At 47.4% G+C, this 71,142-nt stretch overlaps 4 protein-coding genes across 5 annotated transcripts; 2 read left to right on the plus strand and 2 right to left on the minus strand.

Moving 5' to 3' along the window:
* Positions 1-11,184: 11,184 nt before the first annotated feature.
* Positions 11,185-35,905, minus strand: LOC114874461 (POU domain protein CF1A). Of its 2 annotated transcripts, XM_029183748.2 has the most exons (3): positions 32,152-35,905; positions 13,366-13,564; positions 11,185-11,367 (listed from the first exon to the last, which is right to left on the minus strand). In XM_029183748.2, exon 1 carries the CDS (start codon positions 34,775-34,777, stop codon positions 33,413-33,415), a length of 1,365 nt encoding a protein of 454 aa, XP_029039581.1. In that variant the 5' UTR covers positions 34,778-35,905; the 3' UTR covers positions 11,185-11,367; positions 13,366-13,564; positions 32,152-33,412. The 2 variants fall into 2 exon arrangements, with proteins under 2 accessions (XP_029039581.1, XP_029039582.1); XM_029183749.2 differs by lacking the exon at positions 13,366-13,564.
* On the minus strand, positions 11,384-15,170 carry LOC123987885. Its single transcript, XM_046286192.1, has 4 exons — positions 15,126-15,170; positions 14,828-15,030; positions 13,366-13,564; positions 11,384-13,017 (listed from the first exon to the last, which is right to left on the minus strand). The coding sequence occupies exons 1-4, from the start codon at positions 15,168-15,170 to the stop codon at positions 12,856-12,858; spliced, it is 609 nt and encodes a 202-aa protein (XP_046142148.1). The 3' UTR covers positions 11,384-12,855.
* A 19,834-nt stretch (positions 35,906-55,739) lies between the features above and the next one.
* On the plus strand, positions 55,740-59,313 carry LOC114874488 (radial spoke head protein 3 homolog B). The gene is made up of 9 exons (XM_029183800.2): positions 55,740-56,547; positions 56,845-56,926; positions 56,982-57,155; positions 57,218-57,346; positions 57,403-57,606; positions 57,667-57,829; positions 58,000-58,086; positions 58,546-58,725; positions 59,234-59,313. Exons 1-8 carry the CDS (start codon positions 55,778-55,780, stop codon positions 58,713-58,715), a joined length of 1,779 nt encoding a protein of 592 aa, XP_029039633.2. The 5' UTR covers positions 55,740-55,777; the 3' UTR covers positions 58,716-58,725; positions 59,234-59,313.
* Positions 59,314-65,290: 5,977 nt separating this feature from the next.
* Positions 65,291-66,953, plus strand: LOC114874460 (PR domain zinc finger protein 13). Its single transcript, XM_029183747.2, has 4 exons — positions 65,291-65,509; positions 65,602-65,851; positions 65,938-66,598; positions 66,719-66,953. Exons 1-4 carry the CDS (start codon positions 65,291-65,293, stop codon positions 66,951-66,953), a joined length of 1,365 nt encoding a protein of 454 aa, XP_029039580.2.
* Positions 66,954-71,142: the final 4,189 nt, after the last annotated feature.

The raw sequence follows: 71,142 nt of genomic DNA on the forward strand, positions 1-71,142 counted from the left end.
ATGTATGCGCGCGTATGTAGTTGCGATCGCTTAATAAATTTTATACCGCCACCGATGCGATTTATATGTCTTCGAACGAAAATTAATTCGCGCTGCAAACGCGATACCTCATTCCGCGCGATTCGATTCGCAGCGAAGAATTCTACTTCCCGCCAATTAATCTCGGCCTCCTTCTTTTCGCATTTTCCATTCAATTTACGCTACGCGGAATATTCTCATTGTCGTCGTGTTTAAGTTAAGCTCGTGGAAGTATGAGAAATTCTTCTCGCGGGCCGTTATGTACGCGAAAAGCAGAAAAGTTGAGGACACGAAGAGCGGTGTCGCGTAGGCGCGTCGAACGCACGTGCGCTTCGTGGAAGATGAAGCGAGTTGAACGTGTGGGTGCGAGGCTGAGCAGAAAGTTGGGTCAGCTAGGTGGAATCGTCGGTGTCGGTGTGGGTCAGAAGGCGATCGGTGTCTGTAGCCCCGAGGCCCGAAACTCTTGAAAGCCGCTCGTTCCAGGGCCAGGCGGGCTAAGCTAGCCCTGCCACGCCGCTCCTTTCGAAATAACGGCTCCTCCGATTGCCGTGGTCTTTCAAATTTCTGTCCTCCCTATCTCCAACGTCCTCTTCGTATACCAAGGAACATTTTCATCGAAACTGGTTACACTGTTACGTAATAATAACAAGTATCGAATGTTTGTTCCCTCCTTGAACTCATCTTGCTCTACTTACCTCGGTTCCTTATAAATTTTAACGACTCCGCGTTATTGTTTCCCAATGTCGGGGCGAAAGTCGTGCGGGCCGGTTTGTTATTAAAAGGAAGACAATCACTTTGTACGCGGGAAATTGAATTCATTTCCTGCGAGGACAAATGAAAAAGAGAGAAGGGAAGAGAATCAAGTTCGCGGACCGCAGACCTTTACCGAGTTTAATAAAGTTATTGAAACTCCAACTGGTTTCCGTTCTCTCGCTGTTTACGCCGTTCCCGCGGACATAATCGTTCGCACCGATTGCCGCTTAACCGTTGAAATTAATTGAAACGTCGCGATTTTAATGGACGGATCTCGTACCAGCGACGAAACATCCACGGCTAACGGGCTTGCCGTTTTCGACGGCTAAATTCGAACGTGTAGAAAAAGAAGAGATGAGAAAAAACGATACGAAAGAATAATCGATGTTATTGACGAAATTTCTGTCAATCGAGAAATTGTTTACGAGCTCGCGCTGCGACATCGTCGAGGTTTTCGACGACCTCGAGGCGATGTCGCGCGGACTTGGCTCTTTGAATCTTGAAGGTGGACTCGATTTTCACGCGGCTGACGGACCAAGGCGTGACGTCGTTCTCGTGTTCGACGGGGCATGAAACGCTTTCGGATAACGAGACTGGAAAGGACAGGCTCCGGTAGGCTTTTTCGGATCGCCCGCCAGGGATTTACGATACGAGGTTACCTCTTTCAGCATCGACGATGAATCGATCTTCGATCGAACCGAAGCAACATTGCGTCGCTGGATGTGCGTTGGGACGTTTGAATCGAAACTTGGATGTAACTTTACCTGTATATTTGAAATAATCAATTTTACACAGAGACGATTTACAATACAAGTGATTTTGGATTTCGTAAAACGATACTTGGTAAATCTTAAGATCTTTGTTTCTAAATTATTGCAAATGAAAATAGCGTATTACTCGTTGGTACACTCGACTGTTCGAAGTGTCGCTGAGGAGTCCGGTACTTTGCTATTGCGCGAGGTTTGCCGTAAAAATTATATAAAATTAACACTCGACAAACTAAACAAAATTTCACCGGCGCGCGTAAGCATTTTGCCGTGGCGAACGGCCGAGTAAATATTACGTGGATAAACATTGCCGCTTCTGAAAGGATCCGCTGTGTCTCGTCTGGTCGTCTTACAGCTTCGCTCTTCATCCTCGACCTCACCTTATCCTTCTTCCTTCTTCACGTCCCGCGAATTCATGCTGACCGTCACCTATCCGACGCTCGAGCGTGTCCGGATCGTTCCAAAGTCCCCGGACAGACGGTTTTACAGAACCGTGCGAGTCCTGCGAACAGAAGATTACCGGTTTTACAAGCGTTATCCAGGCTTCGGGGACGCGAGCAGGGACTTTCCGTAACTCGCGAGAAAGATTTAAATGCCTGATCGAGTTTACGAGCCCGGGGACCGCTTCGAAACGCGCGCGTTGCGCAATCTCGCCGAGTGTAACACGGGTGTAACGTGTGCCGATAACGCGAGGAAGAACGGGCGAAGCAGCTGGGAAAAGGAGAATCGCGAGAGGACGATGACGATCCTGCGATTGCAGGAAGCGGTCGCGCAACAGAACCGGTGTCTGGGTTAAGTGTTACGAGTCACTTACGAGGTTGCACGCGCGGAACGTCGCATAGACGAGCATCGGATCTTCGTGGATACCTGTCGACGCGAACGTGAGTCGGTCTCTAAAAATAGCAAGTCCGTGGTACTGCGAAAAATCACTGTTTTTATGATAATTACCGTCACTTAGGAGCCCTCCTCCTTTCGTCGCGTCTCGCGAGCTCCGTGCACGCGTGCAACCGCGTCAAACCTTAACCCTACCGCGCTCTTCTCTTTCCTTTTATAAAAAAAGAGAACCATGTAACGAGTGATTTTTTACTCGAAGAACTTGAACAGGTAGCTGAACCGAGGACCACAGTAGAGTTAACTCGAACAAAGAGGATTTGCATGATGAACAGTTAGCATCTACTAAGAAGTTGTATCTCGACCCGAGCAGGACTAGGTGTGACGACGCTTATTATGGAACCGAGCGTTCGTTCACGATTCGATTTATCTTTCAATTATCTCCCGGTCCGGTAGTTTTCTTCGTCGACAATAGAGAATCCGAAGCCCGAAGGTCTAAAAACGTTGGAACGTTGGTCGCGACCCACTTCTTCCCCAGCATCCGTCCTCTGAACTGGCGCCCGAAACGATTCCGTTCCGCGAAACGTCTGCCACGATTCTTCTAATCAGATAAACGCGATAATGAATAATTTTGGAAATCCCAAACCTCGAAGGTCTTAACGATCGTTAAACGTGGAACGTCTTTTTGTCCGAGGAGGGAAAGACACGGTTTTAAACGATCGAAGGATAGTTTCGCGGTCGGGGTGTACGCGAACCGACGTGTGTGGGCACGCGTGCTCGGATCGCAAAGGTCGGGCAATATAGCAGGATTCGGCCACCGCTTCTGCAGCTATCCGAGGCTGTTGGACCCGGTGGACGCGAGGGCCCTTGCGGCCGGTTAGGCCAGCACCCAACTCGATCCTTTTCCGTCTCTTTCATCGTGTCTCCATCCTCGTCTCCCTTTATCCCGCCTCTATCCCCTGTCTCCGTTTCTTTCTCCTTCCGTCCTGCTGGTGGTTGAAATAAGTCAAGCCGCTTTTATTCTCGGTCTCTCGGATATTCTTTATAGCATCGCTGGCGTCCGTAGGCCCTGCCGAGGTCCCGTACGTGTGCCGTACGTTATGAAACGCTGCACCAGCGGACGCGAAGTACAAGAAGCAAACGGCTACGAGCCGTGCCCCGTGTTCGCCCCCTTACTTATTGGACAGTTTACACGCGGCGCGGTTTCCTGGACCCCGTCTCGCTCCGAATTACACCTGTGGGAATCTTATCGATGGACGATACTCGTCGCGACAAGCGATTTACTTTGGACCAAGTGTTTGTCGATTGATTTTACTTAACGTCGGGAAGGAAATCGCGACTCGGTAAAGGGTTCGATCGAGCCCCTATGAACGTATCCGATCCGTAGGCTGAACGGGTCTCAGGTAAGAGGGGGGAAGACTCTGGCGCATAAGTCTTGTGGAATAGCGGCTAATAATATGCGCGCGAAGTTTATGTCGCCGGTAGATTCATACGTCACGGCTTTATTGTGAGGCCTCGGCGAGGTTCCGGGGGATCCTCGTGAGACGGCGTTTGCATAAAAATAAGCCGGGTGATTGAGTACTTTAGAAAATTTAAGGGCTATAGATTACGGAGACGCGAGAAGAAGCGAGGGAAACAATGCTTTGTCACGAACGCGTCCAGGCGGCTGGTTCCATCGAGATCCAGCTAGGACCGTTGCGAGATATTTTCCACACGATTTCCGGGTCAACCAGACGCGATTTCACAGTCCATTTCCGGTCGGGGATGTAATTTATCGGGATCGAGCGCGAAAACCAGTCTGATATTCTCGTTCGACCTATCGGGATGCCTTAATCTCGATACTTCCAATTATGTCCGGCTAAGAGATGTCCTCGATACCCTCGGGAGGAAAGCGAGGATAGGCTCCGAGAAACGAAGCTCGGGCAATCGTAACGAAGGAAAGGTAGAAAGAAAGAAAGAGGAGAGGCGGTTCCATCCCGCGGTGAGAGATCCGGTCGGGCAGATGATTATCGGGCATATAGGAAATTGAAAGGGTGTCTAAGGAGGTGTCTAGCGAGCAGTTCGCGGGGGCGGTTTTCTCGGCAGGGTGGCACTCGACTTATGGGGTCTTAAGGGTATTCGGACACCCACACGGAAAGATGCTGCTGTCCGATAGCCGTTGCCCACCTCGGATAATAGGTTCTACGGGTTTTCGAGGCCCGCAGAAGCCATCTTCTTACCTTTTTCTGCCTCGTCTCTCTTTCGACTGTGTCTTAAGGTACGTTTTCATGTGACGGTAAATCGTCGGTTTTATCGCCACGACATTGAGTTTCAAAAGAATAGAAACAAAATACAGCTACGACAATATGGTAGTATTTATCACAAAATGATTTCATCTGTTGAAATTAATGTCGCGACACGAAATTTTTTGACGACGACAAAAGTCGTGACATTTCATACGGTGACATCGCAAGTGGAGCGATTCAGCGTCGCGTGAAAACGTACCTTTAGGCCTTTCGCTCCATCCCTTCTCTATTCCGGTTCGAACGAACCGATCCGACCATCCTTCTCTCAGTCGGTCTCGCGCGCGCACCGTCAGGTGCACACCTCTTCGCGTTCTCCGATCGCTATCTGCCAAATCACTATCAATCACTCCGCTGATCCAGACGCCGGACGCTCAATGAACCAACCTTTCGAACCGATCCCCGCTAAGCCTCCTTTCCTCTCGCGATAAATAAATCGGACTAGCGACTTTAACGAGCCGTACCTGCCTCTGCGTCCGTCCTCCTTTCGCTCTCCTTCTCGCGCTCCGCCTCGAGGACGAGTGCCGATTCGAGAATCGGAATGCCGCGTGCTCAGCCGAAGAATTCCAGCTTCTTCGGTATCGAACGAATTCGGCGTTGCTCCGTTCACGACAAAAACGATAACGACTTCTTTCCGATAATCGTCGTTCCGTGATAGAGAAAGAAAAGACCACCCGCAATTAACGCTAAACCTCGGAGACACGCGGTACGATAAATGAAAATAATAGAAACACATAATAGATATACATCGTTCGAAACGATTGTTTGCTCGATGGTTGTTCCGCGAATTCTCGTGAGGATACACCGTGAAATTTACCGAGCCCCGTGGTGCCTGCCGGATCATTGATCATGCCCGTTGATGGGCCCTGAAACAACGGATCACTGGCACGGAAGCCTGCGGCTACGGAGCTCGTCAAATCGCAATTAGACGGACGATTTAAAAGATATTTTTCATCTTTCGCCGTGTGAACGCCCGCGTTTGTCTCTCGTTCTCCTTTTTTTTTTCCCTCGACGTTTAGAGCGTGCACAGGAAGTGCGATAGGTAGCGAGAGAAATGCGGGTCGATCAAATGGTAACGTATGATTTAGAGAAGACTGACGTTTGCGTGAACGGTAATGATGATATTAATGAGAACGATGATTGAAATGATATGAATAACAGTGATGTTATTGCATGAGGGCAGACGATAGAGTAATGTTACTCAATTGCGAACTTTAGAAACGATCGTTTAGCGGCTGAACGGCGCGCAACGGGCCGAGACTGCACCTTTATTATTGTCACGCCGATACCATCGAACCGCGATTTATAAACGATCTAAATATAATGGCGCGCGACAGAAGCACAAGCTTTGCCCGATACAACGTGGTTATCGTTAACAGTCGAACGAACAGCTGCAGCGCCGATACCCTGGACAAATGCGGGCACGCTGCTTGCTTTCTCGATTAAATCGTTCGCTCGTTTGACATCTAGCTGAAAAAGTATGCTCTATTCTTGGGCATTGCATCGAGCCGCGTGTAACGCGGGCATCGAGCTAAACGCACCCGTGCACTTTCCTTGGGCGTGTTGCGGTAGAAAAGTTACCATTCGACGACAGACTATGGTTACTTCATCTTAATTAAACGAAACTCCATAACTCGTCTATTCTATTTGTTTCAAGTAATTTTTATAATACCCTCTCTCCTACACCGTTGGCCCATAGGTTCGAAGGTTACAACGTGTCCGTGCGAAAAATTTTTTTAAGAATGAAAAGAGAAAAGAGAGAGGAAACTCGTTATTCCCTAAAACCGATGTCCCTGATCGAAGACGAGCTTCGATGATACCTGTACGCATCTCGATCGACCTTCCTCTTTTCCTCCTGCGTCTTCTCTGCTGACACGGACGGCCGTATCGGCCTTATGTTCAGTTACCAAACTGAACATAAATTAATCCCGTCAAATGTCCTCGTTCGTTAACCGGCCCAGCCCGGCTCCCAACAGTCGTCCCGTCCTTCTCTCCACACCGCTAAGCAAGGTTAATCTTAACTTATAGGTATGGGCCTTGCGTAAGTATGTCCTGTCTCTTCGATCTTTCTCGCTTCTTCTTTCGCTTTTAGCCCTCGAGATCGATCGCCGTTCGAAAATTCGAACAAGTGTAGCTTCGATCGTTCCGGCTCGAAAACGATGAACGTGGGAAAGATAGCCGATATTTCGTGTAAACAAGTCTGCTCGAGGAAGCAAGAACGTCGCGTGAAAGATTTCTAAAGCCAACTCGGAGGAAAGCGAACTTTCGGGTCGAAATAATCGAACTTTCTCGTCAAACCGATCGACGTATCGACGCTAAGCCAAGGTTCCAGTAGGCTCAACGCGAAATCCGATGCGAAAGTGACGCAACCGGGCCGCAGCTGGTCGTTTACGTCGTTTTACCGAAAGTACGTCTAAGGATACCGCGCGTTACCGGTTCCACAGGACGAGCCTTATCCGGCGCTCAATCGCGATCGATCGGGCCGATCGATCGGTCGTCAATCGCCTCGCTCTACCACTGTCCTCGCTAATGGCCGCGTGGATCGTTTCGGGGGGAAAAAAAAAAACGTACCTCCCGGTGCGGAGGATTTATGACGGAGAAACGGGAGACGCTGGAACGCGACTCGACCAAAAACGTCGGTCCACCGCTGAACGTTTCTTTTTTCCTTTCGTTCATTTTGGATCCGGCCCATGATCCGACGCTCGAACCGAACGCGAAAAGGTCGATCTTTCGAGAGAGAAGCTTAAGAAACTTAACCGTCGGACGTATTTATATCGATAGAAAATTGATCAAGGGTGCCTGGAAAATGAGCTGCGGTGCATAGATCAAGACGCGATGGGACAAACCGCGTAACCGGGAACATTAACTACACCCCGAGCTATCGTTTCGTTTCATTTCGGTCGCGCAACGCGATTCATCCCCTCGTCGAGGACATAGGGGGTGCCTCGCATCCCCGGTGCGGCAGTCCTCCGAAACTTACCGCGCCGGCTATAAAACGATACTGCTCGGCAACCGCGAGAGAAAGCATATTGCGGTTATTGTTGAATTAATCCGAGTCGCGAAACGAGGGTGACTCGGAGGATACGTGTCCGGCGGTGGTACCCGGGAGCAGAGTTGAAATTCCACGATCATCGTTCCTGGAAGAGATTCCAGAATACTCGGTCCCGAGTCGTTCGCAGGCCAGCGGTACAAGAAGGGAGAGAAAATATCGAGACTGCTCTCTCGAAACGGCATCGACGTTTTCGTCCCTCCGTGTGATCGCAAACGCAGCGAGCGTTCGTAGCTATTCGAGAATCTCCCCGAGGTTCCGCTACGACGGGGTGTCTCGCGATTTATGCAAAATGGTACGTAGCTCCCTCGGGAGCTTCGCGGCTCGGTTCGACCCTCTATCTAACACGTGCGAGGTTCGTGGTGCGCCAAACCCCTCGGCGAGCACACCCTCCCACCCTCCCGCCCCTTTAGCTCTCTTCTTTCCTCGGCGTCGACACTCGAGGAAGGCTCTATCGGCCCCAAAAGGGGCCTCCTACCTTTACTCGCGAACACGTATCCTCGAACAATCTCGATCCAGCTGCTCCGGTACCCTTCTTCTTCCTCCTCGCTTCTCAAGAAAGTGATTTCCTTCTTCGCCCGCACGGACTGCCGGATTTCTCCTTTTCTTTCGTCGCCAGCGAGACGTCCAGCGATTAGATTCGACTGTTTTTTTTCTTTTGTCGATCGAGAGGCAGGGAGAGGATTCGGAATTCGCATCGCGTACACGGCGAACGGAGGATTCGGCGGGCGCGTTCGAAGGGTGTCGGAATAAATAGGCACTTACGAGCCGGATGATCGAGGGACCGTGGATCATTTAATTTAATTACTTTCGCGGGGGTTAATAGTAGAGATAAAGGTGGCGGGGCTCGTGCTGGATATTATAGAGCGTGGCCGAGAGCGACGCTCTACAGGCGCCCCCCCCTTAAAAGAATAAATCGTCCGTTTGCCGCGGCAACTCCCGACAAATACGACAAGGACCACCCTACGGCAGTCGGCCGCTTGAAAAACTGCCCTTCTACTTAATTTCCAGCGACTCTTCGAGGGCTGTTATGACAACGTCGAATCGCTTCGTCTCTCTAAAGTAATTCTATCGAGATCCAGCAATTATTGTACTCGCGGTGTGAGTTTTGTTCCGGTAAGAAAGCGATCCACGCGTGTCCCGAACCGTCCGGGGGTGGATTTAATTTCATAAACCGCAACTGTTGCCAGTATTTGGTTGGAAAGGGAGGAACGGGCAACGGTTACGAGCTCGACCTCCTGCTCTTAATCGACCACTTCTTCTTTCCCCTTGTTTCGTGATTGAACTTTCCCGATTGCCCGATGTGACCGAGTCTCCGTTCCACGGCACAGCCGTTCGCGGTTTTTGCATCGACGAGGAACGAGTAAAAGGAATCGGTGCTCGTCGATCGGTTTCCCGTTCCAGACGTGGCTGCGACAGACAGACGGACAGAGCTGAGCAAAAACTTTGCTCGAAAGAATTCGAGAGGCGAAGTAGAAGGTTCGACGCGTGCTGCGCGCGTTCCCTCGTCCCTCCACGGCTGGTAATTTCGATGGGCTGGCCGTATTAACGATATTCCGATGATACGTCGTCGTCGACTGGCAAGGATGTCGGAGGCGAGGCAGAGGTAAAGGGGGATAGAGAGAGCGAGGGCAGCAGAGGGATGCGCGGTTCGAGCCGCGGATGTCTCCTGCATTGTATGCAGATGAAGAAGGCAGGGCGACAATGACTCGGAGACGTCGGGGCCGAGGACCCATTCGTTCGTTTTCAACCGAAAGAAACCCATCCGACAGGAAAGGGGGCCCTCCTTTGGCTCGTGCTTGCCACCACCGTGCCCTTCTCGCCTTCCTTTACCATTCCTACCCCTCCTCTTGCCCTCCTTTCATCCAAACACGCTCTTACGTAGGTACTACGCGTCCATACATTAACATGTCATCATCGGCGCGCGGAAAACGAACCGATCCTCCTCCTCTTCTTCTTCTCCGAGCCTTCTTCGTCCGGGCAAACGCCCCCTGCGAGGAATCGTTCCTCGAAATTCTGATCCGTCCTTCCCGCGTGGGTGTCACCTTTCCGATACGCTTGAAAATCCCCGCGAACGAGTCGCGAGGGTGCTCAAAGATATATATATTCGTCGGTTTGAAACGAGCCTTCGGAAAATCGTTGACGAGAGAATTTCGTGATCGCGAGGGGAGCCTGAAGCACGGCAAAGCCGGTCGATACGAGTTTGGGGGTTGTTTGGCGGATACGCGTACAGAGGCGGAGGATAGCGGGCGAAAGGTAGAGACGCGAGAGAGAGAGAGAGAGAGAGAGAGAGGCAGGCAGGACAGAGGGGCGTCGGTGTTGGTGTAGGAAGAGCTGGATTGGTAAACCGGTCACGTAGTGCTCGGCGATGAATGGACCCGGCGAGTCGAGGCCAGAGCCGGGAATTGGCTACCGGGCATACCTCGACCACCTACCCCACTGCGTCAGCTTTAGCCACCCCACGGCAACGTAAAATTACAAAGAGGTGCTCAAACTCGGCCTTTCTAGCGGGGCGAACCGATCGTCGTCGCGAAATTGCCTTCGTTCGAACGGTTCGAACGAGACCCATCGACTGACCGTTCTAGATGCTCCTTTAACCGCCCTCCCCGAACCCACTGAGCTTGCACTTTCCACCTTACCTTCTCTTCCTTCTCCCAACAATGTTTACCCTCCTCGAGGATTCCTCTTTCTTTCTTTTAATTATATCGTGTCTGGTGATCTCGTACCAGATACTGTTGAAAATTCAACGACAAACACCACGTTACGCGCAATCAGGATTCCATTTGCGGAATCCTCGAGGGTCCGGCTGCTCGTTGTCGCAGGATGGAAACGATCCTTGGACGCGTCGCGAACGCGTCGCAGGGACCCCCTTATGCAATCTAAAGCGAGCCTCTGATCCGCCATAAAGTCATTTCGTAACCCATCCCGAGGGTTAAGTACCCCTGGTGTCCCGGATCCCTGGTTAAGCGCGAAACCCGTACAGCTTGAAACTTCTCTTGGACGTTTGTCGCTGAATTCTCTCTCTCTCTCTCTCTGTTTCGCCGGACAGCTAATTTTCAAGCGGCCGCGTTTCGAACGAGCGATAAATTCGCCGGAGGCGAGAAGCTTGCGAGAACGCGGCAAAGGATCGCGGCTTTTAGGGTGGCGATCGCGAGTGGGATTAAAAAAATAAAAGCTTGCTGTAAATCAAACGACTTGTCAACGAGCTAGGCGGCGGCTGCTGCCGGAGCTGTCGCGAGCGAAATGGGGTGGCCGGACCAGGCGAAAACCCTTTCGTTAATTGCGCATCGCAGATGCCGACCGTTGCAGCCGCTCTTTACGAGCCACTCTTTCCCTCCGTGCGCGTCAAACGACCCGAAGAATGAAAAAGAAAAGAAAAGAAAAGAGTCGAGCTTCTTTATCCCCGGCCGAAGTTTGCTCCGTAAGCCTCGCGATGGACACCGAAACGACGATTCCGAGGTAGAATACCAGAACAGAAAGACACTTTACATAAAATAATGTATTTATTGTAATACCCCACTTCGCTACAGCGATTAACATTGATATTTAACACAACTTATACCGTAATTCTATGTAATCATGCATTTCCACACTGACACGACGCCTGGCTGCGACAGGACTCTGGAACGATCGCTTGCAGCAGGACGATACGAGACAAATCTGTAAGCTGTAACATTACAAAGAAAATATCCCTCTTAATTGTCAGACACCGGTTAATCTATATAATCTGCTCGTTCGAACCGCGGTATTCGAAACTCTTTCTTATTCGAAAGCGATACAGGCGGGATTCGAGTTACTTCGAATCTCATTCGAATCCTAAAAGTCGAGAAACTCTTGAAACTCTTCGATAGATTATCGATGCCTTCGCGTTTATAGTTTATCAGAGCAAGCAAAAAATATGTAAATTATGTGATACGTGTAGAAAAAAGGAGCGAAATAAATTATTCAAAAGTGCAAAATATGCAAACTGTGTGTGGATTAAGACGCATCGAATCATTCGAAGAGTGAAAACATTTTATAAAAACTTAAGTATATTTGCATAAACACCCACAGTTTACCGTCGTTAATTGCGCATAGAGTAATTTTTTAATTCATACCTATCATTTGCATACTGTTACATGTTCTTGACTTTCAAGAATCAGCGATGTTTCAAGTGTTTCAAGAGTTTCAAGACATTCAAGGCTTTCGACACTCTAAAGAATCGAATTAAACCCGAAACGATTCGAAACTTTCTCCGTGTTGAATTTATATTCGAAGCCGATCGCTAGCTACGGGTCTGATATCGCCTACCTTCCGTAGCTACCAAACAGTCCGGAGATATCTTTAAGGAGAGATCTCTTGTTGGCGACAAAAGCGAAGAGACAGGAAAAAAGAGTCGGAGGCGAGCAAGGAAACGTTATTAATTGGCTACACGATAAAACGGCGTTAGTCCTCGTTCCCTGTCCTTCGCCGGACCCCCCCCTGGCTTCGTCCTAAGATATGGAGCCACGCGACTTGGAAGCGCGCCTGTACCTCTCCATGTTGGAGGTCTCGCGACAAAACCAGCGCGAAAAAGGAAACCCTCGAGCGAAGCTCGTTTCCTAAACAACGCGAATCAAGGTTCGCCTTGGTCTTCGAACGAAATCGCGTCTGATGACTAAAAAAATTCCGAGAATTCGAGGAAACGAACTTTAGCAATCGTTTCGCGAGTAGTCGCGGTCAAGCATTGTTTCGTGGAAGGCGCGTGTATAGCGCACCCTCTTCTGGCCACGGTGATATTCTAATTTATAGGGCGCTAATTAAGTGGTAGAGGCGGCTGGCGCGAGGTAATTAAATTTCGCGTGGCACAGAGAACGAAAGAAACGGGAAAATACAAAAGGGATCCCCTCGGTTCGCTTGCACCCCCTCGATGTTTCCCTCTTCCTCTCTTTGCTTCTGTCTCTCTGTCGTTTGGTCGCTGGCGCGCACGCGTTCGCTTTTTGCTCGTTTCTCGGTTACAACGCAAATGCCTCTTCGAAGTTGCTCCCTCTGCTTCTCCCGCGTTCACTCCTTCTCGATTTCTACCTCTACCTGGGGATCGGCGGCGTCGGGTCCTCTTGCTCGCTCGTTACACAGACTTCGGTGTCGATGGGGTATACGTATATATACATCGCCGTGTGTTTCGCGTTTCGTACCCCTATCGTATCCTCCTCTCTCTTTCAGCCTCTGCTTCTCTCGGTCTCTTCCTTTTTTTGCAATCGCTGTGCGTGCATGTCGGCCGTTGTTGTTGTTGTTGCCGTTGCTGTTGTCCCTCCCATGGACATGGGAGCGATCGTATGAGCGCTATAGGCCATAAGGGCTAACAAGGCGATTACTCATGCCTCCCATAAGAAGAAGTTACAAGCGGGTTCGAAGGTTTATTGCGGCAAATGGCGAAATTTGTACCTTGCTAACGATCCGCTGTCTTTTTTCCTCTTTCGATTCGCGTCCGACCTGTCCTCTCCGCGCTTTCCCCCCCGGTGCCGATCGCGGACACCGATACACGGCCTCTAGCCGATTCCACCGGTAATAATTAACAAATCGTAACCCGGTTGATCGACGAGCTCGCAGCTGCAGTCGTCTCCCCGTTCGATTAATGCAAAGATTCAACGTTCAACCCTTTCGCGAGACGCAAGGATTTAAGTTCCTTCTAGCGAATGATTCTTACCTCGAATCCAAGGACGATTAGGGCCGCCCGAGTGTCCAGAAGGCGCGCAGTCGGGCGCATCGCCGGTCCCGGACGTCGAAAGTGACCCGAAGGGCGTCGCGAGTCGGATCCCAATGACGCGGAGGACGTCGATGCGGGTCCAAGTGCACAGCCGGTTGAGTCCGTGGTGGGATCCGCGGGACGATCCGAGGGCAGGAAACTGCAATTTCGTAAAGTATTGGCTTAGCTTTCGTATCCCTGGGTCGTTGGTCCCGAGGTCGAACGCATCGACCATCCCCTTTCTCGATCGAGCTCTTTCTCGACTGGGCCCACGGCAGCCCCGAACCCCGGCCAGCTCTAATTAGATTTTAAGTGAGAAATTGAGCCTGCCGGCAATTTTAAGGAAGCCGAACGCGCCGCCCTGATTAATATCATTATGCGTGTTCGCTCGTTACATCGTCCAGACGAGGGGATGGAATTCGCGATTATACAGCCGGTTACAAAAGTTCACAGAAATTTTATATAATAGTTAATTTCTTAAATTTAAAACAGATATTCCAAGCTAGTTGTTTGCGGTTTCGACGTTCCCTGGTCGGCAAGCATTGCAGTCGACCGGAAACGAGCCGATTCGCGCGATTAATAACAGATTAACGCGTGTTCCACTGTTTTTTCGTCCAATCTATTCGTATCCGAAGAGAATCAGGGCCGAGCGCGATTGTATTTTTCTCAAGATACGCGTCTCGATAGCCGTTTAATACCTCGCTAATGACGGTTTTTGTCGAGACTAATGATTCGAATCGTGCCGCGTTAACGACAAGCGGCGTTTACGTGGAATGGTAACTGGTAGGAGCGCGCGAGAACCACGCGCCTGTCCTCTCGAGCAGATTTATGGAAAAAAAAAAAACGAAGCAATTCCGCTCTGAATCGTTTTGATTACTGGTTCTCCTCAGCTCGACCTATTCGCGGAGACGCCCCCTTTCCATCGCTGTAATTAACGTAATCTGATCGATTACACGGTACGTTTCGCGTCGCTAGATAATACCTAGAATATTGGAATCATTATGATATTAACTACTCTAATGTAAGTAATATCTGTTTGGTAACGCGGCTGCTTGCCTCCGTTAATTCTTTCTCGCTGTAATAGCAACGCCTTTCCATCTTTTTTTCCTCCTTTCTTTTATTCAGCGTTAAATTAAACGAATTTAACGCGTTAACTGGCCAAATGAAAACGAGCCTCCGTAGCACGGTACGTTATAGCCTCAATTATTTCGAATACGATTCGTTTTATTTTTCATTCAAATTTTCTACTCTCTACCTCGTATCGTCAATTTAATATTAACCCGTCGGCTACTGCGAACGACCAGCGGCAGAAATTGAATTAAATAATCGTCCATCCGTAAATCTTGACACGGTCGGGAATAACGCGATTCTTAGGCGAAACATTGGCATCGGTTCGAGCAAGCATCGCCCGTTTTTCCATTACCTCGCTCGGCTGCTATTAATCTCCGCGAGCCGAGGGAAACGCGATGTTATTAATTCAAATAGCCGCGACGAAGAGCCCGTCGTAAATAAAGCAGCCACCCAACGAAGATAAAAAATTCCCGCCGAGTTTCCTGCCCCACGAGACGCTCGCAGAGGACGACGCTTGGATCGGTAGCCGGCTCGATCGTCGAGCAAAATCGTCGCCTAGCTGTTTACGCAACGACCCCCTCGAATACTTTGCAGCAACCCTTGCTCCCGAGCGACACCTTTCTTCGTGCAAGCTGTCGCGAAGACAAAACCGTGGGACGGTTAGGATAGGCTTCCTCCTCTCCGGCAACGGTCATCCTGGACCGTTTCAGGAGGATGAACTCGATTCGAAAAACTGGATTCCGATGCGGACTGAAAGAGGCCGAGGGTTAAAACCGGAGGATCCGCGCTCCGTCGCTCAGGGACGCATAATAGCTAGGCTCGGTGGCTAGAAGGTATAGAAGATTTTTCAATGGCCGAGACGATCGTGCGACCAGGACGAAACGAGCCCGGTGGAGGATACGACGCGATAAAGCGGGGCTGGAGAACTCGAGTCAGGGAGCAGAGAGAAGCGAGTCGGAAATCTCGAATCGATAATAAGACAAATTGCGTGGGCAGTGCTATAATTAAAGTTCCGGTAGGCAGCGAACTGGCAATATCTCGGATCGCGGAGAAACCGAGAGCCGTGTGTACTCGCTACCGTGCTGGCAAGAAAAGCAACAGGAGAAGGCCTCTCTTTCTCGGTTTCCTCGGCAACGAATCAGATAGCGGCCGGTCGTATCGGTGTCGCGAGGCTAGTATCAAGTCATCAGACAGCCAGCCCAGCCAGCCGGAGGGTTGAGAAACAGAGAGGAAAGATCGCGAGGAGGAGAGCCTTCCGATGATAAACGATACGTTGAAACTTGGTTGGTACCTGGAGGAACGGGTCCGCGGATACGTCGCGGAACTTCCTCAGTTTCTAGATTTATTTTATACAGACTGTAGCCGAGAGAAAGAGGACTGAGCAAAGAAGAGCGATCGAAAGTTGTGTGCGTCGTAGCAGCGACCGGTGAGAATCCTCCCGAGTCCCGAAGGCTAGAACTCCTAGGGAATTCAGGCAAAACCGGTCCAGTCGGATCCGGAGCACCCGCTGGTCAGTCCAGGCTGCCAACTATCCGCTACCTGGTCTCTTTCCCTCTTCGTTCGTCCTTCTCCGTCTTCGACCCTTTCCCGGTTTTCTTCTACTAGTAGTTCGCTCTAGAGTCTAGACTTTAGCCACTCGAAATCGGTCGCGCGCAACGCGACGATTTTGCGGAAGAAAAATCGAAGACGGACACCGTCGGGCAGCACCTGCGCCGATGGAAGGCCTCCACGCGCGAGTATCGAGCGGTATGCGGTAACAACGTCGCGAGATAGTATCAGGAGGAGAGAAAAAGTCGGGCGTCGTGGACGTCGATGACGCGATTAGGAAGGAACGTCGCCGTCGTCGTGGTTGTTGGGTCACGCCTATGACGAATCACCGGGAGAACCACCTAAGGACACCTGCCTTTTTTCTCACTCGTTGCCCACTCTCTTTCTCTCTCGGTCTTCGTCAAAGCCGCAAGAGAACCGGTGGCTGTCGAAGCGACGCCGATGACAAATGCCGACCGACCACCGGCTTTCACGCTGACCCATGACCCCGAAAGATCGATTTCCCCGATCCTCGATCCGTCACCATTAAATTCCAGATTGAAAACGGTAAACGTAAATCCCAAGCGGTGTCTGATCGTCGCACCGGTCAGGTGACGATCGCGGGACGAGAAATTGGAAACCTTACACCGAGGCTGATTGTTTCCCGAGCGTAAACGAGGCGGAAATCGGGTCGTATAGGCTCGGTTTTACGATAACCGCGAGCGTGTGACAACGTTGTAAAAACTTTTGCCGATCACCTGGACTGTTACGCTTGGAACTTTACAACGGCGATCTCTCGGTACGTGCCGATCTTGAAACGATCCTTCCGCGACTTTCCCTCGGACCGCTCTGACGTTTATCGGAACGTCTTAATAAGTTCGCGGAGTTTACGGCGGCGATCTCGAGCGAATCGATAGCCTGTAACGATACCGTGGGGCTTTCGTAACGTCCAGGTAATTTGCGAACGCCCGATACGGACGATGGAGATACCGATTTCGTTGAAACAACGTAACAAGGAATGATCGTTGGAAGGCAGACTGGGTGACACCGGGATTTCTTCGACAGGGGGAGGACGATCCGGGAAGGATCGTGACGAACAAACGCGTTCGAAGGATTACCGGACGTAGGTTTCGTCGCGGAAGAACGCGCGTGCCTCGTGAAAGTACACGCTGCGAAAGCGACACGTCGAGGTTTTCGACGCGAAACCGATTCCTCCTCGCCTCGAGCCTTTCTTGGGAAACTCGCGGGCAAGGTAAACGGCGAAACGCGTGGGAGGATGGTAGAAGGGCACCAGAACGAGACGGTAAAAGGAAATGGAGAAGGAAAATGAAGGACACCGCGTGCGTGAATGTACAGGCTGATCTATAACACGTGGACGTAACTTAAAGAAATTCATACAAATGTGTTTATCCCTCGATACTTTAACCCTTTTATGAACATTCTTATTGTTTTTCTGTACTGTATGAACTACCGACGTTAGGCTCGCGTATTTTGCCGCGGCCTGTAGATCGGATTGTTCGATAGGCAGTCGTCGAACGCCGGTTTTCCAGTTTCGTTCGCGAGCCGGATTACATTCCCGAGCTCTTAACGAGACGTAATTACACGGCGAAAGGTACGAAGCGACGGATGCCTTTGGAATATAGCTACTAACACGATAATTGCCGCTATTACGCTCTGAAACGTCGTATTTAACGGTTAAACGCCGTTCGCCTACTAATCGTACGGGGAAGCCCCATTGATCGATCGGAATTGATACCCCGCGTTACGCGTATTCATCGCAGTTTCCTCCTTTCTTCTTCCCATGCTTTCCTCTATCACCCTTTGCTCATTCTCCGGGTCGAACAAACTTTCGACACGGACGTCTGTCAATCAATTTTCAGCGGAAGAAGTTAAACCACGGTTGGAAATTGCAAATTTCTATATCTGCTGCGAAAATATCGTTTCTCGATCGTCCGAAATAACGATGGCTCCTGTTCCCGTTAAAAAGGTGCTGCCTGAACCGGAACAGGAGGTAAATGCGTTTACCTGGTCGTCGCGTAATCCTGTAAGCGCCCCCTTATTACGCTCCGTGTCCTCTATTGTCGTTCGATCTTAACTTCTACGGATTAGAAACTGTTTTTCGTTCGGCATTAACGTGTTTCTTTTTTATATTTTCTGCTTCAACATCCAGCTTCTGTCGGCTTCTCTCGCGCTAGCAGGACCTCCCGCTGCGTAGCCTCGCTCTCGTTTCGCAGATCGCATCGAAACCCCGCTGTTGCTGAAAACCAGGCTTGTTTGCGCGCCAACGTCCTCTTAGACGAACGATTTTCAGGCTTGGATTAAAAATCGGATACGCGTTAGACTAGCGATTGAAACTGTTAAAAATTTTTAAGGCAGTTTTCTATAATCTAAGTAGTTTTCAAAGGGATGAGATTGAAACATCAGCGTTGGATTGAAATTGATTTCATCCCCGAATAGGATCCGTCGGTTAAAACCGGCGACAGTGTTTTCTATCGACGTCCCTGTACCTTACGGTGGCAATTTATCCAGAAGGGATTTCAGGAATAATAAATGATGGCGGTTAAGGCTTATCGCGGCGGACACCGCGAGAAAAAGTACCGCGAACGGCCACGTCCTTCGCTTTCGAGTTTAAACCGTGGATGCGGCCGATGCGTGGATAAAGGCGGATCCATAATTTCTCCTTCCCTTTCTCTTTTCCCTGTTGCTCGTAGCGTACGTAATTAATGAACAGCTCGCAGAATGGGGAGAATTATTGCGCGCTTACCGGCTCGCGCGACTTCTTTTATGAAAGGGCTCGAGATTGAAATCGTGCCCACGGATGCGTTCCCATGGAATTTATGCTCATTTCGTGAAACGGAGAATGAAACGCGTGATTGGAACTCTCGGTATCGCGGGGCTGCTTCTCTCGTTCGATTCACCGATGTCTGGGACAATTAAAAATTCATCCTAAGCTCTGTGTATTCTTTTATTCTCGCGTCTTTTCCCGATGAAAACATCGAATCCCGATCGACAGCTGCAACGCGCGTCGGACCCCCGGTAAACGATCCCTGTCGCAAGCGGAACGCGACGCGGCGACGATACACGCTCGAACAAAAACGGAGCACAATGCGCGGACGTATCGCGACGGACGTTGACAAAAGGCGAGACAGAGCACGGAGATCCATCATCGTACACTCGACAGCCGATTTTCCCGGCAACGAGGGTCTTTGCAATCGCCGATTTATCGAAGACACATAGGCTTACACGCGCGATCATCTCGCACGAGAGTCGTGTAACGATGATAAAGTTCAAGGCAGACCAGCGTTAACTGGAACAATCGTGTGCCGAGGAAGAAAAACCGCGTGACGCGGAAAATTGAGCGGAAAAAAGGGTGGAAAAACGCGACGAACGTTAGACGCGCAACGCCAGATCGAATCGGAAGTATCCAAAGATCGAATCTCTCGCTGTTACACAGTTAAACGAATACTCGGTATTTTGTCTGGGAATTTGATCGAATTATTACAGAAATAAAATGCGCAAGATTTATTTGTAACGCTCATGCGACTAAGTGAAACTATTTTCTCTTACTAATGCGGTTAAGTGCAATAATTAGGGTGAGTCACGCAAACAGGCCAGTTTAGATAAAAATAAAGAACCTCACGTGAATGTATGTTTCTGTTTTTAAGTAGATCGATTATTCAGAAGGTTCCGTGAAAATGAAGTAACAGCAAGGGTGTAAGGTTGTTTAGGGAAATAGCTGAAGGGTTAACAGCGAGGAGGGAAGAAGAGACGAGCCACGTCAACGAAAGGAAAACGGACAAGAAGGAACGCGAAAAAGTCGAAGATCGCGAGCATCCCGTCCCCAGTTACGAGCCGCGAACAAAAGCGGAAACTCGAGGGGTGGCTGCTCCCGTTTCTCACCCTCTTCGCGCCTTCCACCAAACACCATCCTCGTCTCTTTTCACGCCTACCGTTGCCGCCGCTAATACGACCGGACAACAATGCCGACCCGTCCGCATTGCACGCGTCCGACCGCTAATTCCTCACGTTTTTCTTTTTTCTTTTCTTTTTTTCATCTTCCGCTCGGCCGTGTTGCCCTTACCAGCCTCTAACTACCCTCCGCCTCTTTCGATTCGAGACGTGTCGCTTTTCCTCCCTTCTTCGCAACCCTCGGACCAGATCTCACTCCAGCATGGAATTGGATTTCAGCGAGAAGTTTTTTCCAAGATCCTGGCCATCTGCCTCTGGTTTCCCGCTCGACGCTCATGCAAATCCTTCGAAACGCACCGATCGAGGTAAACAGTGCTTCTAGCCTCGCGGCTGTGCGCGAAAACAAACAAATTACGGATAGTTGAAGGCGATGGCAAAAAGTGCGATACCGGTTTCGAGAATCGAGGGCGACCGCTCGCATCGCGCTTTTTCGACGAGGATCGTACGAAATAACGATCTAATTGTCCGCGTTCGCGTTCCGAGTCTCGAGTTTTCGAATTTCGACAATAGCGATCGCGGAGGGAAAAACGCGGTCCTGCGGAATCGGTCGCAACGAGCTTGGAGTATCGCGGAACGAGGCGAGGTTACCGCGAGGAAACTGTTCCTTAATCGGGCAATTAAAGAGACAAGGACACGGATAGGATCGGTAGAGGGAGGTAGAAGCTCGACACGTCCTCCGCATACGTAACGCTAGCAAGCGTATCGTCGCGTCGGGCGCGTCGGTGCACTAAATGCAGGCTATCGGGCTCGAGTTTCCCCGCAGGTAAATATTTCGTCGGCCACGCGGACGGTCGTTAAATTTGTCAGCGGGCCCGTGGCCGGAATTCGTGCTCCGCAATCCCGCAAGGACCGGCATCGAGCCAGGTTCCGTTCCCGTTCGCTTTATCTCGCCACCCGTTACATTCGGTAGCCCGATACCGTCCCTCTATATCCCTCGCTCCCTCTCTGCAAATTTGCATCGCATTTACATCCGATTGCGACTCGATCGTACTCGCCCGGAAGGGCACCTGCCCTTCGACCATCAGCTTTCGCCACGCCGGAGGTCAACCACGAAACGTTACTCCATTGATCGAGAATCGTCGCGTGCGTCAAGCTAGAGATTCGAATGAAAAATTTCGATCAATTCGATTCCCATCGCCAAGGGTGATTACACAATAGTTTTGTCTTTTCTGTGAAAGTGTAACCACCGGGGATATCGACGCGCCCGTTGGGCGTCGACCGAAAGCACGCGGACTTTTTTCCGGGACGAAAGCGTGCCAGCTTCGTTCCGTACGTGGGCTTCATTGTGTCGAAACCTACGAAGAGGAGAAAGCAAGCGAATTCGAGAGGGTCGAGGAGCTGAAGAGTGCGACGCACCCGCCCACTCGCGCGATCGTTCCTCGGCATTTCCGAACGAGCGCTCAAGGTAAACCGAGAGGAGTCAGGGTCATAGGTGCAGTTACGTCGGAATTGAACGTTATTTTCAGCGAGTGCCGGCCACTTAAGTCGCTCGACCGCGTGTGCGCGTGTACGTGTGCGTACGTGCGTGTCATAGGTCCTATTATCGCGGCCACTCGCTGGCGGACCGACCGAGACCGTACGATTCTGCCCGTCAAACTTCGCGCCTATCGAGCTATTCCGCGCGTACTTTCCTTCTCGAAAGCGATCGCGATTCCCGTTCGATTAAGGTTTCCGATTTCCTGTTAGCAAGCTTGTTAAATTCTCTACTGTCCTTCGATCTTTGATCTCGACGCGCGCCATTCGATTCCCTTCCGCGTTTCCTCTTCGTTTCGGAGCCGTTCTCACTGGCTCCGAGGTAATTCGCTCGAGAGCAACGGCACGGCGATAAAACGTTCTCGAGGAACGTCGTAAACGCGAAGGAACAAGTCGGTTAACTCGCGACCGATCTTTCGATTTCACGAAGATCCTACAGTTGTTAGCTATTGCGAGGATCATCAATCATCGGCGCCATTAATTTCATATTTAAATTATAAAAATGACCGTTAATTGCTTGAAATTTCTATGCTCGATCGCAGAGTCGAAAAGTTGCAGAGTGTAAGAGCATAGGGCGGGCGCGTGTCTCGTGTTCTGTTGGCATCGCGTTCCGCATGGCCGCGGGAGGCCGATAAAACGTATGCAGATTAAAACATTTTATTTGAATGATAATATAACACTTGTTGATGCAAGCTCGTTGGCCTAGGTTAGCATAATAAACATTATGTAGATCTGTACGGCCACGGCGAGCTATCCGTTCCGGCTACGTCCCGGCGTAACACAAACGCTATTAACTGTCGTATAGGTGTGCGCACCGCGTACCAACAACCGTGCCCCCCCTTATTCACCGGCCCGTTCTTCTCGTCTGCACCCCTCCCAACTTTCACAGCCTGCCTCCTTACCGCATCCACCAGACGTTCATTCATTAAAACCAGGGAGACCGCGTGCATTCTCAATTTTATCGATGCTCTCCGATCGAATACGCGGCCAACTCGACCGTGAGTTCTCCGCTTATCCGCGATTCCTATCGCGCGGATCAACCGACCACCCTCCTGCGCTCTATTTCTCTCCGAGTAAATTAGTCGTGACTAAACGACGCGGCGCAAAGAGGCGCAGTCGAATTGCTAAGATATTGTAGAATCTTTTAAGATGAATCAGACGATATCCCGGTTTCTGTAAAAATGATTCCTCTGTCGCGGTGAGTCGAATCGCATCGATGCCGGCGATGGAATTCCGCTTAGCGAGCTAGGCCGTAGGTGTCGAGGGAAAATGTCAAGGAGAAGGTGTCGGCTCAGCGATCGGAGGCGAGTCGCGCCGCGTCGACAGACGATTTTCGCGTGCAGACGAAATTCCAGAGATTATTCGAAGAGAATACGCATCGGTATCGTCTTACGACGGTCTTACCACCTACCGAATGGCCCATAAAATCAACCCTTTTAATATACCTTTCCCGACCGGCGCAGGGAGGAACGCGATTCACCGCGAGTTTCTAATCTCGAACGAGCGACGATTCAATTAGTCGCGCGGATCCGTTCTCTCTCCGACTCCTTATTTCGAGATTCGGGTGCATCGTAAAAACACCGCGCCACTTTCCGTCGCGCGAATAAGCCAGCTCTCGGTATCATTAACTCGTTATGGGAGGAGGATTTGTAGGTGGACGCGAATTCGCAAAGCCGGAAGGGAGTCGGTGGCTGTCGGCGCGGGGCTAAAAGGTCGATAAAATTACTCCGGCAACGAACACGCTGCGGATTGGATAGCCTACAAATGCAACGGGCGTGCGGCAACGTTGTCGATAAATATACTCGCCAATCCAATTACGATCGGCCGCCGTTCGTCCATCCTTTTAACCGAAAAATACGCCGCCACGTCGCGTATCGATGAATCTTTGAACGCGTTGCACTGAAAGCGATCGCGATGGAAATATTATTATCTCTGGAGGGAAGGAAATGTCCGTTGGCAGTTTCTCTTTTATCTCGAAAGTGTCTCGAAGCACCCCTTATCGTCACCCCGTGCGTCGAGCGCGAACTCGGCAAAGAAAACGCTTTAATGGGTCGCGCGATAAAGAGCCAAGGGCAGGAAATTATGTTCTATCAAAAATCTGAATAGTTTTCAAAACATCCAAGATTTGCAGAGTGCGAATAAAATTTGAATTGGTTGAAAAGTCGCTGGAAGGAGTTCGGAATATCTATCGATGGCTGGAAGTCGACCGGCTGTCGTTCCCTCTCGCTCCGCTCTCTCTTTCTCGCGTTGCTTTCTCTGTCTGTGGGTCACTCGCACGGGGATCCTGGGTGGGATCTTTCCGTGCCACCTGTGTGTCTTCATTATTCAGCAATGCAAATAGATTACCGTCGCATTACCATAATTAGATTCAATATTTGTAACTTGTCACGCCATTAGTATAATTCATCCGGCACCGCTCGTACAGCCTGTTCGACGATCTGCCGACTAGCTGGACAGAATTGCCAAGGGGATTCGTCTCTATTGTATAGCTTTCCTTCGCCACCCTGCCGTGATAAACAACGCATCGAACAGCTTTCTTCGCGTGGAAAAAAACCTGACGCGTCCTTCGAGGAATAATTGATCGATCTCGACGCGTCAGAGATCGTCGCGAACCGGGCTTTTCTTCTCCAACGAATCTCGAAGGAGAAAAAAGAAAAACGACGCTGGATCTTCGAAGAGACGAGATGAAATTGCAAAGAGAAATATGGAAACGATTCCACCCTACGGCATCGAAGGACGATCGAGCGTAATAACACGTGGCGAACGTTTTCCCCCGCGAAGGTCGACCAGAAGACGAAGCGGAGGCGCGCCGGTTTCCCGAGATCGTTAAAATTTCGAGCGTAAAGCACTCGCGTGAAAACTAGGCAGCTCGGTTGCAAATGTTTTCGGGTTAGTCAGTAGATCGGTGGTGGACGTTTGCCCTCAATTAACTTCATAAGCGAGTAAGGAGGCGTGCGGTCGACGAGGCCGTCCGTCAGTTCGTTCCTATCTTGCGCGTACACGCGGCAAACCGTTGCCGATCGCGACTTTTTAACCCTTAAGGTATCGAACGAAAGAGATAGTGTCCCGGTATATCGCGACAGAGCGGAGATTTTCCTCGATCGAGAGCAATCGTGGCCGTAAATGTCGAGCCGAACCGCGGCGAGGCTTTCCGGTCTGATTGCGCGAGCCGCGAACGCTAGCAGACCGAAGGACGAGGAATCTAATAAGCGAGAGATATCGTCGAGGAGTATCGAGGAGTCGTAAACCGAAGCGGACGGGTTCTCGGCTACCTAAACCGAGGTACCGAAGCTCGATCTTTCTTCTGGTTACGTTCTCGATGCTATCTGCCGGTTACACGCGCACACTGTCGCAAGCCCTGAACGTTCTTTGGACGCGTAGAAAAACCGCGTCGTCCGTAAGATCAGCGAGACACTCTAGCGAGTCACGCCTACGCGCGAGTTTGCCGCTTTGCCGTTCGAGCGCGACAAAGATCGAGCCGATTCGAAGGAGGCGAGTTAGAAAAAGAGATGGCTACGATAGACGACGAAGGTGCGCGGAACGAGAAACGAAGCTGTACGCGTGCGACTCGTACAGGTGTACGTTTCACGAATGCGCGCGTAGGCTCGTTTACTTAGCCAATGCCATAGCTGAGTTATTTATCTGTCTTTTGCCCGGCAGCGCGAACCGAGAATGCCTCTATATACGAGCCAACAACGCTCCTAGAGAGTCGTACGTACGCGTGGGTCCGGAGCTGTTCAAGGCCTACCTGCTTTGCGTTCGTTCCTTCTCTTCCACTCCTCGCCCTACCTGTACCTCTCTCTTTCTTTTTCTACCTCGCGATTGCTACGCAATATCAAGCACTCCTCGCGAGAACGACAGAAAAAAAAAGAAAAAAAAAAGGAAAAGGGTAGAACCGGGTGTCAGCTGGTCCGATGATGATTAATTTTCCCGAAGAAAAGCGGGAAAGAAATTCGAGTAGCATCGCACCCTTCGGCCGGGACCTGGCGTTTTCTCACGATGGAATGCCGATCGAAGGTGCGCTCGATCGAATCGGGTCGTCCTCGAATCGAGGAGACGCTGGGCGTCCGACGGAGGTCGCGAGAGGAAATCGCTGAACGGTCGGTGGTGTTGGGTCGGCGGAGGTGTGGGTATACCTAAACGATGGACGAGGCTCGGTACGTGGCTCGACGAGCTCTCCGTAGCCGGATTGTCAAGTGACGTCAGCGCACCGGAAATGGAATGTAGGTAGCTGTGCTTATTAAGCTTCGCTGCTGAGCCGTAGAGGAAGAGACAGGCCCCGTGGTCGGCGACGAAAGGGACGGCCAGAGAGGAAGAGAAAGAGAAAGAGAAGGAGAGGAAGAGCCTGGACAGGCGACGAAGAGACAAAGAGACAATGAAGAGGAGAAGAAGAGACCAACGGTGAAAGAAGAGCGAGAGAGATGGACGGTGTTCAATTGTTTCCTCCGCACACGCGTGCCGCGAGTGCCGCGTATCGTCCACGTCGTTGCGAGCGCGGACGGACGTAGGTATACGTACTTACGTCCGTTCGCGAACAAACTCGGACGAGAGAAACGTCGGCGACGGCGACGACGACGACGACCATCCTCGAGCGTGGGCATCGGTTATTAAATCAATGCGCCGCTGTCAGGATCTGTTCACGCCTCGCTAATGCGTCTGTGGAATGTCAACGAGCCGAGGAAACTGATCGCTTTCTCCCTCTCTAACAACCCTTTATTTCAAAGAAATCAAACAACTATCAAGACTTTCGGAGTTCGAATGAAATTTTAAATAATTCACCGGCCGCTATCAACAGTATCTAATGGTAAATCGTCGAGACATGAACTTGAAGTCCCCTGAATCACGTCTGCGAGCGCTCGAAAGTCTAAGTAGATGATGGACGCACGCGTCTGACCGATCAGTCAGCCTAATCCACTGCGACGGAAAGCTGCTCGTACATCGGGAAAGCCATCGATCTTGAAAATAGAATCAGTGATTCGGTAAAACAGCAGCGAGAAAGGACAATTCCGATCGAATAACCCACGAGACGATACTGCTGTTATCGACAAACTCTTATCGAGGGATTGGGGGGATAAGCCGCGACACGAATTGCGAGCGTGCACGAACTCGATCGCGAAACCGGTGTACGCAGACGTCACGGTACGCCTATAACGATAATTTTGGTAGGTGTGAACGAAACGTCGGCGTCGGTGGCGAGGGTAGCCGAGTAGAAGGTCGCGGAGGGTGACGGAGAGGAAACGGGGTGGTTATCCGAGAGCGCATGTCTTCGGGATTCGAAGAGGGGTTGCTGGCGCCTGCGCTTCGATCCGTTTCCCTTCAATTTCCTGCCCCTATCTTTCACAGAGACTCCTCTCCCTCCTCTTCCTCAGTTTTTCCTACCCCTTCTACCAATCTCTTACACTTTCGCTCGGAATCCCTGAGATATCTACTACAATTTTATAAAAGCTTTTAAAATTTTATAATTTCCACATTTTACTAACTAGTATTTTATATAATTTACGTATTAATCAAAAGGGGTAAGTTCTCTGTGACATTTCGACGTCGATGTACCTGTCGCCATTATATATCTCGAGTTCCTCCGCATTTTTCTCTGTTTTTCTTTTCTACTTCTAGCGTTCCCCTCCTCGTCCCTTACCCTCGCGAACCTGCCCCCTCCACCTGACACTTTCTCATCCCCTTTCGAAGCGGCGCTCATTGTTCGCGCGTGTCACGCACCGGCTAGGTGAAACCGGCAAAGATTTTCTCGTTGACACCTGGTTCTTTCGCGCCTTTTTCTATCCCTGTCGCGACTTCCTTCGATATTCTCAGAATTCGTTCGTTTTCTCGTCACGCGTATTAATTTTGCTCGACAATCACCGCGGAGGCATTTCGATCGGTAGCAGGATAATTTTAACGCGATCCTTACGTCATCCGGTTAGGTGTGGTAAAAATGAAAATTTCGCTTCGCACCAAGGTTCTCAGGATTTCGTAGAATCGATAGGGAAACAAGCACGTCTGACTAAAACCTGTTCCTCAAATTGATTTAACGGTCACCCGTTGGCGAGGTTGGCTCGCGTTGATTTTCCTCGAAACGCGAAGCGGACAAAGAATTCTCTGACGAGAAAAGCAAGAATAATCAACACCTTGTCCCAGTGCAATTAAAGCCATTGAAACTTCCGGGTGACTGAGCGTTTTTCGCGTTTAAAACGTCGCGTTTCCATAATATCGCGACGACTTTGAACCCGCCTCGAGAATTCTCTGGTCAAGTTTCCACCAAGGATATCGGGATTCATCGAGGAGTCGATAAATCCTTTCTATCATAGTTACGAAGCGTTGAATCCGGTGTAACTCGCGAGCAAAAGCGGCGGTAAATCAGCGAAACGATGGACTGGTCTGTCCACAGAGCGCGAACGTTGGATTACCAGTTGTCAGGGAGTATCGGCGATCAAGCAACCGGCCCGCCTGATTATTAATATTATCGTTCCCTCAAGTAGCTGAAAGATCGTAACGCGACACCTTTCAGCAACACCTTCTTCGAGGGATCGAGCGCGACGATCCGATGAAATTTATTCGATCGTCCTACAACCCTTCCTCGAGGATTTTAACGCGACGTCGATTAACAGATCGTTTGGAATCGATGCCTGACGAAGCTCGTTTCGATTTACGCTTTATTACCTGTTTCTCCATTAAAACACTATTAAATTTACGAGCGAGAAACGTCTAAGAAAATCCTATCCTGTCTAACAGTGTACGAAAGAGCAACCTTGTTTCTAAATCAAACGATTACTATTTTAGAAGCTGAGAATAACATCCCCTAAAAAGGAAATATTTTAAAAGCAAAAGAATTTTAGGAAGATAAAATAAAAGTTTCGGTATGGTTGATCGTAAAAGAAGTTGAAAAGCAACGAAAGAAAATTGTAAATGAACAGAATTGAAAACAGATTAAAGATAATTTCATTTAACCCTGAAAACACGACTAGTTCTGCGTTTTAATCAAGTGTATCGCTTCTTATCGATATCCTCTGACGCGTTCGACGTAATTTCCAGTGGATCCAGACACCGAAAATCCCAGCTGTGCAAAGTAGTTCAACGTCTCGGATCTCGATTGCGCAACGATAGGAGAATTTTCTGCTTCTTCCAGTAGAGAGCTCATCGTCAGAGTAAAAATCACACGATTCCAACCGAACACGAATCGCTTCCGCGAGGAAAAATTGGACCAACCAGAATTCTACCTCCAATTATTTCGCGGCCGATTGGAACCGTGGATATCTACGAGGGGATTGGAAACGATTCGAGCAGATCGTTGAAAACTCGCCGAGACTCGCAATTATGAAATCTCGTTTGGTTGCCACAAGCAATCGAAATCTTTGCGATACAGAGAACGAAGCAGAGGGGAAACGAAAACGTTCACCGAACCGATGGAACGCGCTTCTACGTGAACAGAACCATCGCATCGCATCGAATCGTATCGCGATGGAAATAATTATCGAGCTGAATTCTACACGATGAAACGTCGGTTTTGCCACTCGCTGTTGTTTACGCGTTGTTGGATAAAGTAACGAGGGAACTGTTTAAGAAAACGTTGCGATCGCGTGTTGGAAATTCATTTCTTCGTCTGGTTTGGTCTTCTAGAGAATGTTTCGAAAGAATCGAGTAACACGAATCGTTTGAAAAGGGCTCGAAAAAGTACCGGATAGTTTTCAAACTACGCTTGAAAATATAATCCGAAAAACATTAATGGATCCTATAAATAAGAATCCACATACCGAAGTTATGAATACGCGACACCGTCCATCAAAGTGTTAATTAAAGCGACGTTTCTCGAAAACGAAAACGAAAACGAAAACGAAAACGAAAACGAAAGCGATGAATCAGAGGATCAGCCTGTTTTCGTGTTCTCTTCTTTCCTGTTCCCTAATCTCGTCAGGTGCGATAGCTTGGCAAATGAATCAGAAGAAAAAAGAAAAGAAACGGCAAATACGTTGTATTACTTTCATGTCGTTTATTAATTAAAATTCAGTAGTAATTTAGTTTCTGCCATTCTAACAAAACGTGTCACCACCATTCGCCAGATCTTTATTTTACGTTAATAATAATTAATGTTTAATTATAATAATATACAGGGAGAAGGAGGAGATGTTTACAGTTATTTTTTTTTTTTTCGCGTTTCTTTTCGTTTCGGTCCTGTTCTGCTCGCGTGTAACGCCTGATTTGCGTACGGCTAAAGTAATCTTTACAACACACCTTTTTATCTTTCTTCTCTTTCTTTCAACTACACCGGCACACACGCACTCGCACAGATTCACAATCGCTCTTGTTCTCACTGCTTGATCCGCCAATGAAAAATTTCGTGGCTGCGTCGAATAGAAATCGAAGAGTTCGATCAAGAGGCGACGAGCGGAATTTCGAACGCTACCTTTCTCGTTAAATCGGCATACCGAATCGACCGAACTCTTCCATTTCCGTCCCGTTTCATCCGATCATTTCACGCATCGTTTCTCCGTATATTTACAAAACGCCTGCGCGTATCCTGTCGCGATTTCTCGAAAAAAAAAAAAATCATCACGGTGAAAGAGTCGTCTCTCGTCGCGAGAAGCCGCGAGAGGATACGCGTCCCCGAACGGACGATGATCAACAAAACAACGTGGTATACGCAAAAATGATTTCGTTTGCTCGACGAATCGCGCTCGCTCGTTCTCCACTCTCCTCGTTCTCATCTTTCGTTAAAACAGAAAACGAAAAAAAGAAACAAAAAAAAAAGAAAAAAAGAAACTGAGCCGATAAGCTGGGGATCGATTAATTGATAAGCCGCGTGTCGAACGCGTCCTCGTTATCGTTCGCCGGGCATCGAACGGCTACCTTCGCAGAAACGGCGCGAAAATTAATTACCCTGCTACGTCGACCTTCTTCCTCGCTGTCAAACTCTCAATCGCGCCTCTTTCCTTTCTCTTCTCGCCTCTCCCTTTCGTTCGCGCGGCGCCAAACGCGAATAATAGACACCTTTTGCTAGCAAAGATTCACGCGTTCTCTTCTATTCTTTCCTTCTTCATTTCTACGTTCCGATCGAGACCACCGGCTCGAATAGAGCACCGACGGTCCGACCAGTTGAGCAAATAATCGCGGAAACCGTGTCACCGATAACGCGCGTAATCCCTGCAGGAAACGTCGACACCGCGAGCTAAAGAAAGCGTAACGATCGATCAGCCTTGAGAAATTAAAGAAACGAAACAAGACTATAGGATGTCTGCAATTTTTTCGGAAGAAATCTAGAGCCTAACGAGGGTGCTGTCGTTAAACGCGAACGTATCATTAAAGAGGGAAAAACTAGCGGTCTTTGGAACATTGTTGAGGAACGTTTTACCCTTACGACGATTTCCAAAATTTTCCTCCACCGTCGGCCCAACGTCTCGTCTCTTAATTTTCTCTTGGAAATAGAGTCGTCGAAAGGACAACGTCGCACTCGGAACTATCCAACCATCCTAATAGCGAGGGAGGTTTATGCTTTTTTAAACGTGGCTCGTTTACAACGGACGACAACGCGATGGGAGATGGAACATCGAGATGGAACAACGACTCACCGGTTGTCCAGAGGATGAATTCCAGACCCCAGGAAATATCGAGAGGGTGGCCGCGACCCTTTGTCGCGACAAGTTGGACATTCCTGACACGAATTCTACCCTGTAACCGTGCTCGTTCAATCCGCGATCGAGTCTCGTCCTTTAACACGACCATAAAATACACGGGACAAATTTAAAACGCGAGTATACAGATAAGTATAATTCATTATGTTGAAATTTTGAAGGGAAACGCAAAGATCGAACGAGGTTCCTCGCGTTCGCAAACCGTACCCCTTTCGACGAATTCTTTTCCGAACAATTCCGATTCGCAAGCGTCGCGACGACGTCTTAACCCTTAGCGTATGTACAGTGGATCGAAGAAACGGAGGGAAACAGTGACGAGTCAGCCATCGCGACGCCGAGAGCTGACCAACTCGCGGAAAAACAACGCAAATATTTTCATCGCGGATGAAATTTAATGCCGATACGAATCCCGTTGCCAATCGCGGAGCGAGAACGTCCATTTCTACGCGGATGTTTCCCGGAAAAATACCGTTACGCTGGAAAATGAAAATAAAATTTCGTGTCGCGGAACCGATCGAAAGAAGCTGAGAGAAGAGAAACGGATCGAGAAAACGTTTAACCCGGCTAATAATTGAATAAACGAAAATAATAATAAAAGTGGAGAAAGAGAAAAAGAGAAAGAGGAGCGCGTTCGATGCCCGGTGGCGACGGAAAACGCAAGATTCTCGCTCCACGATTAGCCTCCGGGCAACAGAATGGTAATAACATTAATAATAGCAATGTTAATAATAATCGCAATAATAAAGAATAATAATAATAAATGACAATAAAGGATGACGAATAATATAATTAGCAATAATAATAAAAATCATCGTAGCAATGACAAATTATAAATGACGGATCTATTGTCGTTTACAACAGTTTACTCGCGAAACGGTGCCTCGACGATGATAAACAATCGCAGTATGTAATTATAATATTAGCTACAACCTTTTTCGACGTCGCTATAAATTTCTCTCTCATATACATAGACTTTTTTTTATTTATATTCATATATATATAATATTTATATTCATTTGTATGTATATATAATATATATCTTTGTTTATATATATATATATATATATTTATATGTTTACATACTTACTCTTTTTACAGAAGGGGTTTTTCATTGCGAGGGGTTTCTGCTGTCGCTAGGATTCGGCACACATTTTCCGACACGCGCGAGTTCCCCGTTTAAACGCGTGTCTTGTCCCTCATTGCGAATTTCTTTGTCTTTTTTAGTCGTTTACTTCGTCGCGCCACACCGTTCTCTCCAGTTTTTCATTCCGATCCCGTTGCCTCCAAGATGTCCAATCCGTTCCGTCCGGTCCAGCAAAGAGGGTGAAGACGACGACGACGACGACAGCGGCGGCGACGATGACTGCGATGGCGACGGCTAAGGCGACGACGAAGAAAACGACCACGATGCGCGACTCTCTCACTTAACTTACTAGCTTTATCTAGTACATTATTTACAGTCCATATTTACTTATGTTACATCATCCGGCGGGTTTGCTTCGGACAAATCCCGCTCGAACACACCGCTCTTCGCCTTTGGCTGCGTTCCATTCGCTTTGCTCCGCACGGCCACCCCGTCCGTCCGTCGGGCTCTGTCCGCGACGCGTCGCGACGCACCAAAACGTCCTCTCGCACTCGTTTTCTCTTTATCTCATCTCATTTTCTTCTTCACTCGCACCGCGATCATAGCGATGCACAACGAACGAATGGATGGACGGACGGATTCGGTTGGCCGTACACGAAATTACGCACTCTCGGGCACCGGAATATCGGGCGGTTTAGATCGCCGGAAGCGGGCGAAACACCGCGTCACTGGCGACTCGCGAACTTAGATATCGCTGTGACACGAGGTAACAGAGTTCGATCGCGATGTGTCTCTTCTGGGTAGACGATCTTCCGGATGCGTTTAAGGATGTTCGGCGAAGTGGATGGTGTCTCGGCGGGCGCGATTAGGATCGCGCGAAGCAAGCCTCCCCGTTGGACCGGATTTATTTTTCGGCTACGTAGAACCCCGTTGAACCTCGTCGTAGAGACAGACGGAAGCCTGTCGTGGGGGTGGCGCCGGCTGGCATAGGACGTGTTGAAGCGTGCCACCGATCGACGACAGGCTCGTCGGTCGAGCGTGCAGCCTGCAGCTCGGACTAGGAGCGCGAACAGGCGAAGCGGCATTGCACGGCTGGTTCGTAGACACTAGAAAGTGGCTACGAAGTGGTGGAGTAGCTGCCGGTGCGCGCTTGCAGGTAATGATGATAGAACGGAGGGAGCGTCTCCGGCGGCGAGGAAGTAGGGTTGTTCACCGAGTTTTGAGAAGTTATCGACAGGCCCAACGGGGGAGGCCCGGGCGAACGCTAGTGAGCCGCCAACGAGTGAGCCGTAAGGCCCTGAGGGCTGAGCATGGGTGGACTGTGGCTGTGGCCCATCGGCGAGCCGTGCAGGTGATCCTGCGGATGGTAACCCTGATGGAGACCCCCTTGTCCCTGATGTCCGGGCGGCATGCCCTCCATGATACCCTCGCCTAGCGTGTTCGGCGGCGTCATCCTCTTCTCCTTTTGCCGCCGGTTGCAGAACCACACCCTGACCACCTCTTTCTCCAACTGCAAACTGTCCGCCAGAGTGGTGATCTCCTGGGCGGAGGGTTTCGGCTGTTTGTGAAAGTGTTGCTCGAGGGCGCCCTTGACCGACACCTCGATCGACGTTCGCTTCTTTCGTTTCCTTCCCTGTGCCGCGATCTTGTCGATGCTGGTCGGCGAGCCGGTCGTCGAGTCCGCCTCCTCGAGCCACTTCTGCAGCAGCGGCTTCAGCTTGCACATGTTCTTGAAGCTCAGCTGGAGAGCCTCGAACCTGCATATCGTCGTCTGCGAGAAGACGTTGCCGTAGAGAGTACCGAGCGCGAGACCGACGTCCGCCTGGGTGAAACCCAACTTGATGCGCCGTTGCTTGAATTGTTTCGCGAACGCCTCGAGATCGTCGGATGTCGGCGTGTCCTCTTCGCCGGCGCTGTGATCCCTGTCGTGCGCGTGGCCTGGGTGCAGCGAATGACCGACCGGCGAGCCGGGATCCCTCAAGTTCGGGTGAAGCCCGGTCTGATGATTCTGCAGCTGCGGATGATGTTGATGGGGATGCGAGTGGAGCATACCGTTCATCGCGGCATGGTACTGTTGAAGGGTGGTGGGCGAGGCCGCGCCACCGCTCGGATTATAATGGGCCGACGGGACAACCGGCGCGTGCCAAGAATGCGGCGAGGCCATTCCGGGCGATTGATGAGGACCGCCACGGTGAGGATGCATCGACTGGTCGTTGGCCGCGGCGGCTGCCGCTGCGGCCGCAGCCGCCAGCGGTTTCACGTCTAACCCGGGATTCGTTTGGTGCGGATGATGGTGCGGATGATGGCCCGTATGGTGCATGCCCATCGATGCCGCCCAATGGTCGCTGCTAGGTTGCAAGCTCACCCATGGGTTCGCCGACGATAGGTTCGCCGACGGGTGCGACAAGCCGTTCGGCGACGGCGACGACGTCACCTGGTGATGGTGATGATGGTGGTGATGATGCTGAGGCGTCGTTATGTACTTCATCTCCCCGGCGTCGGCGGCGCTGCGAGGCGAGCCCGAGGAGTAGCCACCCACGGCGATGTTCATCCCGATCGCGGTACCCGAACCACCATCCAGGTCGGACGACACTGCGCTACTAATCGGCATGTACGTGGTAGCGGCCATCTACTTCCCCTCGTACAGAGGTTCCGCCGAACCCTGTTATCTTTTTCTTTTCCTTCCTCTCTTTCTTATTCCTGTTCCTTTTCTTTCTCCCTTTCTTTTCGGTTTTACCCTGTTATCTCTCCTTATTCCCTAGTTTATCGGTTGCGCCAATTTCCTCAATGTTTGCCGGCCCAACGGGCCTTCGGGCTGCCCCCAACAGGGCACCCTACTCCTTTTCGCACCCTTTCTTACTTCGCCTCCCTGTCTTCGAATCTTTCGTTTATTCTTCTTGCTGTCTGGCTCGTTGTATCCGTGATAGACGTTGAAATTCCGTAAGTTCTTATCGTTTCCGATCGACGATCACCGATCACACGTTATGCACTACAACAGTCCATCTCTCGCGGCGACACACGAAATTCCTATCAAGAGACATCGTCGCTCTTGCAAACGACCCGTCCATAGTTTTATTTCCTGCGATCCTGTGTGTCCTCTCCTTTCTGTCCGTTTCTCTCGGTGCAAAACACTCGAAGCGCGAATTTCCTTCGCGACAGCCTCCGTTCTCCTCCTCCGTGGAGGATCTCCTACGTTGAACTGGCACACGAGAACGGCACACCTTAGCTGCTCGACGACTAGTAGTACTCCAAAAGAGCGGAATCACTCGCGTGTCGGACGATCACTCATCGCTGTGGCGCGATCGCGAACGACTCGACGAAGACTCGTGCCGAGAAGGGTTGCGCGTTGCGACTCGCGCTACACTCGCGGTCCGTCAGCCGAGAGGGTGTCTCGGCAGGACGCGAAGGGACTCGGACACTGGACGCTGATGGTCTCGCGGAGGAACGGTAACCGATTCGCGACAACTTGGATACGAGTGCGGAACGGCACCAGCACGGGACGTTGTCTACTTTTGCGCGCGCGTGTATGTTTTCCTCGCGGTGTCTCCCGTGCGAGTGTGCGTACGCGGGAGCGAGAGGAGAGACGTCGACGACGACGATGACGACGACGACAACGACGACGACGACGACGGCGACGACGACGACGACAACAACGAACGGGTGGAAAAGATCTCGCTCGGCTCTCTCATGCGTTATGCATGTCGTAGCTGAGAGCGACTGACTGCCTCGCCTCGCAGCTCGCTCGAGGTTCCCGAGGCTCCCGGAGCGCTCAGTGGAACCGAGTCATGCGCGCCACCGTCCTGCACATCCCCACCGAACCCTGCCGTACGCTTTCCCATTGGCCCTACTCGCAAGGTGGCCGTCGACGTACGTCACCGTCGGGCGGAACCTGGACCGACCGCGCCTCCGAGGCAGCCTACGCACCCCAGGCGCCACTACTCTCACCCCTGCTCGCTCCTCGCCCGCCTCGCGGCTCCTAGACTCACCTGAACCGCACCGTTCGACTAGCGAGTGTTCGCTGTTCGCTCGCTTCACGCTCGCTTCCACTCGCTGACATTCGCGCCACCGCGTGCCCCGAACACCTACGAGTCGAAAATCGAGCCGCCAGAACCGTATCGTCCTCCGTTCGATCCCGATCCACACCTCTCTTAGCCTTGCCTTCTTTTCCTTCTTCCGTCTTCTCTCCAGCCGGAAGTCCGATCGCACCACGCAACAGGTTCTAATTTTCGCAAGCTGTTTACGTAGCGAGACGAACGATTTTGGCGACCTGCTATTCGCATAACTCGCGGTGCAACAGGTGCAACGGCCTATTCAGAAGAGGGTGCTTTCTTCCGGGACTTCTCGAACGGAAGTTGCGAAATCATCACCGAAGATAGAAAAACGTAATTGAAAATTGGTAGTATCGCGTGTAGCGTACGCAACAGGTACTCGCACCTCTCCCGAGAGGCGATTAATTAGCGAGTAAAGCGGACCGTCGGGACCCCCGAGGGGGTGGTGTATCAATAGGAACGGGCAAATAAAAAAGGCTGTTTCGTGGAGCGCGAAGCAACGGGTGCGCGGCAAGCAAGCGTACACGAGGGAGGAACGGAGAGGGGCCGAGCGAGCGAGCAAGCGAGGTTTAGTACATTTAAATGAGAGCCACAGGTAGCAGCATTATGCAGTACGTGCCAGCCACCCCTCGGGAGGGGCGAGTTAGATCATCGTGTGCCGGGGATCCCCCTGTGTCGTACCGTTTCAACTACCCAGCTGGCTTTACGCCTTCGCACCTGTGGGCACCGTCGACTTTTCTCGATGGGACCTACCGATTCCTCCTCTCCTCGACGTTTCGCGGGGGTGGTTGATAAACGCGAGCCCACTGTCTCGTATCTGACCATCTCTCGCGGGGAAAAATCGTAGACACAGAAAACTATGTTTGCCAACTTCAAAAATCGTTTAGTTGACTATGTTAAAACAGCATGCGTGGTGGGCAGAAAAGGAGCGGGAAAGCAGGAGGATACCGTTCGCAAAGTATAGCCGAGGATCAAGCGAGGCTAGGAATTTCGAACGCACCATCAAATGCCAATTATGCCCGATCGGCTCTGTCATTTACACGGCCCGTCATTATATGCCCGCCGCGGACCGTTTCGCTGGAATTACGAGCGTTTTAACGCAACCCCGCTATTATCGCTTCTTTGCCAACTTTATTGCACACGGCCGATCGTCGATCGCTCGCGACCAACCCTCTCGGAGGCTCCTCGCAAAGGAGTCTTCGACGCAATCTTGATTCGATTTCGCGTTACGTCGAATTGGATCGAACGCGAGCACGTACCGAAATATTTGCTTAGGACCCGACAGGTAGCGAGGCAGTTGCTCGAAGGGTTGAAGCGACCCGAAGGCCGCGGGAAACGAGCAGACCGACGCCGGATGAACAGAGAGGAGAGGAGAGGAGAGGAATCGAACGAAAGCAAGCAACGGCCTGGTACGTGCTACGTGAAAACGCTTTACTACCTGAACGTTTGCTTGCATAATTTAGTCGCCTCTTTTCTGACCGTGCACCCCTAGGGGGCGCGCCCTGGCTGCACCTTGTCCCCGTGCTCGAGCAGCTACGCGGGGTGCGAAAACATTTGTGAACAACACCGGGACACGAAACCGTCCGTGCCGTCGCCGTCGCGAAGAAATTGCACGGAAACCCGTCGCTCCGTTCGCCACTTCCGCTCCTCGTACATTTTCGAAAAATGAAGCGAGCCGCAAGTTTTCCCGATCGAAATTATTTGGAACGTGGCGTAGGTCGCGGCCAGCGTAAATATAACAGGACAGTCGCGAACGGTACGACACGTGAATGGAGGACGGTAACCGACGTAATTTGGTCGACTTTATGCTTCGAATGAATATTTTAATATTTTAATACGAAATACGCAGAACGATTTTTACGACGGGCCAGAGCTTTTTCTCGCCGCGTGCACACGCGTCGTCGAGCTTTTCCTCGAGGAAGGACGTACGGAAGGAAGAAGGAATAAAGAATGGAGGGAGTGAAATAGGGGATTGGGTGCGCGACGGAAAAGGGAGAAAAACGCGAGCAAAACTGCGAGAGGAGAAGGAGCCAGCTACGTTTCGTCCGAGTGGGGATGAAAGGCGAACGGAGAGAGGGACGGTGAGATCGAAAGGGAGGGATGGAAGAGAAGGCTACGTTTAGACGGAGAAAGGTATAGCGTTTGGTTAGAAAATTACTCGCGAGGTGGCAGCAGTGCGCGGCGCGTTCACCCTTACTGGAGAGGAAAAAATCCTCCGCAACCCCTATGCGAACATTTCCCCCAACGATTCGAGCGACTTTGCCGGTGAACGTGCTGCCATCCCCTGGGAATAAATCGAACTCTCGATGAGGGAAGAAATTCTTCCTAGAGAAATGATCGACCGTCGAGCAGGGGGATGTCCTGATTTCAAAAAATGAATCCCCTTTTCCTCCATGCATTTCGAACGAGTTTGTGCAAAAATTTCAGGAAAATTTTCGAAACGATGATCTCTGTTCGAGTCACAGAGAGAGGAAATCGATAACTCGCGCGTGGAGCGATTCGAGGAGCGCGAAAAAATATGTCAACGATGGTGGGGAGAGGAAGACAATGGTTTTATTTACTGCCAAATGTTCGTGACTCGAATTTCAAGTCGCATCCCGTTTTGGAGGATCGCGATTTTCGGTGTAGCTGTTTCTCTTTCCTCGAGAATTAACGACGAGCGAGATGGAGGCGACTTAATGGAAGCAACTAGGTTCGCCGGAAACGGACAGACGGAAACAAGGTGTTAGTTGACCCTCTCGAGTTCTCGATCGTTCGCTGAGACGTCATAAGCGTCGCCGGCAGGAATGGATTAAGCTTGTCCGGGATGGGATTCGATTATAGCCGGCGGCGGAGGATCGAATGGTCCCGCGTTAACTTCCTCGACCACGATCCTTGGCGGGTACCAACGAAACTCGCACGGGACTCGCGGCCGACGCGAATTTGCGTTTGAAATCGAGCAGCCGGCTTTCCCCGCTCGACGGACACCTTCGAGCCAGCTGCAAACTATTCGAACCCGTGCTTCCAAGAACTTTCCACCGTGACAAACTTCGTCCGCGTTGCTACGCGATGCAATTACCAGGCTACCCGCTACTCTTCCTCTTCCCCGAACGATACGTCCCCTCCCTCTGTTCCCGAGCACGCGAATTTTCGAGGGAAGAAAATGATAAAAACGAAATGTCAGCTGACAAAATTGTAGCATTAAGGGAGGACCGTCCCTTGATGCCACCCTGGCATCCGTCGCAAGAACGGAACCGCAGGAAGGGCCGAAAGTTTCGCGAGATAACGATCGAAGAGCCGAAATATGCACCACGCCAATTTGCCGATCAAAATTATTATTAAGAGGTACCCCTGGCGAAAGGGCCGGCGAAAGGTCCGCCCTACCACCGTCGCCGTCGTACCGAACCGAACGAAACCGCCGCACCGGCTTCTTCTCGTTTTGCACCGTCAGACCGTAATATTCGATGTGCGAAAATCGGAAAGATCGGACAGCCGAGCAGAGAGAGAGAGAGAAGAAACGATTCCAGGGAGCAGCTTGGACAGGGAAAAAGAAGGATGCCCGGTCTCTCGTGGGTAGACCATCTATATCGTTTGTAAAATATATCGTAAAGCTTCGGAGAAAGTCGGCCGAAGAGTTACCGCGAAGAAAGAAGAAGAGGTAAGACGAAAGAGAAGCGTGCGCGCGCGCGCGACCGACCGATGCAAGGTGAAAGAGAGACCGAGAGACTGGAGGCTAAGCCTGTAATCACGAGATTGCCAGGAGCTACTGCAGCTGATTGTTATCTTGTATCTACACCCACCACTTTATCGCCGGCCATCTTATTATCCTGGACATATTGACGTCACGCACGTACACGAAGGAGGATAGCCACGTACGTTGTTCTCGCGAGGCTCGTTCGTCGTCGCTCCTCTGTCGAGGGTGAAACACCTAGCGGAAACACCCCTTTCGCGAACCTTTGTCCTTATTCCATGATTAATACATCGGCGATGCTTTATATCCTTTTCTCTAAAATTGAAAAATGAAGTATTCCTAAATTTGTGCTTTTTATTGTTGCATATCTACTCGGTTTAAAGTCCTTAGCAGTACGAAAGAAGAACGGCGAACGATCACGATAACTAATCGTGAATACACCGACGATAAATTAGACGATCGTTAGTCGTTATTACGATAACAGCCGCTTGCTCCATGTTTATTACCTTCGAACGTCTCGATAGGAAGCTCGGAACGGTGGAAACTCGGTGGAGGACGAGTCTCGAGGGGGCAGGGAGATACTCGTCGAACATTCCGCCTTTCTCATCGAAGAAATTTCGATCCGAACGTTGCGCTGGTAGGATCTCGATCTCGGTACACCGATTCGTCCGACAGGAATTAATCCTCCTGTTTTGTCGCAACATTGTACGAGCGAGCACGGTGGAAGAGGAAAAGGAAGAGGGACATGGGAGTTGCGCCCTCGACGTCGTCCGGCTATTTACGACGTCCCGATCCTGGCTACAACTCGGCGACAAGCGTCCAAGTATCGGCAAAGACCGCGTCGATAACGCGTAAACTTCCGCGATTCAAGCGATCCGATCGTTTCGCGAATCGGGTTGCGCGAGTTCGAACCAACCTCGCGACTCGAACGGATCGTAGAAATCGATTAGATTCTAATCTACGGTTATCCGTCCAGCCCTGCTCGCCTCGCGATCGATGCACCGACGATTGTACTTGCTTCTTCCAACCGGACGACGATGATTTAGATCCTATCTACTCGGATACAAGACATTGCAGCATTCGATACCCGTGCGCGCTAGTTTCATCACGGTCTTGTAGCTACGAAAACGTTGATTGAGCCGATACTCTAGGACAGAATTTTTCTATTTCAATTTGAAAAATCGCCAGTACGACGGGTATTCGAGATGGCGACGCGAGGAGAAGTAGACGGTAGCGAAAGAACGGCTAGAAAGGAAGAGTTGTCCGGAGAGGAAACGATTACGGCACGGGCGAGGAAGGAAAGAAAGAATTCACGAACTGCAAAATGCAATTATCGGCATTTGACCGCGGGGTATCACGATCCGTCGGGGCTGCTCCTGCCTTCGAGTGGGTGGTGAAGCTTCTGTACCGGGTGTGTAATCTATCGTCGATGAAACCTGCGATTTCCTGCCCCGACTGGCTGCCTTCCATCCACGCGAACCTTCTTCGACGCGTCTTAGATCGAAAAATCATCGCGTCAATATACGAGATACTCGACGTGGCGTTCCTTGCCACTGTACAAATAAACGACGAGTTTCTCTGAAATTCTTCCATCAGCGACGACCAAATTGAACCTGATTTTTGTTCGCGAAAAACGAAAGAAGAATCGCCGGTAATAGGCAATGTTTCGCTCGATTAGCTCACGAGAACGAGCCACATCGTTGCAAAACGTTTCTAATAACCGTTTCGGTTGTTCACGATCCGCGATCGTGCCACGGGAACCTCCAACGACGACAAGTCGATTTTAAATTGCGAGTGCGCCGGCCACGTAGCCCGACCGGGAATTAACCCGACTACCACCTAACAGGAACTAATTCGAGACGAATCACCTGGGCGAGAATTATGGCGGCGAAAGAATTTAGGATTAATAATTTAACGCGTCGCGGGCTGCATGCCGAGCGGCCCGCTTCTTTTCTATACACGGCGATCGAAATTCACGCGTTCAACCCCTTCGTCTTCCGTCTTTTTCAGAGGAAAAGACACTGAAGGAAACGCAGCTAGCGATACGTTATATGATTTAAAATTTTGAGAATTTTTGTAACGTATATCAGAGAATTAATCAAAGTGTTAATTATTCTACCCTGAATGCTTTTAAACGAAATCACAAAGTGATCGAAAATAAGATTAATCGATGGAGCGTCGAATAAAATGATTTGCGATATTGGTAAACGTTATTTTAACAAGAATTTTTCGTCAAGAGACACCCCGTATAGGAAGAGCAACTTAGGTACGAAGCCCGGTAGCCCAGGGCCATAAGGTCGGCCCCCTTCTACACCCTCACCTACACGTATCCGAGGAGAGGAGAAAGAAGAAGAAGACGAAGAAGCACAAGCTGAAAAAGGGAAAAACAAAGAGTAGAGGAGGAATCGATGGTGTAAGGAGAAAGACGAATGTATAGAGGATCACGGTTGAAAGAGCGAAATGAAATGCTGAAAGATCGAGCACATGCGACTCTGAGCTTACACGGTCTATACTTTGGGTCTACGTGGTATCTGTATCTCAATTCTGACGCCACACGAAGGAGAGAAAAAGGGACGGATGAAAAGGGGAAAAAGGAGGAGAAGAAATCAGTCGTTCGGTAGAAAGAGATAGACGAAAACCGAACGGGTCCCTGCACGTTGTGTCGGAGCTGACTCCGTAATTTTCTAATTATATACTCGAAAATAATTGGTTATTATCCCCCTCGCTTGTATGTGTGCCGGTGCTCGCACGCGTGTGATGCTGAGCTGGATCGCGGATTCACCGTATAGCTCGAGCCTAAAGGGAATCACGAGCGCGTCATGGACCTTCTTCTTCTTTTTCATCTTCTTCCTCTTCGGGGTTGCTGTTTTCTTTCTCTTCCGTTCCTCGTTACTCTTTACTACTTCTTCTTTGCCTCTCGACGCGTCTTTTTTGTTTATCTATTCCGTTTCCATCGAATCTCGCGAACTTTGAACGTTATCTTCCACGGAGGCTAAGAACCGCGGACAGAAGCGAGCTGATTTCGTACGCGAGAATCGGTTCCCCGGAGGCAGAACGCGATTAATCTCGATGAGAACTGGAGGAGAATTCGAAGCCGGTCTAGGAGGTGGTTCGAGGCGTCATCCCGGATGCAAGGGACGAAGGGTAGCGCGGTCGTCGACGATAAATTAGCGTCGAATTCATGAGTTTTCGTCGGTAGCAACGGTAGTCCTTTCGAGGACAAAACGATAGTCATCTCCTTTCACGAAGGGTCGAAAAGATTCACGGAGTAAGCGGCGTCTTCACCCTAATTTGCCGAGGCCACGGTGTCTCTCGGTGGAAACCCCTTGGCCGAGGGTATTAATAAAAACGCTGAGAAATAGCTCGCGCAATATCTGGAATCGGCTTTTTTCTCCCCGTCATCGATATTTCCCAGTCGCGATACGTCGCGCCGAGACATTCCGCCCCGGGATCTTGCGATCGCTCGCTCGAGACTCGCTTGAATATGCGTCGACGAGACCGTGTCGAATCCCGATAGATCTGACGTTTTACAAGCCGATCAAACGCGTTGTTTATCGCGCAACCACGGCCGTGTTCCTTCGAGCTTGTACAAATTTGAATTTGTCCCGACTCTGATTCGCCCTCGGTCAACATTTGAGGGGAATAAAAAACAACGTTCGATCTACGAGCTTGTTCGTTCGACGCGAAAATCAAACGTTCCGTTCGAACTGGATGCGTTTAACCCTTTGATGATCGCAGCTTTTAATATTTCAAAGTATCTCCAAGGCAAAAACTTACGCTGCCTGGAGGAAAATGTAAAAATTTGTACACGTGCAATTCTATCGATATTCGAAGGTGATTAATTGGTGAAAAGGTTTTCCCCGACGGTGAACGATCGTCGAAAGGAGGGAAACATCGAGTTTCGAGCGTGTCGAACGATATCGTGGTTATCTGAGGCAGTAAGAAGTTCAGACGGACAGATCGGGCCGGTACGATCTTCATGAAGAATGCAAAAGGTAGCCGGGACCTTTCGATGGAAACCTTCGACCCCTCCCCTACACTGACCTGTCCAGAAGGTTTTTACCTTTGACGAGACACGGGGACCGGTAAAAACGACAGCCACCGAACGACGGGTCGTTAGTTTCGAACCGATGGCATTAGCGTTCTCGCATTAGACCGCGTTTGTTTACGCGTATCCGTCCGATCGCACGATAGATCGAACGTTCGAACGCCAGCAGATTCGACGGGTCAGTCGGATAAATGGAAAAATTATGCCCGTCCATGGCCGGCACGTTGAAATTCATGAACATCTGGAGAGATTCCGATCGTTCGAACCGATCTTGGCACGTACGCCTTCTTTTTAACTCGACGAATTCGCGTATACGACCCAATTTCTTTCCCCGTACTCTTCGTTCTCAAAGGACCAACCGAAAAATGAATTCCAGCTGAATTCATCGACTCAAAGTTACCGATTTCGAATCGACGATCGAAACGATGGAGTTCTGAACGGTAAAAATTCAACGTCGAATTCCGCGATGAGCGTAATTTCGGTGGAAAAAAGTAGACGTAGGAAAGTACGGGAAGCGTGGCCGATGATGGCTGGTCGAAAATCAAAAGGACCGTCTGCAGGCGTCGACGTGGTCGATGCATATGGAAAGAGGAAGGCTCTCGTCAAAAGGTCGCCGAGTGTCGTTGGTCGTTCGAGTGTCGAAAGGTTATCTCCGTGGCGGACGCGGACGCGGGTGTGTCGGACATCCAGGTCGTCCCCTTTCCTAGACGCAACCAAATGAAATTCAATCTTTGACTACACCGGATTTGCATACTTTCCCCGGTTCGGAAGCGCCGGCGACTGTCAACGCATAAACACGGCATTACCATAAAGGGGATCCATATCCTGGCTCTGAGAGCGGCGATTTTTCGGAACGAACCGGCATGCCACGGTCAAGCGAGCGGGGAATCTATTTCTCGGATAGACGGATCGATAAACTTCCGCTTCTTCCTGCATTCGATCGAGCACCGACTACTCGAAACTGATTCCCTATGCTTTCGACCCTCGAAAGTTTCCTCGAAACGAGGAGAATTTTATCGAAGCCTAAACGGAATGCGTTCGATCCGATGCGACGATGCATAGTCTGAAAAAGAGGAAGGAATATTCGAGAGAAACAAAAGGAGGAACGTAGAGGGTGGACGATGGAGACGAGGGAAGCCCGCGGATAGAAGGAGGACGAAGAGGAAGAGGAGAATAGAATGGAAGGAAACAACGATAAAAGAAAGAGGGAGGATAAAGAAGAAGAAAAGTATCGTGGGGTCGTCGTTCCTGCGGATGATGAAGTGGCCCTCTTGTTATCCCTAAATACCACGCGCGGCTCATGAGCAAACACCGACCGCGGTGAGACTGCCCGCCGGTTAACACCGCCGGTCCCTATGGGGCCCCATAAGACCCGCGCCTTAGGGGGGCCGGAGCCCCCACTGGCTTCTAGCACCCTTGTTCAACCCATTATAAACAAGGCCTGTCTGGACCCCAATGCATTATCCCGATATTCCTGCTTCAGCGCCGGATTCGGGACTCGCGCCTCGCCGCTCCTATCTTCCTCCTCCTCCTCCACCTCTCGCCTAACCATTACTCCATTTCATCTTTTCCCCGCGGACGCTGATATTTCTTCTTGCGTAATCATCGGAAATTGTCTTGGTTCGACCGTCAGCCTCGGACGATTCATCGACCAGAGTCGTGTTTCATGTTAACGTTATGGTTGCTGCGTTGAGAAAGGGACTGAGAAAAAGGAGAAAGGAAAGAGTAGAGTCTACCAGTGGTCTCATCCTCCTAAGATACTTCGTAAAATTAAAAAATGAATCCATTTATCGCTGATCAATCAGAGTAGTTTCAATTCTTACAAGGTCTATCTAAAGAAATCAAGTTGCGAGAGATTCGAAGAGAATCGTTGACCTCCGGACAGGAACGTTGATTAAATATCGTACTAATTAAATAATTTATTACGGACGGCTGCGCACCCACGCCCAGCTGATAAACGACTGCCCATTCCTCGTGACGGGCCCGGAATGCTGACGAATCCGTAGAAGAGTATCTTCTTGGGCGTCGCGATCGGACGGTCCCATTACCGTTCGAGCAAGAAAAAAATCATCGACCGTGAAATTAATCCTCAGACAACGGTCCACGTCAAAAGTTCCCGTGGTGCGGTCCTCCGTCTTCCAGAGGAGATCCTGCCAAACGGATTCCGATACGATTCGACTAAAACCAACGACCTACCACGCGATATCGCGTGTACAATTGTGAAACCTCGAGGATCGCGGTCTTTCTGACAGTCTTATCGAGCAGATGCTTCGAGGATGTCACCGCGATTCTATTGTTCCGACGGCGAATTCAATTCGATTGAAATGCTCGAAGCGATACGTCGAAAAAATGGCCTGCATAAAAGAGTATCACGGACAGATGTCTCCCGTTAAACGTCTTTCTAAAATAGAGAACGATCTCCTTTTTTTCGATGGACGAGCGGTTTATTGAGCTGTGAATGGAATCCGAACAAAAGTTCTTTACCGAGCAGTTAGACCTTGTCGAACAACGAGCGATAACTATAAATAGTGTCACTCCCGGAACTCTATCGTAATACCGTGTATACTCGGCGATTGCAATAAGCCGCGTCACTTGCCGAACGATAAATTAACAGCCGGGGTGGAAGAACGAAAAGAGACGTCTCCGAATTGAATCGTTTCCGGTCGCCGCGTGTTTCACCCCCCGTCATATTACCGAGCCATTACTCGTCCGTCGCCGATCCGGTACCATCCAGTCATCCCCTTGCCAAACATCCACCCCAATCGTTGAAAGAAACACCCTGTAAGATCATAACGGGGGGTTGACACTGGTGTTTTCGTGTTTCTCCCTGTTCATCGTACAATTTTAAGGGATGGTATTCGGGCAAAAATCAGTGTACGCAATACCTGATATAACTCGATGCTAATCAGAATCATTAAAACTTTTGTTTCTATTTTAATTACCATAACGAACGCGTTAATCATCGAAACGGAACGAGTACTCGTAAATTACGCTTGCGCATCGTCGCGGTTCCTCTTTCGTTCCGGAGTCATCTTTGGATTTGGTCGCGTCGCGTGTCCTCGCGTTACGTCGCTGGAAGGAAGAGCAAAAAAAAAAGAAAGGACGAATAAGGGTCGGGGATGCTGTTCCACGCTAAACTTCCTGGGGATCCACGTGGCCGTTCCATTGTGTCGAAACGTTCCTAATGATTCGTTTTGATCCGGCCTAGCCCCCTTTCAAGGGGTTGCTTTCATGACAGAATTCCGCGACGCATCGTGGGCGATCGTCGACCCTAATAGAGGGTCGAAAAAAACCCCGGACGCATTCGTACGTAAGTCAATCGAAAAGGATAGCGAGTTTGTAAAATTATTCTTCGTTATTTTCGTGAGTGTTAAGGAGTAGATAATAAAAGAGGTAGGAAAATGGAGCGTCTCTGTTGGGCGCGGAGAAAATTTCGAGGGGAACAAGGAAGTTTGAAAAATATTTTGGTATTCTCTTTTGAAGAGGTTTCGCAGCCGAGCATCTTCACTGGCCGAGGTTCGTTGCATGTCGGACAAAAACGCGGCACGACGAGGTTTCCACGACAATGGTCGACGGAAAGCGATCCTCGGCGTTTCATTGTGGCCCGAGGAACCCCCAGCTCGAGGGACAAATTTCACCCCTAAACGCGCAAATAAAGGATAAAGGGCAGCAAATTAGCCGAGTGAAAGCGGCATAAATCAAAATATTAGAAAACAGCCGCGTGGATGGTAGAGTGGAGTCGGATTGAAGGATTTATGGGGTTGGTCCAGTATATGCTGCGGTTCCCGTAAAACTCGGCCCCGTTCCCACCCTGTCTTTCTCGCTCTTTCTTTCTCTGGCTACGTCGCGTGTCCTCTTCGAACGCGCGAGGATCAACGACGCTTTTGTTTAAAACATGATCTATCGCTTAAATAGCTAAAATGGACAATTTATGGGCTTGTCCCGTGTCCGTGAAACGCGGCTAACGCGAGAAGAATCTTTTTCTTCCTGGCGTGGATACCTCATCGTCTCGCAGGTGAAACTCCCACGGCTTTGAAATTCAACCCTCTGCCACCCCCTATTTTCATCCGTGAACAGTCTACCAGCGAAACCCGACGCGTTCCTTTTCACCTACTTTTCGACACACTTTCTAAGATTCCTGGGTCACACTCGTTGGCTATCCTTGCGACAGAAGAACGGATACACTTTGACTTTCCTTCAAACGAAGGCACTTTAGATGGACGTTTCGATAGATCTTCGGACGGACCTCATTTTGAGTACGGTTTTCATGGCTGAGAAACAAAACCTCGAAGAGATCATGCAAAAGATTCGACAGTGATTCTTTCTCACCCTTTCTTCAAGCATCGCGCGACGTTTCCCCAGTGTCATAGGTTAAAAAGTATTCGAATTGAAATAAAAGTTCCGCGACGCGATCGTTTAACGTCCTTCGGGTGCATACGTAAACTCGTATCCTTACGTAAAAGTGGCAACGGTGATACGGTGTCCGTGATAAGGCGGACACGCACGTCGATAGGTACGTAATATGCGAACGAATTACTGAATAATGGATGTATTTCGGCGTTATCTACCACGGTGTACCCATCGGCGTAGGATATGTAACGCGATAAGGAACGGACAGAATCGGACAGTGACTCGATATCCCTGGGACATCAGGCCAGGATAGCGGGGAAAAAAATGTCTTTCGGTGAGACGTAGAAGAAAACTGGTGGCTAATGTTTAAAGTTAATGTATTTATGTATCTGTCGCGATCAAGACGGTGTCTCCTCTGTTTCGTCTTGGTCGACTTTGCCTCTGTTCGTCATCGACGTCGTCGTCGTCGCCTCGTGATCTATTCATGGACGAACCGAGAGCCGTTCGAAATCACTCGAATATTCGAGGAATTTGCATTGCGTATCACCGTCGTGGTCACGATTCCTTAATTCCGAGAGATCGATCGATAGGTTCGGTCGCTTGTCTTCGTCGTAGCTGCACGTAACCTCGCGATCGTCCCGAGTGACCGCAGCGAACGTCTGAAAATCTCTGGTTGAAACAAAAACGAAATAACGGAAGAAATATAAGGAACACGTTTATTTTCCTTTGGTTCTCTTTGAAACCCCTCCACGAGGACGCTCGTTCCTACACGTTCGAAAACACCCTGGACAAATTGTCCGCCACGACTCGGCCAGATAAGGATTATCGATCGACGCAAACCAAAGACGTTCCTCTTCTTGTAACTGTTTCGCGTTCGTGACCGCAGACGCACGGAGGAAAAAGCAAGAGGGTGACTCGGTTTTACCTGATGTTGAGCGAATCGTAGAAACGGACAGGTTGACCGGTGACTAGCTCGTTGCTGCTTTCCGGTACCAGGAACTGGTGCGGAACGACCAGTCAGGATGTTTTTCCCTGCCGTTCCTTCGCCACCGGTAAGACTGTTGCCCTTCCACGAGATTATCTGATCTTTGCTCTCATCGCCGAAAGAACAAAACGCGACGTTGCCTATCTGGTCACGATCGCGAACCTGCTACATGATCTACGCGCTACTCCCCTTATCTCGCGACCATCGAGGATACTTACTCGACGTTGGCCCCGAAAAACTCGGTCCTGTCCCCGAACATCCTTCCAACTAAGCAGCCTTCCTGTGTCTCTCACCCCCCCTCGGGAACGCAAGGTAACGCCACGAATAAATGTTTACCACGCGATCCGTTGTTCAACAAGTTAACGAGCTTTCTTAATCGATCGAACCATCCCCACGATGCTTGCGGTTTTTCTCTCGTCCCGTTACGTCTTTTGTCTTTACGGATCCTTCAGGATTAGGGATCAAGGGAATCGTGCACCTTCCCTCGGACAGATAACCGTGACTATAAATTCTCGATCGTCGTTTGAAATATGGTACCAGTGTCGCGTCTTTGATTCTCGAAAGTTGTCCTCGAGTCACGAGGGGCAACAGCTCGTTGAAAGGTACCAGAGGAAGGTTGAATAAATTTTCGAGTGCTGGAAACGAAGGGCGTCGTGGGTTGATGCATCGAGATGAGTTACCGGAAAGAACAGCAACGTCATCGCGCCACCCTTCAGACAGGAAAATCGTTTGACTTGCACCCCGGCGAGAGAAAAACGATCGCACAGGTGTAAACACTCGCGCTGAATGTTGCACCTTCCTCGACGCGTGGGCTTTTTTCGATGTCAAAGGTTGTTTCGTCGCGGTAAACACTCGGATCGAAGGAATAATTGGAGGAACGGAAAGCTTGGCCGAGGGAAATTGAAGAGAGACGCGAATGGAAGACGGAAGGGAGATCGTCGAAGGAAATTGAGTCGAACGAGAGCGAACGATCGTGGAATTCCTTGGAGCCGCCTGTCCGAGGAGAATCCATCGCTCCTCGAAGTATTTCTATTCTCTTTGCCAAGTATTTTCATTCCGGCTCGCTTTTCCGCCGAGTCGACCGATCGAAGAGAAAATTAGTTTTTCCCAACGTTGTTCGGGTGCTACATTCGAGAGATAAAAAACATGGAAATATCGAGCGAGGTGACGGTAAGAGTTCCAAGAAGAGGACAATTGTTGGAGGATCGGAAAAAGATGGTTGGAAAGCGTTTCGGTCGCGTTCGAATATTTTACATTTTACGCAGCGATCCTTCGTTTCGGGGTGAAAACGAAGGATCCCTTGTTTGTTTTACGCGTAGGTCGATTGTTCGGTCGACCAAACAGAGGCTAAACAAGGAAGTGTATCTGGTGGCTGGTAAAAGGACTCGTTCGCCAACATGGAGAGGCTCGTTTACACCAGTCGCCAGCAGCTTCTCGCCTTTTGTCTCCCCCTTTCGGAGATCCTTCCTCTCTCTCCTTTCCATTTCTCCCTTTTTTACGTTTCTTCTCGTTTCGCCGAAACGGGGCGTGTTGTATACATACGGTTTTGTACAGGGTCGAAACGTTGCATTCTTCGGAGATAGCAGGTCGGTGTCGTATACCGCGACCGCAGCTCGAATTTGGAACAAGGCCGATCTAATGCCGCGGACAATGTTAACTGATGAGCGAACCTGGACCCGTTGCAAGAACAATGCAGTACGAGGAAAACAGAGGAGAAAAAACAATGGGCTCCCATTAGCATCTACCTGAGTCTCTCGGGTCTCTTCTGGCTCTGGCCCCCTTTTTCTCTTTTCTCTCCTCTCCTGCCTCTCGAATACTGCAGCCCTTGTTTCTTTCTTCAGACTGCAACTCTATTCACGGAGAATCGCTCCTCCCGATCGTTTCACGGACTTTTAAACCGTTTAAATAAATTCCGATTTTTCAACTATCCTCAAGTGCGTTGCTCAAAATTTTTCAATCACCAGAAAAATATTTCTAAACTTAAAGAATTTGAATAATTTCAATGATTGTTTATTTTATTAATTTGTTACCCTATAAAGAAAATAATCGAATTCCGATGCGAATGCAGGACGTTTACGAAAGTAGAGTTACAGAGTCGAAGCTCGAGGAGAGCTCGAAGGTGCAGGACGGTCCCGATTTGCGGTCAAGATTGATGCGTTATGGCCAGTAGGTTCAGATGAAACTGCCAAAGAAGACGAAGTGGTCTTGGTGGTTGGAGGGGGGGAGGCCCGTAGCCGAGCGCGAAGGGTGTCTTTTTAACGGAGCAACGCGAACGTACCCCTGGCAAATGGACAGGAGGAGGTGCCGATATCTCGAGTGTAATTTATCACCGTGCTAGGAGCGAGCAGAAACGGGTAGGATAGTCGCCGAGGACGGGGGCACCGGGCCCCAGCGCCAACGTTTACAGGCAACTAAACAGCGAAATAAAGAGAGGAAAGACGCGAGCCGAGAGAAGAATCGAGCAAGTTGCTCGGGCCTGGCCCTCATTACCACGCCCACGGACTTCCTAGTCATTATCTGGTGGTTCCAATAGCGAGATCGAATTTCATCGTGGATTCCAGAACGGGCATTCCACGGCCTGATAATCGGTCTTCCTTACGACGGATCTTCTAGCTATCGGTCTACTTCTGTCATTAAGGGGGGCACGTCTGCCTAGCAGGATCAAACAAATACGCATCTTAATGAATTTCTAGTCATTTTTTTTACTAGGCATACCGTGAGATATATGGAAGACATTATTTCTACTCATTGTCAGAGGCGTTTTGTGGTGATCCTGGATTATTGAAGATGAGAAATTTCAAAAGGAGTTATAAAGGAGAGAGCCTAGTTTGGAGATTTTCTTCAAGAAAAAGAAAGGTGAAAAAAAAATCGAATGGTACCGAGACGAACGACAAGGGATCATCGAGGCGAAAGGTATCGGGAGGGGCTAAGCAAACTAGAGGGTTCCACTCGGGGGCTGGATGTAAATAATTAAAGAGGTCCGGCGAAAACAAATATATTGTTTCGCGCAGTGTGATAGATGATGTTGCTTATTCAGCGTCCTGGATGAAGAGAAACGAGTGGTAGACGAGAGGAGCAAGAAGAAAGATGGCGAAGAGCAAGAGGAATAGGAGAAGAACGGAGAAGTTTGGATCTCGGTAGGCTTTTAGGACGTTAGGTGGACCGAGGAGAGGGTTCAAGGGCGTGCTGGACGTTTCGAGGGAAGGATGGCGAGGCAATTAGGAGACTCAGCAGGGTGCCAAAATCTTTGCCCTCTTCCTCGTCCCTCCTTCCTCGTTGAACCACCTCCTACGCCCTCTGCTTTTACTTCTATCTCCCTCTTCTCCTCCCACTCGCCTCCTCCTTCCCCCTGCTGTTTTCTATTTTTTTAATTCAATTCGAACTCGAAACGTTCTTCTTCCTCCTTTCGTTCGAATCAGGAAGAATGAGCATTCCTGACCCACCCTTCGATCGACCCAACCCAAAACGCCCTTTTGCGCCCACGCTCCATATTAATTAATGCAAACCGGTGACTACAGATACAGAAAGACCGGACATGTCTTTGTTCTCGAAGGGTTCCAAACACCCCCAGATGAGATAATTGCGATTTCTCATTTGGCAACTTTGTTACGCAGTTCGGAAACCCGGGTTTTCGATTTGCAACATTGTTAAGCACGATTTCATTTCATTTTTTTTCGAAATCAGTTAAAACAAATCAGTTCAACAAATTATTAAGATAATTATTTGAGGACATATATTCACAAAGTTGTAGCTTAAAAAGACCGCCATAAACTAAACATTTTTGAAATTCGACCCTATTGCCATCTATTCAGAAACGGCTCAAACTACTCATGACTTAACAATCGATTTTCCGAAACACTTGCGCAATCTATCGGAATATGTCTGAAATTATTACCGACTTATCGACTGATCGGTAATTTGTCAACTTATCGATCATTCCCGGGCAATCGTAAAGTTGCTCCGTAGTTTTCGCTATTACCCGATAAAGAAAAGTTAGTGTTCCGGTGTTCTAGAAAATGGCTATTGCGGAAAAATTGCACGATTGGATCAGCAATTGTTGACGCCGATAAAGTACGCGACAATTATACCGACGGTAGGTAATACCGACGGTAGGTAATACCGATAAGTGAAATATAAAAACGAATAGCAAAATATAAGACCTAGATAAACAAACAAATCGCGAATTTTTTCTACTTTTGTTGGATTTGTAATCACTGCGTGCATTCTTAGCAGATTTTAAAAAAGAGCGAGTTTTATTTTAGTCTCCATCAATTATACTCGTTCTAATTCCTAATTATAGGAAATATGAATAAATTTCTTGTGTATTTTAAACTTCGGTGATAAGGAATAATTTTCAACAATTAAACGTACAAGTGAATGAAATCCTTAGAACCAAATTGTAAAGTATATATTCTCTTACTCATGGTAATTTGGTGCCACATTACTGAGTCCTATACCTGCGGTCTGCAGTCTTTATGCACGAATATTAAATAATTAATTAGCCACTCGTCCTGTATAATTTAATACGCTGAAAATAGAGATCCTATTCGATATGTTTTCTAGATGATCAATAAATAATCGTTGCTTGACATCATCAAGTTATATCGATGCAACAAACTCCTTTTTGTTTACGTTACCCTGACGACACTGGTACGAGTCAGTTATCCCCGAAACCACCCCAGTTTCGTGGGTTAGGTGTTTAATCAACGCTAACGAACGCAGAGAAACGGAACGCTACACGCGAATCACAATTATTATCCTGAATTTTTTATTAATCCCGTACAAAGAAGTGTTTGAGCTAAAATTTAATACAAGAAACATGGCTACCAGAACGGATATATGCCGGTTGTGCAACCGTGGCCCTCACTCCTACAAAATACCATCGGAGGAGCCAAAGAAAAGGGAAACGTACACCTTCGTCAAAAGTCCAAGAGCAATTCTGCATATCCAGAAAAAATATCGGAACCCACCCACGTAAGTTCTCTTAAAATTTCTATTCTTTATACCGTAGAAATAACAAAATCAGTTATGAAATCGCTGATAAATTAGGGGTAAGCGTCGACGAATCATGCAACAGTCTGTTCCTCGTAAGAAAAAGTTTTATCACATCCTGAGATTACTTACGACACGAAAACTACTGTAACTTTACATACGATAAGGTGTCACCCTGTCAAATGAATGGTCTTAAACCATACTTATTACTTCATACTCCATATTCATGCAATTTTCATTGCCTTTCATGCATGGGTACAAGTGATCTTTACACAGTGGTTTATTGCTCAAGACATTCAGACCTTGATGCTCGATCTTTACTATATTCAACCATTCGTACATTACGCAAATCAATCTCTGGTCAATGTCATTTCAGCTGCAAATACATTGACCAAAAGATGGTCACTTCCCCTACACTTCCCCTTACCAAGGTAAACCATCGATGCTAATGGGTGTACGCTAACACTCGACTAATTCTTTTCACACGTTTTACGTGTGAAGTATAAAAATCTATACCTCCCTTCCTTCAAGGCCAACCGCAGTATAATTGGAAATAGCGAGAAATGCTTTACGAACAACGAAATATTTCTAGCGTTTCGCGAAAACAGTGTCAAGGAATATCATTGACAATCGATCCGTACAGGAAGCGGTGGCCAAGATGTAAGCACGCGATTAGACGAAATCACGCAATTAGAACGTAACCATTAGTTTCTGCTCTCGGGTGGCGAAAGAAGAGAGGGTGGCAAAAGCTAGCAGAGGCGAAACGATCGGTGAAACGTTTCACCTTGAAGAACTTCCACACGTAGGGGGTCAACCGCGTGCTCCGGAACAAGTTCCCCTGTACGCCGTTCAACGATACACGAACGGACATACGTGGTCATAGCTACCACCGATTTCGAACCCTTTTGCATCACTTAGGCATGCGCAAAGTTCACGCTGGTCAACGTTATTGAGTGGCCGCTGGGTAAAAATATACGTGTAGCCCGTCTACCGTCTATGTCGGTCGATTCTAAGGACATTGTCCAGTCTGTGAACTCGCGGGCGGCGTTGCGAGCCGGTTAGTAATGCCGTGGACATCGCGCAACCCTCCTCGTCGCTTTCATTCGCGATCGTTTTCCTCCCCGTCGAATCATTTCCCAAATATTCACTACGAATCATTACATACAAATCGCGAGACAATGCTTCAAGTGTTCGTTCTCGGATATCTTCAAGTACAATGTTGTATTAAATCGGTGAAAATTTAAGAAAACGTGTTTGAACGGTGTGAAAAACACGTTGGAGGTATGAAATAAAAAAGATTTGTCTCAAGTTTTCTCCTGGAATAATTCAAAAAATAATCACGTCAACGTTGGCGATACACAGTCGTCTGATATTAGACGGACCGTTTCTACTTGAAGGAGTTCGACCGTTCCAGGATGGTGATCCTTTCCACTTAACCTTTCCGGCTCGACGCTTTTCACAGCCAAAGGGATTTCGGTGTATTAAAATGCACGACGAGGGGGTTTCTTTGAAAATTTGCTGAAGAGGAAGGCAACATGCCTGCTGGAATTACAGCCTTGCCACCAGCTACCAACGTAGATCATTTCAACCTCGAACGAAAGGATCATCCAGCGTTCACGATCCTTCAGAAGGACGGTCTGGACACGAGTCTGCCTCTTCTTCACGTGAACGGCGACGATGGTTCGAACGGATCGGAAGTCCACGGACTCGAGAGCTTCAGGAACAACCTGTTTGATCGGAAATGCATCAGCAGATCGAACGACCATCTGCTTCAAGCCGCGCTTCAATACAATCAAACGAATCCGTTGAAGAAGAAGCCGAGAAGCCGAAGTCAAGACAGCGCTCGTTCGTCGGAGAAAATTCCGGCCATTAAACCGAGCATCACTTTGTCGACTGAGAACTTCAACGAGGTTTTGAACGCGAAATTGAAGAAACTACAGGAACAGGAGAGGCAGGAACAGCGTAGGAGCGGGAGGAAGAACGAGAACCTCGGGAGGAAACCGTTCATCAGCACCGTGAAAACCGGCGAATTCCTGATGCCGCCGCCGGAAGTGGCGGCCTTACTTGGCATCGCGCCACCCGCGAACGGCAGCAACGAAATCGACGTTTGCCCTTTGCGGTCGAGATTCAAATCCCTCGTGTCGCTGGCCAGGAGGCCGGAAGTACGTCACAGCAGCCACAATGCCAGGTGTCCGGCCGCGCTCAAGGCCACCGTCGACTACACCCTCGGAATGATGAACGCGACCACCATCGCTGCATCGACCTTGGACGACAGGGTGAAAACGATCAAGAGAAACGACCCGACGTAAGTTACGAGGCTCGACGGTAAATCTTGACAAAACGAACCGAGAGAACACGGCAAATTTTTTCCACGATAATACCTTGCGAAGGTCTAAAAAGACAAGTTTGTTAGAAGAAAGCGTAAATCGTTTTATTGCGTGCACGAGAGAGAAGATTATCAGATGCAATTGCGTGCGGCCAGATTCTAGCTACGCTTACACACGTAACATTATAAATGAGGATGTTAGAGCGTGAAATGATTTTTCGACGGTCGTTCAAAAATTTTCCAGTTACAAATTATTCTCGTACGCTTTTCTTACAGCGATCAACCGATTCCTTTCGGGAATATCATGTTCGATCGTCGGGTCGTTCGCGGAAGTACCTGCGCCACTGCCCCTATTCTCGTAAGTAACAAACGGAAAGTCTCTCGAAACCGAAGAAAGAAAGTCTGATTCGTAGGTCGACGGAGATCAATCGTTAGCAGCCAGGCAAGCGGAAGCTAGGCGAAGAAACCTTGCGAGAAAAAGAGCGCAAGCTCAAGCCTCGAAAGCGCTCGTCCTTCGAAAAGGTTCACCGCCTCCGGTTTCGGGTCGCAAACACGAGCCAGTGCAAACGGACCTCTTTCTCGAGGAGGTAATTAACGATACAAGCATTTCTTTTTTCAATAATTAAAATTACGAAATCATATTCGATAGCTATCGGAGAAACCAGAGGAATCGGAAGTCGGAACGCAGACCGATTACTTCTTAGACAGGCCTCCGACCCCCGAATACTGTCCGCCGAAGGTTGGCGAAGATGTTTGCACGCAAATCGAACCCGGTGATGTAAGTGTAAAATAATCTCCGTCTTGATTCATTAACAAAATTTATAAAACCTTCAGCTGTTCGACTTCGACTTCGAAGTGCAACCGATCCTCGAGGTACTCGTTGGAAAGACGATGGAGCAGGCGTTGATAGAGGTCCTCGAAGAAGAGGAAATCGCTGCTCTAAGAGAGCAGCAAAGGAAATTCCGAGAGTTACGCGCTGCAGAGAAAGCAGAAGCCCGAAGATTGGAAGAACAGGAACGAAGAATCAGAGAAGAAAAGGTTTGCATACTTTTTCATCTAATCCTACGATGATTCGATAATTTATTAAATAATCTACAGGATCAACGATTAAGGCAACACGAGAAAGCGATGGTGTCTCAGAAGGAAACGGAAGAACGAATCGCGGCGGCGACTCTTTTAACAGGATACATTGCCGAACTTCTTCCGGCTGTTCTAGAAGGGTTGAAAATGTCCGGATTCATATTGGACGAGATCAAGGCTGGTTCGTGAACTCGCAAGAACACTGCTACTTTTTGTGAATTAGTTAGTCAGAAAGGTTTATCAATTATTCTTTGTTTTATATCATTTCTACCTTCGTTGCTACTGGGTTTACGGAATCGAACGTATCTCGAAGAAATTCATCGAAATTTGAAATGAATCATTTTTATGCAGATGTCGAGGAAGGTTTTGTACCATGGTTGATGAAAGAGGTGAAGAAAGAGATGGGGAATATGATCGAGAGCAGAGAACTACTGATGGGTTAGTACGAATTTTCTTTTGCGCATCGTTTTGCAGATTTACTCGAGAATTTGTTATAAACTTTGCAAGAATCTGCCACGCGATGTGATTTACGCTACCGATCATTTCGACAGAGGATTTATAGAGGTGTCGGTTACACCGAAGGAAAACGTCCCTTTGTGCGTTAATCCTGTCGTGCTGTTAACAGTTTTATCGTGGAAGGCATTGTCACGTCGCAAAAGGAGAAAGAGCTGTATTACCGTTTCATTATTATTCCATTCGAAACAGAAGGCCATGAACGGCGAAACGAATAGCCGTAAGGTCTCAGGTACCCCCTCGATGACCACGATCTGGTGCCACTCTGTCGCGAAATTTCAATCGTTCCTCCCAACAATTTTTCAACCGCTACCTTCAATTATAATTAAAAAATTGTTAATAAACGGACTGGCTGGGTATTCAAGTTTTCGTATAACGTTTCAGAAATCGTCAGAGAGATTCTGGAGAGTCGTGCGGAGACTTACAGAAAACTTGGCGAGGAATACGATGCGTCGAGGATGAAACCGTCGACGGAGCATGTAGAAGGTGGTGGCAGCGATCCAAATTTCGTGAATTATCAACCCCCAGTTATAGAAAACACGGAAGCTGTTTAAAATACTCTTTGTAAGTAATATTATAATAATTTTAGACGAAAATAATTGATCCTCCTCGGTTAACAAATTAGCAAATAATCCGAATAATCGTCGTCTCATTGTCATCGTTTCATATCCTTTTTTTATTCACATTGGAGAATTCGTTTGCCAAGGTTTTAACGCTCGTTGATCTTCGAAAGTAGAAACGAGCGTATCATAGTTAGCTTTTGGATTTAAGAACACCTTCACCAGAGGAGCAATCCCCGGTCCCACTGGTTTCTACATTAAGCAGTGTACACAGCTGCGAAACAAATCCATCTCCTCCAGTCGCGCCCCCGTGACAGGTCACCGCGTTTGCGATCCCCATGGCAAACACCAACCACCACCACCATGCCACCGCGTCCCAGACAAAAATCCATCAGAAATTAATTATCCATTTTCTTTCAATCTGAATTAGAATAAAATCCCCTAAAAATTTTAAATAAGCTGTTTTCGAATACATCAGAATTAATTAACACAAGTTTGTTAATTACTTGCAGATTCGTCACGAATCAAGGAGAGGATGAAATGGAATTAAAAGGAGGGGTTCAAATTAAGAGAAGACCAATAGTGATTCGACGCAAACATTTAAAGTAATCCAAAATAAATGAAATTGTTTAATATTATTTTCCTACGTCCTTTTTTCTTTCACTCCTGTGTATATTTTCCTTGGCTAAAAATTACACGATTTGGGAAAAAATGAGCGTGTCGATGTTAGTTATTATAGAAGGAATGAAGGTATTTGTGCTCGGATGGCGGGTTACTTGTCTTCGTTGGTTTATCTTTTGGAGGTAGTACACGGAAGAGCAGCTGAAGTGACACTGGCGAGATCGAAAATACGAATCGGTTCCTAAAATCGTCGAACTTTGTTTTACTTCTCCCACCAGTGTCTGTTATTTCGGTTTAGAAGAATCCGTGGTTCGGGAAAAAGGAGCACGCGACTCGAGCAGAATCCGAACCAGCAAAAATTTGTAAGATGTATCTCGAAAGAAATGTTGAAACTCGAAAGTGGAAAATGGAAAATTTGAAAATTTCTAGGTACGCGTGTTCCTTTAGCGTTACCCTAATAGAAGCTCGTCAAAAGGTAAAAAGGTAAAGTAATTACAGAGATCTAATAAAGATTGCACGTAGCGCGAGTGCAAATAAAAGGCATGGAAGCTTCTGAATCATAGCTTCCGGTCAAAAAGTTCGCCGATGAGAGGTTTGAGGTACAGTAAAGTTTGGCGCCTTCGGCACCTGCGTTCTACCGCTTGCCTTAGTATTTATTAGATTGCTTCAGACCTGTACGTACCTGTCTCACCGAGGGCTCAAGATCTAATCAAAAAAGGTGCCTATTACCGAAGGAAGACGTCACAGTCCGCTGCGTACAGATAATACCGAAAATCCAGCCTCGATTTTCCACGAAAATTTTACAATAGATGAACCATTCATCGTATCGGACTACAGAAACTAAACAGGACATGGAAATAAAATGAATGTAGGAGGGAATAAAGAAATTCAATCAACGTCCTCCCTGAAAAGTAGATAAGATTGGTCGGTACACCGCGAAAGTAAAAAACCTGTCCAGCCAAATCAGGATTAGATCGATCATAATAGGATAAGGTTTCACGGTGAATTGAGATCGGTACAGTTTTAAAAAGCCACCCACCCTCTTAAACGCACCCTTTCCAGCGGTGAACGACAAGGTGAGGGGAGCCATATTGTATTGGATTAAATTAAGCGGGAGGTTCATCCCGAGATACCGTACGTATTATATGCAGAAAACTTGTGTGCCAAGTGAGTCGTGTTTTTCGGGGAGGCTAAAGAAGGGGTACAGAGGTGGGTGCTGTTCTAACAGTGGGGTGTCTGCGTTATTTTATCATGTGACCGGTGTCACCTGCGTCTATGCGTGATTTACTCTGCCAATATTGGAAATTAGATTAGAAAATAGTCTTCTTTGTAAATTTATAATCCACACAAAATTTATTTCCTTTTATTTAAAAAAAAAATATATTCAATTAATGCTAATGGTAACGAACAGTGTTAAGATCGAGACAATAGTTTATTCTATGGACCATGCGGTGTGCTCGTAGTAACTCTTAGAATTGACTGTTAAAATCAAGCAAACAGTGGCTAATGGTTAAACAGGAATCCGAGTACGGGGTGGACGATTCTCTGCAATGGTGTTATGGTGTATTCAAGTGGCACGTGTCGCGTTACACGGCTCTCGGTTTCGAGAGACGCGGCAATATGTCGACGGCACGTGATCGAGACTAAATTTTTGACTGCGGAAAGATTACATTAAACACCCCATTCCTTTTCAATTATCATCGATTAAATTTAAGTTGCTTTAAGAAATTTATTGAATCCTTTCTGGAATTCGCATTAAAGAGAACATTTTTAAATGTACACACCCTTTAAAGTTTCTTTCATAAAACAAAGTTACGTCTATAGATAATAACAAATTAGATAAAAATTAGGATCAGTATACTACCGACGAGCATTGACAAATATTAATAATACATAAGACAGTGTCTCGTTGGAAGAGCCATTAGGGGTAAACTTTTGACACTTGCAGAACCGAGACGAATCACCTTTATAGTCAGCTCCCGCAAAGGCGACCATAATTCAGACTTCTACCCCGCAGCATCCAGGGTGGTTACGTGTTATATAGAATCTCGTAAAAGGGCACCAAACAATAAGATTTGTTACGTCGCTGCGCGTCGAAGGGGTCCGTGTCTGCTTAAAATCGAAAACCGGAAGGCTCGTGCTTCTCTATCGAACGTTTAAACGTATGCATAAATACTCGTCGTCTAATGATCAAACAATACGCTGATTTCAAAGAGAAATCATTGCCGTTCACTCGATATCGCTTGATCGATAGCGATTTTGAAATTTGGCAAACAATTTCAGTACAGGGTTTCTTTCACAAAGAATAGTATAATTGATAAGGAAGGTTGATCCAAACTGCATAGGCGGACAAGCCAAAAGGGGGTGGTTCTTGCAGGCTTATTTTGAGCAACGCAGGAGGGAGGAGCGATAATACGTAGATGATAATCGCGATATTAATATCGCATTGGGAAGCGCGCACATGCGTGCAAGGGCCCATTGGTCACGGCGGAACACTTGCTCGCTAGCAGGCCCGCGGTTCTTTCAATGCACCCCGATTTTAGAAAGAGACAACCAGAGGGTGGAACCCCAAGCCGAGATGCGGGCAAAAACAGAATTTTATCCGAGAGTTGTGGCCAGATAGGTATTTCCTATTTTGTTTATGTCGAAAAACGTACCCAGTGTGACAATAAAATTTCTATTACTTTTTCAACCACCCATGATAATTTTAATTTTGGAATTGAACAATTTTCTATAAGCAATGTCTTAGATTCATGATAGATGGGCATAACGTGGTTAACAAATTAGGAAGAATAAAATTTTCCAGGAGATTTTCCAGCTCTTGTTTACCACCGGCGAAGCGTGCAAAGGGCTTGGAACACTTGCCGTAGCTTGCTTTGATAGGGCAACGAAGAATGGCGAAACACTCGTGGTCGAATTTCGAGGGACCTGGAGAGGGGTTGGTACAGGGGATGGTGCAGCTTGTGAACACTCGTGTCATTCCCTGGTCCGGCACCATTCACCCCCCGGATGAATCACGTCACCCGTACAGGATCCACCAAGAAGAACCATACCCTTCTTCTGGTTTTCCTTCGAGCTTGCAAATATCTCCTAATCTCTATAATCTTTACCATATTTGAAAGCATATTCTAACACTTGAAACGGCCACGTTAAGTGGGTCGCAGAGAGATCATTAAACTTTATCTCAGCTAATGCTCGATCTCTAATACTAAACTAAATCGCTAGAATGACGTAAAAGTCTTTAAACCAGAATTAGATAAAGATCAGCGTATTAAGAAGTTCGAGTAACGTTAAGGAACAGGCAGTTGGTACTAGCAATTAGTGTAGGTTACCTGTAAATGCGTAATTGTGAATGCTAAGGAGCAAAGTATTAGCCGAGTCATTAGGGGAGGTTTTTCGGTCAAGGTGCAACACAATGAAGAAAAGGTTGCAGGGAAGAATCGTCGAGCAAAAAGGAAGACGGTACCAGGAAATTGGGATCGTGCGTTTCATCACGTACGCTTATCTTAAAATTTAGGCAATTAATTAAAGAAATAGAGCTCGAGACTTTTTAGGCTATTTCAAGATCTCCTATTCTAATCATACATCTTTTTACCTTCAGAGGTTAATGCAAGCCACTGTAGGTAATTTCTATCGAAAGAAAGGGAAAAAAGGTACTGCGGTTCATCGAGATCAATCGAGATCGAGGGAGAAGATTGAGATCGACGGACGATTAGGTAAATCCATGCAGGATATCGCGCGATCACGATCTACGCACGCTTGCGAGAAGAATGAGCCACTTAATTTCCTAATCAAGCGTTGATTCAGATGCACCTTTCGCCAGGATCCCTCGTCCTCGACAGGATACGCATTGGTTTGCAGCTGAGCCAAACAATGTCCTTTCACATGAGGCTTTTATAGCCCCATCAAGCACACATCCAGCCACCGTAGCCACTCCTGGTGACGGTTCCACACGAGCCACGATGAGTTTCTATGATTTCCGAAAGTGTTCGAAGTCGAAGAAACCAAGTAGAAGGTAAAATCTTGCTAATAAGAGGGGTAATAACAGAAGCAACCAACTAGAACGTACCCTGACGCGTTAAGAAAGGGTTCTTACCTTTTCAGGACCTTTTTCCGGTGAATGGTACCATTTCAAAACACGGGACACGAATACGAGAGACAAAGTATTTTTAACAAAAAAAACAATTAACCCTTTTGCGGAATTCTTTAGAAAATAAAATTTGCCAGTTCTTAGAAAAATTTTAGACAATTGATATTAATTTATCGTAGAATAACCTGCAACCTGTTGGTTTGAATTGCAAAGGAATTGTACACCGTGGAAACAATCGAATGACATTAATATTACAAAAGGAATCAATGTATTAAGGGTGCATTGGTCGCGAGGTACCGGTATCTTTCGTTGTACCGTGTTACGCTTGAACACTTCTGAATGAAAACGCAACTTCTAGACAGAAACTGGTTAAAATGGGCCAGACAATCCGGCGCCAGTGAAAGAACAATTTCAATGTTGCTGTATCAATGGCACTTTACCTGATTCATCCCTTGCTCGTGCATCCGTGACGCTGGGACTCGTACCTGCGACGGTCTTAGGTATATTAGCGAGCACCTTCTTCGGTGATCCTGAAGAGCGGTTTTGTTTTCAAGATCGTCGTACCGCCGTGGGTAGTAAAGCAATTCATGCGCAACGACGTTCTGGGTGACTGATTTTTAACCGAATTCGTGGTATTCCGAATCGAACATTCCAGCTATCCTATTGATTAGTTACTAGGAAAATTGTCATACTCCGTTGAGCACGAGCTTTGTGTTTCTTAACCTGACAATGAAACTGAACGCGTTAATAAGTTAACTGTAAACTGGAGGATACGTGACTTTAACAATGTACTACAAGCCTGAGAAATTTACCAGATATCGATAAATAATTATATTAACCAAAAGCAAATTATTTTTTAATAATTTCATAATTTTTATAGTGCACTGGTACACTTTTCTGAATTTTCTATTCTAATTTAGAATAGAATAGACGATACCAAAACGTAGATGATTTAGTAGAATACTTTTTGAAAAATATAGATGTACACTAAAGAATATTTTTTAGATTTCTAATAAAGAGAAATTAGTACATTAATTTTTACGGTAGCTCCCTGGAAGGGCGTTTCCGCCATAATTATTCGAGAGGCAGGACCAATAGCATTTCGGCAAACGGAAGGAAGGCGGATCGTATGAAAGAAAAATGGTACCATAAGAAATTTCCGAACGGTACCATCAGATTCTTCGAATTTTTAACATAAAAATTCATGGTAGACATCCCTTAATCGCACTTCAAAAAAAATCAATTCAACTCGCAATTTTATTAAAGTTATTTAATCCAGTTACTGGAATAATAATATTGTCAAGTTATAATATTAAAAAATAACATTGTGATCGATGCACCTTGCGCTAGATTAACATCAGAAACCTCCTGTAAACCCTTCTCGACCGACCGCAATGTCCCCACCGTGGGTGATGGTAGAGCATCAGGATTCGAGGATCGCTAGCACGGGGCCGAGTCACCCCCTGGCCCGTCTCTTTAAATACAATTACGCGTACACTGGCTACGGAAAGAGTCGGGGTGCAAGCATCAGAAGAGAAGGGGGAGTAAACCCCATAGCAGTCAATTCGGGGCACGAGCCCTCGGAATATATTTAAGCCACGTGCGGAATGCAGGTCGTACTCAGTTGACACCTTAACATCGTATCATCATCATCATCCGGAGAGAGATCCGAATTCTCGACGAAGACAAATTGTCGCGAGTCTCAGTGATACAGTGAAAATCAACAGACATTAGACAGATTTGCAAAGGTGTTTAAAATTCATTATTATTAAAAAAGTTTCTGAAATTTCGAGTAAAAACGCAAGGACGATTGTAAAAAGTGTTCGCGACGCGTATGGTATGAACGAAAAGATTTAAAATGGCGAACATGGAATCGACAAACGCGTTTATGTACCCACTCGTGACGGAGAGCGCGTTGATGATGAGCATCGAGGCGCTCGAGAGGACGTCTCTGCCCCAGGGATTCTTGGATATGCCCCCGATCGTCAGAGCTGCCGGTGTGCTACCAAGAGACTGCACTACAGAGGTCATCGACGTGAACAAATTGTGTCAAAAGAGTACATCGGTCGTTCGTTATGTACGTGCAAATAATATTGTTCATTTTCCAATGACTATTAACTTGTTAAGAGAGTACTAATAAACTAACGAAATTTCGTTAATTGATCACAGGTTGAAGTTGCCGATGAAGGAGGTCGACTGTACTGCGTGGATGGACTAGTGAGTACATCCTGTTGGTTGAAAGTCGTCGCGTTTGCAAAGGATTGTCAAAGCTGCAATGTAATTCTGATGACCACCGATAAAGGAGTGATGTTGAAGACGATAAAGAGCATCACACCGGGCGAACCTTTGCTTATGTGGTTCACCGAGAACATTTTGGCAATGATGAACATGCCCTTCCTGACACCGTCCAATATTCAAGGTAAAGTTCGATATTAGATATTTGTATATCGATATGTGCGATCCTTTGGAATCTCGTGTACTAAATGAGATTTATATTGATTACAGGTCAGAATCGTTACATCTGCCACATGTGCGACAACCTGTTCGAGTACCCAAATCCTTTGAAGATCCACCTAGCCCTAAAGTGCAATCGACTGGAGACTAATCATCTTTGGTCGGTGCTGGCGAAAGAGTTCAGTTTGTCGCCGAGGTCCACCCTGTCTCTCAGTCTGTTCCCGCCGACTTTCAGATTCGAACTGACCAAGTCGAATCTGGCGCGAGCATCGTCTACCAGGATATCGCCGATCTTGGTAGAAACCATGGATTCTAGTGCATCATTGACGAACAACAATTCACCGAATTCGTCGAATCAACCATCGCCTTCGTCTTCGAATCAACCCTCGCCGAACTCTTCGACCACGCAGATCTCCCCGAGCTCCTCCACTCAAGTCTCTCCTGTGAGGAAAGATTTGGGCTTCCGGCATTCGGCTTTCAAGCCGTACACTAATCAGAGCAATCTGTTCACCACGGTTTGTCCATTGACCAGAGACGAATCCGTTTTAACGACGTACAACGTGCAAACGACCGCTGCACCGATCCCCACCGAGGTACACGCTGCACAGATGGAAACGATAGTCAGCAATCTCGGAAAATCGAAGCAAGGACACCTGTGCATCTATTGCGGAAAAGTCTACTCGAGGAAATATGGATTGAAAATTCACATCAGGTTTGTAAAAATATCGTCTTACTCAGGAAATCGCAAAGCGCGCTTATGCTTATCTTGGTATTAACCCTTTCGATCTGATCGTTCAGGATATATTATCATTAGTGTTTTTTTTAATTACAGAACCCACACTGGCTACAAACCACTGAAATGCAAGTACTGTCTACGACCATTTGGCGATCCGAGCAATTTAAACAAACACGTACGATTGCACGCAGACGGGGAAACACCTTACAGGTGCGAATTGTGCGGGAAAGTGTTGGTTAGAAGGAGGGACCTGGAGAGGCACGTTAGATCAAGGCATCAAGAAAACGTGGAGCAAACTTCGGACACATCGTCGGACGGAATCGATGTTTAATAAAAGTGGTAATAAAGGTGCGAGTTGAATGTAAAACGAGATTGTTTTGTGAAACAAAGACTGGTATATTTGATTTGCATCGGTGAGAAATTATTTTAGCGACGTTAGTAAGAATGAACGTCGTTTGTAATAATGTAAATTTGTATCCTATCTTGCGCGCGCTTTAATAATTGAAATTTATAATTATTTTTGTAATTAATATTCGTAGAAAAATTGTAAATATTAGATTAGTGTAAGTAATTTTAATGATTTCGATGGTCAGCTCGCAATATTGACAGCACATAATGTGAAACTTTCTTGTTCGAAGCCACAGCACCCAGTTTTCTTACTGTATTTATCAGATATGGACAGAAAAGGGCTTACTGATATTAGATAATGTGATTAAGGAAAAAACCAAGTAAATTACAGCCGGGCTGTAGCTGTACTGACCATCGATTTAATAACCATTTATTATAGTACAAATGCCACTTAGAAAATGTACAATTATACGCTTCTGAATGCTAGAATCAAAGTTATTGTTATCTTAGTACGTAATTAAAATATTGAAATAAAATTGTTATTCTATATCCATTGACTACTTATTTCGAACCTTCTAATTTTTCTATAAATGTAATTTATAGAAATAATTAAAATAATTAATTGTAATTAAATATTATTTACAATTTAAGTGCAAAGTTAAATCCCCCGCAAAAATGTTTTCAAATTCGACAATTGCGCCATCTATACAAAAGCGGCGGAAACTACTTACCGACTTATCGACTGCCCCTTCGGTAGTCGTTAAGTTACCAGCACCAGATATTGACAAAAATATGAAATGCTATTTTTCCATCGAGTTACTGATTTCACGACAAATCAAATTAGTTTGCAAAGACATTTGGACATGAAGTTTTTATTATTTTTTTAGTGAGTGATGCTGGTAACTTACGACTGCTAACAGGTAAGTCGATAAATCTGTAAAAAGCTTCCGCTGCTTTCCACTAGGGAAATCGATCGGTAAGTCGTTGAGTAGTTTGAGCCACTTTTGTATAGATGGCTCAAACATCGAATTTTAAAAATATTTAATTTTTAATAACATTTGCAATTAAAATTAGTCGGAAATAGAACAAGTTTCTTTTCTCATTTAAAGATAGCTTTAGTTTCAATTTTTATGCAATAATATTGCAATTCCGAAAATAATGTTCCGAAATTAAATTACCGTTTCTCAATCAAAGAATATAATTGTCTCTAATGTAGCTCTTAGCTTGATATCGCTTTCTAAAGGTCTTTTAAAAACGATATAATTTTGTAATAATTATCTTTAGAAAACGATATCAATTACCAGGTCACACCACGTGGAGGTGGCTACGTTAGTGACCCTCCCTAAAATCATAAGAACGTGAAACCATTCAAAACAGACAACATAAAATAAAAATTTAAACAATACAATGCTGAAATAGAAAATAAAATTAACATCCTAATATCAGAAACAATTGAGAAAGTAATAATAATTTAACAATAAAATGCTGTAATAGAAAACATGATTATTAACATCATCAAAAGAGACAACATAAGAAAACAATTTAAACAATACAATGCTGAAATAGAAAATAAAATTAACATCCTAATATTAGAAACAATTGAGAAAGTAGTAATAATTTAACAATAAAATGCTGTAATAGAGAACATGATTATTAACATCATCAAAAGAGACAACATAAAATAAAAATTTAAACAATACAATGTTGAAATAGAAAATAAAATTAACATCCTAATATTAGAAATAATTGAGAAAGTAATAATAATTTAACAATAAAATGCTGTAATAGAGAACATGATTATTAACATCATCAAAAGAGACAACATAAAATAAAAATTTGAACAATACAATGTTGAAATAGAAAATAAAATGAACATCCTAATATTAGAAATAATTGAGAAAGTAATAATAATTTAACAATAAAATGCTGTAATAGAGAACATGATTATTAACATCATCAGAAGAGACAACATAAGAAAACAATTTAAACAATACAATGCTGAAATAGAAGGTATATTTAATAATTTCTTGATCTCAAAAATTAATTGATCGAACAAGAATTTAAACGATAAAATGCTGAAATAGAAAGCATATTAGAAATATTAAGATGATAATTTCAGTAACAATTTAAACGATAAAATGTTGAAATAGAAAGCATAATAATCATTAATATTATAATCTCAGAAAGGATCGATCGAATAACAATTTAAACGAAAAAATGCTGAAATAGAAAGCATAACTATTAAGACCATAATTTCAGTAACAATTTCAATATTAAAATGCTGAAATAGAAAATATAATTAACGCCACAATTTCGATAACAATTGAAATGGAAAATAACGAGAACAGAAAACATAACTACAATTGCAATCTCAGAAATAATTAATAAAATAGTAATTTAAACATACTATAATATTTTTAATAGATTCAATTTATTTAAAATGAAAATTTGGGATATAATTTATGGGTGAAATCAATAAAAAAAGAATCATTTATTGCAATAAAGTAAAGTATCTACAAAAGGCACATACAAAAAAAAGAAAAAACAAATTAGCGAGCATAGTGACAAAATGACTGTCCATCCGAAGATGGACAGCCATTAGTAGTTCCCCTCTTCTGGGCAAATTTTGCCGGGGCTCTTCAGCACATGGCCTCTTCTCTCTTCGGCAATAGCCTCACAAAAATCACTCGCGAAAATTTTACGCTTGCTCAGGCATTCGTAAAAACGAAACACGTAAACGAGCAACAATTCTTTGAATCGCTACTCGCATACGCGCACAATTTTTATAAATGTCCAAGCACAAAATAATTTTAATTTCACTTCACTTCACTTTCACTTTCACTTTAATACTTCATTTTTGTAATCGGGTCTAGTACCACGACTACGACTTACAAACTAATAAGGCTTGGCCTTGAAAAAATCAAGAGAGAATGCTAAATTAATTAATTAATCAACTAATTAATTTGCATTTTCATTTTTCCTCTCGATTTTTTAATTTCCAACCCCAGATACAAGCTTCTCACGTATTAGAGGAGAATACGAAAAGAAACATGAAAGCTTGCTCTGGCCCTGCCTACTTATAAACTAAACTCAATCACACCAGAAGTAAACTACCTGCCTGCCTATCGCTATATTTAAAAAAGGGCAAAAATCATTCTCACAAAAATTCACTCCACGGTTCTCATTCTACCACCCGGGTGCAAAAAAGCCTACTCCTAGGGAGAACGTCCCGGGACGCCTCCGACACCCGAGTTCAATTCAACATTCACACTCTAATAAATTCATACCTTTTTGCTGAAATCGACTGACAAATAATAGTGAACATTATGCTAAAGTAACGCGTTTCATTTTCGTATTCTTTCAAATATTAAAAATGTAAAAATTTTTCAATTTATTCTCGATAAGAATTTTCTAATTGCTTTGTAATATTGTAGTAAGTTAAGTTTGTTAATAAACGATACAAATCCCACATCCTAACCACACACACACATGTGGAACTTATATCGTGGTTCACTATTGGTTCACTACTTTTGTCAGTCGCCAAAATGAATTACACTTAAAACTAAACCTTGTCCACCGCCCTCCACCCACGCGAGTACATCTAAGTACCCGAATGAGCTTTGGGCATAAAAATGAACAAGGCCAAAGGTATTTTCACCTACCAGTTTTCTTCATGTGTGCTGAAATGCCTAAGCTAAAACGTATGATTAGCAAAAACTAAAGATGATATTCTCACTTTATTAAAAGTAAGAACATCGGCGAAATATCACGGCTCTGATTTAGTATATGGGCTGGCTCCTCCAGGGGGGTGGAGTATATAGTCGGATAGTTTGGAGGATGACCGCGAAAGAAAGACAGAGTAATTGGGGGTAAAAGGATATGCATAACGCGGTGTGAGGTCAGTCGAAGGCGAGAGCGAATGGAGAAGATAGCGATGAAATAAACGTTTTTACCTGACTATTTTAATAAAAGTGACTCGACTTTGCAAATATAAAGCTTGAAGAGCAAATACAGAAAAGCATAATTGAGCAACTATGACATAAAACATGGTGCACTGCTAATATCAGCTGGCAACGGAGGTTCTTAGGCCCCCTGAACTTGCGCTCGACGCTACATACCACCCACCCCGCCTGGACGTCGTAACGCCAGGACAGAATGCACCCCTTCGCTAA

This window comes from Osmia bicornis, chromosome 6 (genome assembly GCF_907164935.1).
Source record: "Osmia bicornis bicornis chromosome 6, iOsmBic2.1, whole genome shotgun sequence".
Taxonomy (NCBI): domain Eukaryota; kingdom Metazoa; phylum Arthropoda; class Insecta; order Hymenoptera; family Megachilidae; genus Osmia; species Osmia bicornis.

Bases quoted from the DNA above. Each gene is read 5' to 3' on its own strand.
- LOC123987885 (XM_046286192.1), bottom strand. From the start codon at position 15,170: ATGACCGTTGCCGGAGAGGAGGAAGCCTATCCTAACCGTCCCACG. The intron at 15,031-15,125 runs GTTTTGTCTTCG...GTAAACAGCTAG, and splicing joins CCTATCCTAACCGTCCCACG to GCGACGATTTTGCTCGACGA. The intron at 13,565-14,827 runs GTAATGGAAAAA...ACGAAATTGCAG, and splicing joins ATTAATAGCAGCCGAGCGAG to TTTCCTGCCCTCGGATCGTC.
- LOC114874461 (XM_029183749.2), bottom strand. From the start codon at position 34,777: ATGGCCGCTACCACGTACATGCCGATTAGTAGCGCAGTGTCGTCCGAC.
- LOC114874488 (XM_029183800.2), top strand. From the start codon at position 55,778: ATGCCTGCTGGAATTACAGCCTTGCCACCAGCTACCAACGTAGATCAT. The intron at 57,347-57,402 runs GTAAGTGTAAAA...TAAAACCTTCAG, and splicing joins CGCAAATCGAACCCGGTGAT to CTGTTCGACTTCGACTTCGA. The intron at 57,830-57,999 runs GTTCGTGAACTC...ATTTTTATGCAG, and splicing joins ATTGGACGAGATCAAGGCTG to ATGTCGAGGAAGGTTTTGTA.
- LOC114874460 (XM_029183747.2), top strand. From the start codon at position 65,291: ATGGCGAACATGGAATCGACAAACGCGTTTATGTACCCACTCGTGACG. The intron at 65,510-65,601 runs GTACGTGCAAAT...AATTGATCACAG, and splicing joins GTACATCGGTCGTTCGTTAT to GTTGAAGTTGCCGATGAAGG. The intron at 66,599-66,718 runs GTTTGTAAAAAT...TTTTAATTACAG, and splicing joins GGATTGAAAATTCACATCAG to AACCCACACTGGCTACAAAC.